Raw genomic sequence first — 72,089 nt, forward strand, 5'->3', positions numbered from 1 at the left:
CACTATGGGTGGTAAGTTTATGAGAAAAAATAATGCATATCTGTCAGTGTATAAGAAAGTTATATACCAATTAGTGCAAACACTGTGTTTTACACCACTGATTGTAAAAATGGCCAACCAGCAAATGATTTTAACTAGTATAGACTAGAGAATTGCAATCAATTGCAAGTTATGATCATCAACTGCAGCATCCAGGAGATTTTACATTGATATCTATCAGTATCATAAGTTTTAAAAGATGTATGGATACATTCACTTTGGAAATGTATTGTTTTATCAGACCAATAAATAGGGAGGAATTTACCAAGAGTGAATTTGAAACACTGTCGGAACTTACATAAGGAGAGAGATCAAACTAGGGAGAGAAGTTATACAGAAGACCATCTCTGACTCCACTTATTAAAAATTCCTCATAGAAATAGAAAACCTCTTAGAAGTAAAATGTGTTTCTGGGACTGGTTCCTGCATAGGCACAAGAACTGTTCTTTGCTTTTCGGCATTGATTTTTCCAAAATTAAGGTTTCATTCAGAACCTACACATAATGATATTAAAGGGTATTAGTTTTAGATTGTCATATAGGCCTAGGTTGGTACATTTACAATGAACCTAGGTTTGTGTTTATTTAAGGGCCCATGAGTACACAGTATACCAGCGAGAAAAAGAAAAAATGTAGGTGTTAAAGGATGGTAGTTTTGGTTGAGATGGTGATTCAGCTTTTGACTTTTTGCAAGATAGAAACTACTCGACATACTATTATCAAACAGGAGTTAAAATTCTATTTGATGAAAGTCAGATTTGGAAATATCCAAAAACAAAGTAAAGCAAAATGGTCCATATACAAGAAAATTCCCACATTTCATTAGGACCACTTTGTTTTGGGATATCTCAACCATCTCAAATTAGATTTTCGTCAAACAAAATTTAATTCCTCTTAATAGAATAGTATGTAGGCCTATGCTTTTGATAGTCATATAAGGGGAATCTCATTAATTGTTACAAAAAGTTGAAACATGCCTTGAAATCTTGTTCAGAAAATAAATAATGCCCCCAAATATCTCATTACATTTTAGTCATTTCATGGTTTACACGTGAATGAATCCACATTATTATGTCTGCATATGTTACTCCATGGTTTACAGAAGAGCCAGATACTGTATAAGGGGGAAAGATGATTGTACTGACTACTGTACTGACTACTGTCACCTTATACACCCCTTGGAATTTGGTGCACTGGTATCCATGGAGGAAGGGTTGTCTGACCAGTGTTGTTTTTATTTCACCCATGGACTGGTGATATCTGCCTAATCTGTTTCCCTAATTATCCAGTTATTGGGTGTTGCCAGGCAAGTCCCAATAGATGGTGATGGACATTGGAAAGCAACTAATCACATGGGTAGAGGGTGGAGTTTGATTTTCACCGTGAGAAACTGTTTTTAGAAGTCTGTAGAAACCTTTGTTGGGAGAGGCTGCAGTGCAGTGGTGCGTGTATTAGTCTTAGCAAATGCAGACTCCTAATACGACCAACAAGGGTTTGTGCCTGCAAACTACATGCATGCAGCGATCTTGGCGGGATCCCGAATGAGGAATTATCGAGTAATTTGATTTTCATTGCGTTTGGTACACTAGTGAAGGTACTAACGATCCGCGCGATGTGGGCGTGTAGTTGGATGGATTGACACCGGATGCTCGCGTGTACTAGTAATGTGTTCCGTTTGTGTGTGTGTGTGTGTGTGTGCGCGCGCGTGTGTGTGTGTGTGTGTTTACGTTTACATGTATGTAGTGCTGGGATGTGGTTAAAGTAACTGTGAGAGAGATGCAGTAGGTTGTTTTCTATTTCACTGGGAAAAAAGAAACTGGATGAAGTAGACTTAAATAAGAAAAAAATATATATATAACTAGTAGTAGACCAGTTGGGAGTAGTCTAGTTGGCAGTAGACTAGTTGGCAGTAGATGAGTTGGCAGTAGACGAGTTGGGTGTAGACCAGTTGGGTGTAGACTAGTTGGGAGTAGACGAGTTGGGAGTAGACCACTTGGGTGTAGACGAATTGGGAGTAGACCAATTGGGAGTAGACGAGTTGGGAGTAGACCAATTGGGTGTAGACCAGTTGGGAGTAGACCAATTGGGAGTAGACCAGTTGGCAGTAGACCAGTTGGGAGTAGACTGACTGGTTATTAGACTAATTGACTATTAGACAATGAGTTGTAGACCAATTGGCTATTAGACAAAATGAGCTGTAGACTATTTTATTCATAGACCTTATGATTAATAGACGAAATGGTCAATAGGCATAATGGGTGTTAGACGAAATTTGACTTAGACAAATTGGACATTAGATAAAATGGCTAGTAGACGAAATGACAATTAGACTAATTGGCATATAGACAAAATGGTTGATAGACGAGTTGGTAGTAGACGAAGTGAGTTTAGACAAGATGGCATTAGACTAGGTGGACAGTGGACAGGGTGGGTGTAGACGAGGTGCCAATTTACCCGATCACAACACATATCCATGTTGTTTGAGAGTCTATAATGTACGGATCAAATGAGACACGCGCTAACCGTGAACTCCCTTATTAATGCACATGCGGGAGATAACCACAAGAGGGCAGTATTGACCCTGCACTCGTCCGCTTTAGATTTTAAAGGCCAGTGGTTTTGCACCATCTTTCATTTTCGTTCGCGAACTGTATTTCATTTTTGAATTAACCAACCTTCGAAACAACGTCACAATGATATTAAAATTAATGAATCTTGTTTCATTTCGGGTAAACAGGAGTCTAGATAAGTAGTTTGTGTGGATTTGAATGAAAAACCTGCAAAAACCTTCGCTCAGACGAACAACATCCACAAAAAGCATGTGTTATTGCTGAACGGATTCATTTTATGCCGAGAAATGTGCGGGCTGAACGACAATGGTCAAATTTGTCACGAAAATAGAACGGACTTGATGGAGTGAGTTTTCGTGTCACGTCACTCATTCAGACTACTGTTAAAAAAAAAAACACTATGGGAGGCAGATGATAAGTAATTACAGGTATGAATATCAAAAGAAAAGAAAAGGAAAGAAAGGCAAAAAAAAAAAATAACCAATGCATAACCAAAAACAAACCAAAATCAAAACAAACACAAACAAAACTCTAAAGTCCTTATCACGTGACACTTGTGTGAATTTGATATTTATCAAACGATTGATAATATGTCAGCAAATCAATGCAGTACGAATTCTGACCTTAATTTACATCGAGGCATATTCTCAGTTAACGATGCCAAAGAATGCTAACTTGCTGTTAAACAAAACAAAACAAAACAAAACAACCCAAAAAACATAAGTTTCAAGGTGTATACAAAGATAATCCTATCATACATGACAGGTCACACCACCTAGGCAACTTGACATGGAGGAACAAATATGAAGGAACTGATTCAGTAGATACGGTATAATGCAGCAAGATGCATCCTTGCATGCACGGTGCTAACATGATGTTTTTGTTGTGATCCTGATTTGAACTGAATGCTGCACGATAATTATTACATGAGACATGGCAGGCTAAACGGGCATACTGCCAAAATTGCACAGATTCAGCATAGGTGATGGGATGGCCTTCAGAAGGGAAAAATGGGGGCATAATAAATCAAGGCAAACAGTTTTTTCTTCAGAGCGAATGTATTCGTTTGAATAGCCCATTTTTTTGAAAGGACAATGCGTTTCATACTTGAATAAATGCGGACAATTATTTGATTCTGCCGCAGCTGCGTACTTCAAAACATCAATGTGAGAGCCCCGCAGAAATCCCCGGAGTTGCAATTCGGTATTAAAGCAAGGCATCAATTTTTTCAGAAAGAAGTGTGACAAATGCAATGCAAAAAGAGCACTAAATATATAAATTCGTCGAATGTATATCATGTACTGATATCAACTATTTCCCTTTGCCCACGTACAAAACGGTAAAGGTATCTGCCAGAAAATACTGACCACGTAGGAATGCCTTTGGTAATGCATTTCTCAGTTTCTTCAGACAAGGAATAATATTGAACAAGACTATAGATTCATTCTTTTCAAGTATATTTTTGATTTTTTTTCCTTGGAGGTATACGGTGCCGTCAAATGAATTCACCAATACAAGAACATAAGGAGTTTCTAAAGAGTGAAAATCAATACTACAATAAATATGGCGTTATCAACGAAAATACATATCAAAATGATGCCCCCCCCCCCCCAAAAAAAAAAAAAAACAACACAAAAACAACAACAACACAAAAAACAAAAACAAAAACAAAAACAAAACAAAACAGTTCAGCAAGCGGATGGGTTATAAGTTAATTACAAGTTAAAACTTTAAAAACTTAAAACTCCAAGCAGCAGAAAAAAAAGTTAAATAGTGCGGCCATTGGAATTCAATATATTGTTACTCTCATATGTTGAAATAAAATGGAAGAAAAGAAAGTGCCAAACGGATCGGACACTATTATATTAGGGTGGGCGTAATGAACAAGAGTCAATCCTAAAAAGAACAAAAAAGTAATAAACAAAATTAATGCATTTCCAGCAGCTGTGAAGTCTATCCTACACATCTGCAATCATCAGAACTTGCAGAGGTATCAGTGGAAACAGACCCTTGTCTGCTGATGGAGCCTCATGGCACGGGGTTCTATGGTTCAAAAGACCAGTCCGAAGTATAACATTGGGAAATAAGGTACAAACCTGCGAATAAAAGACATTAGTGGACTCTGTGAATGCTGTCTCAAACAAGAGACCCGGTGAGGGGAAAAAACAGGAAAGCGAGAAAGAGCAAAATAAAACAAAACAAAACAAACAGGAAACAAGCAAAAAGAACAAAACAAAACAAGCAAAGCCAAAACAACAACAAAAAATGAATAACAGGACAAATAAGCAAAACCACATCAAAAAAAAAAAGAAGAAGAAGAAGAAGAAAGAAACCAACAATCAAAACAAACCAGTAAACCAAAGTCATCTACAGGTTAAGTGCCTGATCGTCCATTTCGAGAGACACCACAAGCATTAGAAGTAGCAAGGACAAACATGATCACCGATTACAGGAAAGGAGGCAGTGAAGAAGAGTTTAAAAAAACAAAAACAAAAACAAAACAAAACAAAAACATTCGGGCATATTCCACGTGAAGTTGTGATGTTGGACCTCTTGTCTCAGTCTTAAAGGTCAGTCTTGAAGGACATATGGCTAGCACTATATTCAGAGTCACAGGTGAGCTTTTACTTGTTTTTCTTTTTTTTATTCATGGTAATCAGTGTCTAGAAATCATTGCATTTCTCCTGCATTGTGACAATTTGCTTATATCATGTCCTATACAGGAACCTTCACACCCACAAAAACAACAGAACAACAAAAAATTATTAAAGAAAAGGAATATGCAAACGTTCAATTACAATTGAACATATCATGCCCCGTTACTTTACCCAAAGGTTTCAGTTTTGACCAAAGTTTTTCAGAAGTATCAAAATTATGGCATGTATATTACAAAAAAAAAATGGTTTCAGTTTTGGATTTTTCTGCATTATTCAGATAAGATTTATTGCATCGTATATTGTAAATTTTTGCATTTGTTAACACATTTTTGACAAGTGCATGGAAGATCTAAAGTCACAGGACCATTATTAATTTTGAACAAAAACTGCAAGCACTGCTGGGAAAGAAGATTACATATCGAGGTCAAAAATGGCAAAATTTATTTAACCTATAAGACACTGTTCTAAGGGCTTATATTCATATGTGTATTCTTCCTGTCTGTAATTAGATTTTGATGAAAAATGATACAAATGTATGAGAAACACCAGGATCATCCATTTTGTTTTTTATTTTGTAAATTATCTGAAAGAAAAGCCTTACGTAACTCATGTGATTTTCACAGATGAAATTGTAAAACTGTCCGTTGGTCAAAAATTTAAACTTAGTCGGATGATAAGAATCTGTTAAAATTAGACACGAAGACCCGAGCTTGATAAAACTAGCATTTACCAGTTTTGCCCCTGTAAAAATTGCTTAATATATCCTCCACATTTTTGTTTATTTCTGCCCAAATAACTACTTGCTGTTCCTGCATAGATTAACAAGATTGGCCTTACCCCACTATCAATCTTCCTGACGATTAATGTCCCTTTGAAAAGAGAGATATTCTGTTGAGGAAACCAACATTCTGTTTCCTTTGCACTGTTTCATTGAAGAATGCACATGACTATGACAATTTGAAGGCACATCTTCAGCAGCATCCAATGAATATACCAGTGTAAGGAAGGAGCAAAGAGAATAGATACGAAGCGCACGCAAGCACGCGCTAAAGGGGCTAGGTAAGCGTACTCTTCAATTTCTTCCTCTAAATTTTTTTCCGGCAAAGCTCAGCCTCCACTCTCCAAGAAGTCCAAATACAATCTCCCCTCACCAAGGCATCTACCTTGGTCTTATAGGGGTGTTAATCCTTGTACAATCAAGATGTGGGCTACACCTGCCTTCCAATGAATAGACTGGAACAATATCAAGCACCAAAAGGCTAAGCTACACAGCAATGAGACAAAGGAACATACCACAGGACTACTACAGAAGGTGCCAGCATCTTCGTTAACTTCCAGTTTATATTGGACTGGATGGTCAAGTGCTGATTAATAGGACATTGAACTTGACTGTAAGCTTGCTGCAGCAGGACAGGTCATAGACCTTATCAGCATTTAATAGCTTTGTTGGATGGCAGATTGGAATTATAAGGACATTTCTTCAATATTGCATTTCATGCTTAGACCAGAATGACACTTAGGTATGACAAAATAAGGTCCTAAGGACATATCGTCCTCTGTGAGCCCCCTAAAATGGAGAAAAAGAAAGGGAGATAAAAATTACTCCATATCTATACAGGACACAGAAGGATTACCATAAGCCACTGCTATGGTAACATAATAACCGTGCGCCCTCTATCGGTTATCCAGCAGTTTTGTTACCCAAATGGCGCCCGTCTTTTGCCCATGAACGTACTATGCGAATTTCATGTGAAATCGCGAGAGTACGCTCTCTTAGCGCTAGCGTGTTCATTACAATCTTTGGGAAGGAGGGAGCAGGCCCTCCAGAGCGTATCGCACACACATGTTGAAAATAATATTCCCTATTTTTACCCTCATCTTGTGTCATTATAGTAACAGTGTAATGCCGCCTTTGTAAATGTGCAAGTAGCACCATAGGAGGCACACAAGCCATCTACGTACGTTAAAGAGATTATAGGTCAACTGCACCAAAGGCCCACCACGATAATGACGATCTCACAAACAATATTGTCATCCTTCTACATGCCATTTAAATAAGGGAGTTCACGGTTGTAATTAGCGCATGTGCAAAACAAAGGTCAAATGAGACTGTCACAGTGTCTGTGTATTTTGCCACTGACTTTAAAGTGGATAGAATCCTTGGGCAACTGGGAATCTGAATTACGTCATTACAATGTACAATGTGTATGTGTTTTAGACTGAATTAGAACGTACAGGTGTAAATTAGTATATTCACTCATCAAAACTGATTAGCAAAATCTCTTCATGCATTTCGTGAGCATTGATTTAATACAAGATGTCATGCTTCAACAAGGAATTCTTGATCACAACACATATCCATGTTGTTTAAGAGTCTATAATGTAGGGATCTAATGAGACACGCGCTAACCGTGAACTCCCTTATTAATGCACATGCGGGAGATAACCACAAGAGGGCAGTATTGACCCTGCACTCGTCCGCTTTAGATTTTAAAGGCCAGTGATTTGCACCTTCTTTCATTTTCGTTCGCGAACTGTATTTCATTTTCGAATTAACAAACCTTCGAAACAACGTCACAATGATATTGAAATTAATCAATCTTGTTTCATTTTGGGTAAACAGGAGTCTAGATAAAGTAGTTTGTGTGGATTTGAATGAATAACCTGCAAAAACCTTCGTTCAGACGAACTATCCACAAAAAGCATGTGTTATTGCTGAACGGATTCATTTTATGCGAAATGTGCGGGCTGAACGGCAATGGTCAAATTTGTCACGAGAATAGAACGGACTTGATGTAGTGAGTTTTCGTGTCACGTCACTCATTCAGACTACTGTAAAAAAAAAAAAAAAACACTATGGTAGGCAGATGATAAGTAATTACAGGTATGAGTATCAAAAGAAAAGAAAAGGAAAGAAAGGCAAAAACATAACCAATGCATTACCAAAAACAAACCAAAACCAAAACAAACACAAACAAAACACTAAAGTCCTTATCACGTTACACTTGTGTGAATTTGATATTTATCAAACGATTGATATGCCAGCAAATCAATGCAGTACAAATTTTGACCTTAATTTACATCGAGGCATATTCTCAGTTAACGATGCCAAAGAATGCTAACTTGCTGTTAAACAAAACAAAACAAAACAAAACAACCCCAAAAACATAAGTTTCAAGGTGAATACAAAGATAAAACTATCATACATGACAGGTCACACCTAAGCAACTTGACATGGAGGAACAAACATGAAGCAACTGATTCAGTAGATATAACGGTATAATGCAGCGAGATGCATCCTTGCATGCACGGTGCTAACATGATGTTTTTGTCGTGATCCTGATTTGAACTGAATGCTGCACGATGATTATTACACGAGACATGGCAGGCTAAACGGGCATACTGTCAAAATTGCACAGACTCAGCCTAGGTGATGGGATGGCCTTTGGAAGGGAAAAATGGGGGCATGATAAATCTAGGCAAACAGTTTTTTTTTTTCTTCAGAGCGAATGTATTCGTTTGAATAGCCCATTCTTTTGACAGGACAATGCGATTCATACTTGAATAAATGCGGACAATTATTTGATTCTGCCGCAGCTGCGTACTTCAAAACATCAATGTGGGAGCCCCGCAGAAAATCCCGGAGTTGCAATTCGGTATTAAAGCAAGGCATCAATTTTTTAGAAAGAAGTGTGACAAATGCAATGCAAAAAGAGCACTAAATATATAAATTCGTCGAATGTATATCATGTACTGATATCAACTATTTCCCTTTGCCCAAGTACAAAACGGTAAAGGTATCTGCAAGAAAATACTGACCACATAGGAAAACCTTTGGTAATGCATTTCTCAGTTTCTTCAGACAAGGAATAATATTGAACAAGACTATAGATACATTCTTTTCGAGTATATTTTTGATTTTTTTTTTTCCGTGGAGGTATACGGTGCCGTCAAAGGATTTTAACAATACAAATAATGAATTTTCATGAACAGAACATAGGAGTTTCTAAAGAGTGAAAATCAATACTACAATAAATATGGCGTTATCAATGAAAATACTTCTCAAAATGATGCCACCCCCCCCCCAAAAAAAAAAAAAGCAAGCGGATAGGTTATAAGTTAATTATAAGTAAAAACTGTACTGCTGGACCCAACTCCAAGCAGCAGAAAAAAAAAAAGAGAAATAGTGCGGCCATTTTAATTCAATGTATTGTCACTCTCATATGTTGAAATGTAAGAAAAGGAAGTGCCAAACTGATCGGACACTATTATATCAGGGTGGGCGTACTTAACAAGAGTCAATCCTAAAAAAATTATAATAATATTAATAAAAATAAATAAATAAAATTAATGCATTTCCAGCAGCTGTGAAGTCTATTCTACACATCTGCCATCATCAGAACTTGCAGAGGTATTAGTGGAAACAGACCCTTGCCTGCAGATGGAGCCTCATGGCACGGGGTTCTATGGTTCAAAAGACCAGTCGAAATATAACATTGGGAAATATGGTACAAATCTGCGATTAAAAGACGTAAGTGGACTCTGTGAATGCTGTCCCAAACAAGAGACCAGGGGAGGGGAAAAACAGGAGAGCGAGAAAAAGCAAAATAAATCAAAACAAAACAAAACATAAAACAAGAAAAAAAAAATCACCAAGCAAACCACAAACAAAAAACAAACAAACAAACAAACAAGCAAATAAACAAAACTATATAAAAAACACACAGAAACAAACAATCAAAAATCAAACAAACAAACTAACTAACAAGCAAACAATTCAACGACAGGTTACATGCCTGATTGTCCATTTCGAGAAACAGCACAAACATTAGAAAAACCAAGGATAAACATGATAACCGATTTCAGTAAAGGAGTCAGTGTCGAAGATTTGGCAAAAAGGAAAAAAAAAATGCAGGCATATTCCACGTGAAGTTGTGAATGAAGGACCTCTTGTCTCAGTTTTGAAAGATAGATGGCCAGCACTATTTTCGGAGTCACATGTGAGCTTTCATATTTTTCTCTTTTTTTTTTTCAATTCATGGTAATAAATGTCTAGAAATCATTGCACTTCTTCTGCATTTACAAGTTGCTTACATCATGTTCTATACAGGAACCTTCACTCCACAAAAACAACAAAACAACAAAATAATCAGTAAATAAAATCAATAATTATGCAAACTTCATGTTACCCTTGAAAATACCATATCACATTACTTGACCCAAAGGTTTCAATTTTGACCAAACTCTTGAGAAATATTAAAATTATTGTATGTAAAATAACCAATAAACATTAGGTTGGAGTTTTTAATTTCTGCGCAATATTCGAATAAGGTTAACTCTTTATGTGCCGTGTTCGCACGTCCTACTCAGTCGACGGCGTGTCAACTTCGCATATTCTGCTCAAACCCACTAATCCGCTTAAACCAATCGATAAATCGCCTAATCCCGTGGTACCATGAAAGCTTTTCTCGTGCTTTTGTTTCTTTTACATACAGCTTGCATTCTAATAGAATGCAAGCTGTATGTAAAAGAAACAAAAGCACGTAGTATGTGGTGATTGACCATCAAATGGTGTTCCCTGCTCAATTTGCGTGTAAATTCTTAGTTTCTCTCACGGTTTCATGTGCAAAAGTCATGCCTTTACAGTAATGTAGCAACTGGTCATTAAAAAAAAAAAAATAAATGGAAATAGATTTGTCATACACTTTATATCAATTCAAAGCTTGGTATTCCTCTTCAACTTTGCTCACTATTACGTCCTTCTTAACAGAAATTTGTAGAAGGTATATAGATTGGAAAATCAAAATTCTTTTTCAAAGCGTGACTACCTTCGTGTCCCAGAATAACGTGGCACACTGGGGGTTTCCACCATGGCAAATAAAGAGTTAATTACAACGTACATTGTACATAAGTGCAATTGTCTACATACAATTGTATTTTGACAAATCGATTGAAGCTCTAAAGTCTCAGGACCATTAAAACAACAACTGCAAAACATTGATAAAAAATACGATTACATGTTGAGGTCAAAGTTCCAAATATTAAGTGAATGTGGTAAGAGGGTTTAACTCTGGCGATTTCAAAGGCGAACCGGTGAAGTACGCCATAGAGCCAATCATGGAGCCCAAATGGTGATCATTTTGTTCATATGCCACTGGGAGAGGGCGGTGGCTTGTCGCGAGGGTATAACGTGATCCTATGAAGCTAACTCTTACCTTCCTTTCGTTTTCTCCATATTAAGGTGGCAAAAAAAAAAACGACACCAAAAAATGAACGACGGAATGAAGATTCAAAAAAGAGAAGGCAAAAAAAAAGGGGGGGGGGGAATCTGAACAATTGACACAATTTGACGTAAAAGAATAAAATGTGCTTTGTGGTCACACCATGATATATTGTTGACACACGATGGTTTATAAACATAAAGATACGTTCTACGGTAATTAGTAGCATTTAATAGCCTTGCTTGACGCAGATTAGAAAATAAGGACATTTCTCCAATATTGATTTTCATATTCTTTCCCTTCATTGCATATTGCATTGCATTCTTTAAATAGACAAGAATAATATTTCTGTGTGACAAAAAAAAAGGTTCTTAGTACACCAATTATTGTCCTCTGTGAGCCCCCGAAAAAGGGAGAAAATGAAAGGGAGACAAAACTCACCACATTTCTATACAGAGCCTAGTAACGTTATAAGAAGGCGATGGTCACGTTAATAATTATACGCCCTCTATCGATCATCAAGCGGTTTTGTTATCCAAATGGTGCAAGTGTTTCGCCCGTGAGCGTACTATGCGAAATCCCTCTGAAATCGCGAAAGTACGCCCTCTTAGCGCTAGCTTCTTATTTATACTCTCTGGGAAAGAGGGAACAGGACATCAAGCTGAGTTTCGCAGATGTTGAAAATATTCCCTATATTGTTTAGCCATCTTGCGTCATTATCGAGACAGTGTAATGCCACCTTTGTAAATGAACACGTCGCATCATATAATGCGCACAGTCCATCTACGTATGGTTAAGAAATGATACGTCATCTTTACCAGTGGGCCCACGAAGATATGATCTCACCAGCAATTAGGTATCTGAATATATGAACGACCCAAGTCCATGGGAGACCATTTCGAGTAAACTTAAAAAAAAAAGTCATATCTTTTTTATTTGTCCAATCATATTCTATCTAACTGTGATGGGAAGGCAACATTGTATATACAAATTAGAACATAATATGTTAGTATGACAATTAACATTTACATTAATTGTGGAGAGGCAATTTTGTGTGATGGACTTGGGTCGTTCTTTGAATCATATATATGATATTCTGCTATAGAGATGAGAAAAGGATGAGAGAGGGCGCTATAATATCAATGTAAAATGACCGAAGTCCTTAATTCTTACATTCATATAAGATTTAACTCATTCATTTCAGGCACTTCAGGAGGTAATTAGGATTTATCATTTATATACAAGATGAGTCCATGCATAAGCTACAATTTCCAATGTCAAACTGAATTTCTCCAAAAATTGGACTTGGGTAGTTCTTATATTCAGGTCTTCAATTGTCTTCCCACATGCCATTAAAGGGGACCTCCGGATGATTTTCAGACTTTTACATTTGAACAACTTTAAATTAGTCAAACTGAGTACAGAGTTTCAGAATTTATAGTGATTGGGATAAGTAATGAGAACGTTTTCAAAATTTATAATGAATTGCAATGAACAAGGATGATGACATGACAGCCTCACCATAAGAATGCATGAGTTCGGGCTCAAGGAAGCAGAACAAAAGAAAAGGGTATGCATGGATTTTTCACAGGTGAACTTGTTGAGCAAGCGGTATTGTAATGGAATTACACTGCTACATTTCTGAAATATAAGAGCCTCTGATGTCATCATCACTGTTCAGTGTAATTTGTTTAAGATTTTCAATTCATTGGTTTCTCTGCTCAAGGACCACGATAAATTCCACGGATCTATACATGGAGCTGTTGATTTATGTACTACATGATGTGAAATTATGAAAATCGTCCGGAATGCCCCTTTAAAATTGACGCACATGATAACCACGAGAGGGCAGTATTGATCCTGCACTAGTCCTCTTTAGATTGTAAAGGCCAGAAGTTCGCATCTTCTTTCCATTTCAGTTCACGAACTGTAATCATACTCGAATTAAACCAGACTTAATAACAACGTCACAATGATATTTAAAACAACGAACCCTGTTTCATTTCCAGATGAACAGGAGTCTAGATAGGAAAGCTGTGTCCATATTAATAACAAACCTACAAAAACCTTCGAAGAAATAGATCCCCAAGAAGCATAATTTATGCTATTGCAGAACGGATTAATTTTATGTGAAATGTGCGAGCTAAATGGTAATGGTCAAAGTTGTCAAGAGAATGAAGCGGCCCTGTTGAAGGGAAGTTTTGTGTCACGTCACTCATCCAGACTACAGTTTTCACACCACAATGTTAGGCGGATGCTAAATAATTTCATGTATGAATATCAAAAAGAAAATAAACAAAGAAAAGAAAAACAAAATCAAAATCAACAATAATAAACAAAAACAAGCTCAACCCCCCCAAAAAAACAAAACAAAACAAAACAAACAAACAAACAAACAAACAAACAATCACAAACAAAACACCACTATTCTTGTCACGGAACACTTTGTGAATTTGAAATTTATTAAAAGATTGATGTCTGTTTTAAACCTCGATCTCCTTGGAATCACTGCAGTAGTTATTACAACGTTTCGCAATAAAGAGAGTAAGATAGTGTTTACACAGGAACTTCTTGAAACTGTCTTTTTCATAGTTATCTCTACAGAGCGGCTTGCATGGAGAAACAAACATGCTAGCAAATCAATGCAGTATAAATTTTGACGTTCTCATCCATTACCTTGGGCGATTTTAAGATACACATTGTTTTTATAATCATGTTTACCATACGGTAGAAACCTTAATTAACCTTAAAACATGAGTATCCAACTGAATACTATTGAAATTAGAAAGACAACCATTCATAAGAATGCGCTCAGGGGCGTCACCAGCTTTTTTTCAAGGGGGGTGCGTTTTGACCCTAATGTAACGATTTTTTTTTTGACAGACATTTGGAATATATAGGAAGCTCTCAATCCCTAGACTTTTACTGTTTTTGAGGGAAACCAAGCGGGGAAAGGGCACTGGCGTAGCTAGGATTTCATCTGGGGGGGGGGGGGGTGTTAGTATGCGAGGGAGCGAGCAAGGGGGGGGGGGGAGAGGGTGTGGAAGTGTCTGTTGTCCCCCCCCCCCCCCCCCCCCCCCCACGGTGAGAACTTTTTGCATTTTGATGTTGTAAATGGTGCAATTTGATGCAGGCTCTTTGCGTGTTTTTATCGACTTGAAACAGTCCCACTTGTTTAAGGTAGCAGTACATTTTGATGGAATTTGTTGTTGAACAATGTGCCTATAAACTATATCATTTCAATAAACTTCTTGCATTGATTCTTACAGTTACACTAAAATGTCATGAACGCGACCGAGCCCGAGCAAGCGGAGAGAGCGAGGGGGATTTGATGCATGTTTTGCTTGTTTTATTGACTTGAAACAGTCCCACTTGTTTAAAGTAAAGCAGTATATTTTGATGTAGATTATTATCATCGAACAATTTGCCTATAAAATGGTATCATCCAAATAAACTTCTTGTTTTAATATTTACACTGAATATCATGAACGCGGCCAAGCAAGAGCGAGAGGAGTGAGCGAGGGGGAGGATGTGGGAGGGAGTGTCCTCCTCCCACGGTGAGCACTTTTTGCATTTTGATGTTGTAAATGGTGCAATTTGATGCAGGTATTTTGCGTGTTTTATCGACTTGAAACAGTCCCACTTGCTTAAGGTATCAGTACATTTTGAAGTAAATTGTTATTGAACAATTTGCCTATAAAAGGTATAATTCAAATAAACTTCTAGTAATAATTCTTACACTGATGTCATGAACGCGACCGAGCCCGAACAAGCGGAACGAGCAAGGGGGAGGTTGTGGGAGGGGTTTGGCCCCTATAAATGGATTATGGAATGACGGTGTGAAACTACAAATTACTGGCAGCAATATCGGGAGAATGGCTTAACGATTACATGCGAGCGAGCGGAGCGAGCGAGCTTTAAAATTGTGACATTTTACAGTCCCAAAACTGCCGTTTGTAGCCATATTTTTTTGCTTTGGAAATTAAGGGGGGGGGCGCACCGGGCGCAACTGCTGGCAATTACTGGCAGCAACATCAGGTGAATGGCATAACGATTAAATGCGCGTAAGCGAAGAGAGCGAGCTTGAAAATTTGTGACATTTTACAGTAAAAAAAAACTACCATTTGGAGCTATATTTTTTCGCTTTGGAAATAAAGGGGGAGGGCGCACCGGGCGCAACTGCCGGCAGTTACTGGCAGCAACATCGGGAGAAAGGCATAACAATTAAATGCAAGCGAGCTTGAATATTTTGACATTTTACAGTAAAAAAAAAAAAAAAAAAAAAAACCTGCCGTTTGTTGCTATATTTTTTCGCTTTGGAATTTAAGGGGGCGCATCGGGCGCAACTCCTAGCAATTACTGGCAGCAATATCAGGAGAGCATAAAGATTACATGCGAGCGAGCGGAGCGAGCGAGCTTGAAAATTTTACATTTTACAGTCCAAAAGCTGCCGTTCTTAGCCATATTTTTTCGCTTTGGAAATCAAGGGAGGGGGGCGCACCGGGCGGAACTGCTGGCAATTACTGGCAGCAACATCAGGTGAATTGCATAACGATTAAATGCGAGCGAGCGAAGAGAGCGAGCTTGAAAATTTTGACATTTTACAGTAGAAAACCTGCCGTTTGTTGCTATATTTTTTCGCTTTGGCATTTTAAGGGGGTGCATCGGGCGCAACTCCTAGCAATATCAGGAGAGCATAACGATTACATGCGAGCGAGCGGAGCGAGCGAGCTTGAAAATTTTACATTTTACAGTCCAAAAGCTGCCGTTCTTAGCCATATTTTTTCGCTTTGGAAATCAAGGGAGGGGGCGCACCGGGCGCAACTGCAGACAATTACTGGCAGTAACATCAGGGGAATTGCATAAAGATTAAATGCGAGCGAGCTTGAAAATTTTGACATTTTACAGTCCAAAAACTGCCGTTTGAAGCTACAAAATGTATATCTTTTTTGCTTTCGAAATTAAGGGGGCGCACCAGGCACAACTGCTGGCAATTACTGGCAGCAATATCAGGAGAATTTAAATGCGAGCGAGCGGAGCGAGCGAGCTTGAAAATTGTGACATTTTACAGTCCAAAAACTGCCGTTTGTATATTATAGCTATATATTTTTTTTTTTTTTTGCATTAAGGCGGGGGGGGGGGGGGCGCACCGGCTGGAACCGGCTGGAACCGGCTGCAATTACTGGCAGCAACTCCAGGAGAATGGCATTACGACTAAATGCCAGCGAGCGGAGCGAGCGACCTTGAAAATTTCGACATTTTACAGTCCAAAAACTGCCGTTTGTAGCTATACTTTTTTCGCTTTAGAAATTAAGAGGGGTCGGGGGGCGGGGGGGGGGGGGGGGACGCCCGGTGCGCCCCTCCCCCTGGATCCACCACTGGTAGTCAGGGGTGTCGGTTTATGTTCATGACTGGGGGAGGTATGACCAGCGAGGTGGCGTCGAAGTGACCAAGCATGGGAAGGATGTCCAAAATCTATCTAAATAGTAAACACTGTATAGAATACACCAACTTGTACGAGTAGATATGTATAAAATCAGTGCTGCCAGAACCAGGGTTGCGAATTGTTTTTGCCCACGATTTTTTTTTTTTTTTTTTTTTTTTTTTTTTTTTTTTTTTTTTTTTTTTGTCCCGGATGCAAAAAAAAAAAAAAAGATAGATATTAATTATCATTTAAGGTCCGGCGTTGAGGTCGCTCGCAGACTGATTTTTTTTTTTTTTTTTTTTTTTTTTTTTTTTTTTTTTTTTTAGGGTCTGAAGGGGGGTGCGTTCGCACCCAACGCACCCCCCCTGGTGACGCCCATGTGCGCTTCAGGTTACACCAAAGCCATTAAATATGGAGGAACTTATTCAGTAGATAGCTGTAATACAGTGCGATGCATCCTTGCACCCACAGTGCTAACATGATGTTTTTGACATGATCCTGATTACAATGAAGTGACTGCTACACGATGATTGTTACATGAGACATTGCACGATAAACGGGTATGCTGCCAAAATCGCACAGCCTCAGCCGAGGTGATGGGATAACCTCAAAAGGGAAAGACGGGGGCGTATTGAATCCGGGCAAACATTTGTTGTTGTTTTTTTTTTAGAATGAATGTATGCATTTGATCGGTTCATTCTTTTGAAAGGACAAAGCGTTCCATACTTGAATAAATGCGTACAATTATTCCATTTTGCCACAGCTGCGTGCTTCAGAAAACATCGATGAGGGAACCATGCAGAAATTCACGATGATACATTTGCTGTTAAAGGAAGCTATCAAATCTTTATACAAAAGTGTGAAAAATGCAAAGCTCTGAAAAAGAGAAATCTCTGGATATATTAACAAGTCATAATGCACACATTTTGACAACTGATATCACTTATTTCCCTTTGCCCAAGCACAGAGCGGTAAATGTATCTGCCCATGATTATACTAACCGAACGGGAAAGCCGTGGTGTTTTTAGTTTGTGGTTAGGGATGTTGCTTTTGTTTTTGTTTTGTTTTTTGTTGTTATGCATTAACCAGTATCCTTTTAATTTCTATGCATAGTATGTATCTTCTTCGATTGGGAGTGCATTAGTGTCTTCAGACAAGAACTAATGGTAAACGAGAACAGAAATACATCGTTTTCCAATATATTTTTGAAAGTTTTCTCCATGGAGCTATACAGTGCCCTCAATGGATTCCAAAAATACAAGGAATATTTTTTATTTTATTTTTTTTTTGTCATTTCTTTTTTTTTTTGTGAGCAGAGCATAGGATATCTGACGAAAACAACCCAGTGCTTCCATATCATATTGCGGTATCACTGAAACTGCTCATCAAAATGATGCCAATTAAACGGAAAAGTAATTCCCAATTGAAGATCAAATAAAGGAACCGATCTTTTAGTTCGTCTTGATCCACACAGCTATTTCAGGTTTCTTAGATAATTATCTGATCAGAATATGAAACAACTATGACATCAACAAGAATATGTTTTTAATGAAATGGAGGCATGATTCTTTCATGTAGCCCCCCCCCCTCCTTTTAATATAACGAACATTTTTAAATCGAATCGCTAGTCACAACAAAACAGAAACTCTTGTTAAAAAAAAATACATCAATATACATCTATTTACATTACTGTTCAGCTGGTACCGGGGACTTCTTCACAAGTGGAAGAGTCGTATTAACAGAAAAAAGAAACCGTATAGAAAATACTGACACATGAAGTCCCCCTAAATGAAAACAGGTAAAAAAGCTGATCGTCATGCTTTCATTCTCTTCGTTTCTCCGTTTTCCTGTCCACCACACTTCATTTCTTTTGTAACCTGTTTTACACTCTGCCAGTCATATCCCCTCTTATAATAGTTCTTGGTTTTGTTGAGCAATATCGTGAGCTAAACACTACTCTGATATTTGATCTCCTGTAAGGAAGTTAACAGCATTCTCTTAAATCTCCTCCGATTTCTCAATCCTGTCCCTGCAATGGAGAGGAAAAAAAAGGGGACATGAATCTTAATTGTATCTTTTTTTTTTCAAACTAACTGTTCTGAATTTGAATTAAGAGCTGCTACTAGGAATAGTACTGAATACTCACATTTTTTTTTTCATTATCGATTACCACCTGTCCAGCCCTCATGTACTGAGCTTGAACCTATCAATACTACCCTGTCATTTACTGATAAGCACTGATGCTTGCCGTTTTCTCCTTTTCTTAAGTGTATTTTGTTCTTTGTTTTTGTTTTTTTAGTTTTTTTTACATGTCTTCTCTCATTTTCCTTATATTCGCCTCTTTCCTTTAGTCGATATTAGTATAGCTTACGCTCCAAACATTGTTTTAAGCACGTTACAAATGCAATGCCTTACGGTTATTGTTGTTATTATTATAGGTATTATCATTTCAACAAATTGTAAATCGATTCCAATTGTAAAACAGCAAGCCTATAGTAGAGGGTTTGTGAACGAATTATAATACAAGTTACGTGTACTCTATGGTGTGGTTTTTACACGCCTCGACTGTTTAATGACTGTTGAATAGTTGGTTCTGTAAAAAGGTTCCTGCAGTTTCCACTATCAAAATTGAGGATGGCCCTATACTACTTTTGTATGTTACTGTCATTGCGTAGTAATAGCTGGTTATGTAGGGAACAGATATCATAAAAACAAAGCGCTTTGACAGGTGATGCCCTTCAATGCAATTTAGATGTTGGATTCATTCCTTTTACGTTTTTTATATAAAAAGTATATGAGATGTTGCCATATAAAAAAGAGGTGATAGCCAGCTATGATGCACAGTAGAACATTGTAAAAGTCAGCAAACTATAAAACATTGCAAAACTTAAGAAGCATTTTAAAATACGTTAGTTCCTTTCTTAAGATGAATGATTTGATAGTCTATCAGCAGATATATGTATATGATTATATATATATATATATATATATATATATATATATATATAATTATATAATGTGTGTGTTGGGTGTATATTCGTCGGGAGTTGTTGACAATATTATATGTATATATGTGACCCTGCACCACAAAACAAACAAAAAGTCGCCGGACATGGATTTCTAGTTAAGGACAGATTCTAAAAGAGCAGACTCTAAGCCTTAAAATGATGTATAACTCAATTCAAATGGACTCTCCTAACCTATCTAGATATTGGAAAGAAAGCGTTCACTCTGGAAAAGTGCAAACCGAGAAAAGAGGCTCTGAAGTGCAGGGTCCATCTGTCTATTCAAGCGTTTAATCTTTACTAAACCGTTCTAGCTGTGCGATGAATGGGACAAAAACAGAATGTAAACCACTGGAGCAACAACAATTAACCCGTTCCAATCCCCATAGACTTAATACACGGACCACCAGGTTCCCGTAATGAACGGGTTAAGGGATAGTCAGATTAAATTGGAATTGAGCACGATCTATTAACACATTCTGACCATGACTAGTGCCAACTTCCAAAGCAGTAGCATTATTCATTCAAAAGTTATCAGACTTGAAAGTGAAGAGTGTGCAAAGGGTTATCAAGAAATGAAAATGGACCTCCATTAACGTAAAGACACAACTGATCTCACTACTCTAAAAAAAAAAAAAAGGTTCTAGAAAAACGACTGAAAATGCATTTTCCCACTCATTTTCTGAGCCCAAACTTAGGAACAATGTAGAAGGAGGGTAGATCTTTAAGAAAATATGAACAACTGAATATTGACTTGGTTGACCTGTTGTTCCTTTTTTTTTTTAGTCTTCATGTGAAATCAAGGGGTGCGACTTTATGTTGTTTTGTGATGCACGGTCATATATATATATATATATATATATATATATATATAATTACATAATACACAGTTTCTGTTTATGTAGATATAATCATATAATTACATACATATGTGTTTTTTTTTATATCTACATAAAAGAAAAATTGAATAGAGGAAACTTACTGTTAAAGGATCATCTACGTCGCCTCCAAAGCCAATAACTCACACACAATGACAAAACCATGGCTACCACGAAGAAACCGAAGAGCACTGCCGACACTCCTGCGGGTAATAGGAACATATTTTCGTATAAAAAAAAAATGCCGATTAGTCCCACGACTATTTATGTCCTTCTCTCTCTCTCTCTCTCTCTCTCTCTCTTTTTACTGAAATAACAGCTTTCACACAAAGCGTATGTCAACTTATGAGTGAACAGTTTTTTTTTTAATTCAGTTTTGCAGAACACCATTTTTTCAATTCAATTTGAAGCTACATAGCTAAAAGACATACTTATTTCAAAGAGATTTAAAAGAAAATGATACTAATATGAGAGTGAGCTTTGTTCACAGAATGTGCCAGTAAATTATGCAAAACTTCAACTCAATCCAGTAATCCCTTCCTTGCAGTTGTCATATAGCTTTTCATCCTATTTTCTTTCTTATTCATTGCACAGAGCATATTTCGTAATGTTCATATGCATTTAAATACCCTGTAAACTTCAAAGCTTCCGGCCAAATAAATGCTTTTTCAGAGGATGTGTTTTCTTTTCAACGTTTGGGTAGATCACGAAAGTTTATTAATTTTGTAATGATTTATGTATCATTAGAAAGATGACAGTCTCTTCTTTGTGAATCGACCATTTCAATTAAAAGTCAATATCTAGCGACTTTTTTGCTGGTGCTAAGATGGAGGGTCATATATTGAGAGATTGTAGTGTGGTGGTTTTGTGATGCAGAGTCACAAATAGACTTTAAGAGATAGTACATCTCAAGTGTGTCATTGTTATTCTGACGCAAACGACTTGCTGTGAGACAGAGATAGCCAGAGTTTCGCAACAAATCATTACATTCAAGTGTGATAAAAGTAGCCTTTAGAAATTATTCTTTAGTCTGCATACCTTCACGATGTGATTGGTTTCCTTTGTTTGAAGGCTTGATATGATCATACACAGAGTGTAGGCCTGTGCACCGACCGACACTTTCGCATACGATAGATAGTAACCCCCCCCCCCCCCCTTCCCACCACACATAATTGTGACCCGCGACAACGGTTTCAGGCAAAAGTCGCAAGAGCAAATTTCCTCCTAGGCGGGGTACAAAGATCTTTGCCATTATTTTTGTCGATTTGGGTTTTCTGCAGAAATCGAATCTTTGATATGTTTTCTACATCTACACTAAATTTCATAGCATAAGATTACGTTTTTCCTATCGAAAATGGAATTTTAAGCACCCTATGTTGGATCGCACTCGTCAGTTTCGAGCTTCTTTCGAACGCCGCGCCAATATCCCCAGCGTTGCTACGGCGCAAGGTCTCGCATGCGATTGGCTGGTGCGTCGCACACATTTACATAATTCGGCTTTCGGAGACACCAGTTGCAGCGTTTGGGGAATGCTTTGTCCACGCGTGCATGATTACATGCTCCATTGTTCTTGCTATAGGTTCATACGCTGTAGTGCGTGCTCTTCGTTTGGCTTTCTATCCAAACTATTCTACCGCAATGTTCGACAACGGAAGTGAAACAAATATCATTTAGCACGACGTGATCGTGTGAAAAGAAAAAACAATAGTCTACTTGTACATGTAGTAAAAATTATGACAGCAGACTGACTCAAGGGAAGGTAGATGAGAGGAAAGGAGAAGTCACATGAAACCAGTTATATTCAAATACTACACCTCAAGATCGCACGAAACTAACTAGTCGTGTTTGTTTGTTTGTTTTGATATAATTAACACCACCGAACAAGGCAACATATGCACGGCTTGTATAAACAAAACAAACAGGAAGCGTGACCTTTGCCAGCACTGGCATTTTTCTGCCTACAAAAGGGTCGCCAATGATAAAGTCAAATCAACAACAATGAAAACGCGATTTGTAAATGTGTGGATTCGCCACCCGCTCCTGATACATGCACATGGTCATGGCGTGTGGATGCCATTGCGTAATGCGTGCACCCATACACATGTACACCATGTTCGTGCAATTATCGTATCCGCCATCTTGAAAGACGTAATGGTAAAACAAACCCGAGCGAAGCGCATTGTGTTTCGGCTCCATACGCTGAGCTCCTAGGAAGGGTGCCCGGGAAATTTGACTCTCTCAGTGAGCCAATCAGAAGGCGATGTGGTTGCTAGAGGCGGAGCTTAACATCGATTGGCACCATCGTACGGATGGGTGATTCTCACCTCCCATCGCCGCTCGGACATTGTCTTTGAGAAAGAGGTGAATCTTCAAAGCCCGTTTTCTCGCAATTTTGTCAGGCTACCAACTTTAAAAAGTGCATTTTATTTCGCTTTCCATGCCCACTTATGGTGCCAAAAAATGCAAGTGTTTTATATCAATGCAAGGCTTAGGAAATGGGCAATGTGATTCAGTGAAAAAATGAATTTTCATAATGCCCGACTTTTGCCTGAAACCGTTGTCGCCGGTCACAATTATACACGCAAATGTGTCCGTGCGTCACAAAACAAAACAAAAAGTCCTACCCTTTAATTGATTTGATTTGAATTGTTTTATTTCCGTATTCAATCTGACATGAGGAGTGTTGAAAAATAAAAGTGAAACTGCTGAGTCAAGTCCACTTGGATTTTGTCATATATGTCTGAAAGAGCTCTTCGTCCGTTAAAGTATTATAAGAAAGTTTTGGATCAACAATATATATATATTTTTTTTTATTGAAAAGTTTGATCAGGTGTGTCGTAGAACACCCATTGCATTTAATAAAAATGCACACTTTCCACTTTAACCTCTGATAACTTTTAAAAGTATAATTCTACAGCTTTAAAAGTTTGCATCGCCCATAGTCCTATTATATATTATGTAGATATATAGATATTTATATAGATATATACTAAAAGAAATTAGACTGAGGTGGACGTTGCTCTCGATCTTGAGTGTCCCTTATATATATATATATATATATATATGAATAAAAGGGAGACTCATGATCGAACGCAACGTCCGCCTCAGTCTAATTTCTTTCAGTATACATCTGTATATATATATATATATATATATATATATATATATACGTACATACATACATATACAATTGGTTAAGGTATCGACTTCAGGGAAAGAACGTGGAAACACGGTATTCAGTATGAAACCGTAAAATGATGAATTCTTCATGAACTGCACACATCACTCATGCCAGAGAAACGTAAAAACCTACAGTAAAAGTGACTTCATGACATGACAAACAACAACAACAACAACAACAACAACATAAAGATTAAGGGTTTTATCATTGATTATTTATTACAATATTATTGTTCAAGTTTGTTACATACTATGATATCGTTAAATAGGATTAAGATAGAAAATATTGTGATTTTGCTGTTTTATGCTCAATTGTATTCCAGTTGCCATTTAACGTTTTGTTGCAAATATCAGTTGTCGTTACAGAATACAATATCAAGCTGCAAAAATAAAAGAATAAAAAGGAGAGCATATGTGAATGTGCACCTCAAAACTAACATAAAGTCGCACACACTGATTTCGCGTGAGGACTGAAAATAAGTGAAATGGGTCAACCTAGCCGAACTTGACTTTTTCATATTTTCTGAAAGAGTGGGTCTTCTTTTACATTATGCTAAAATTTGGTGTCATAAAACGGGCAGGAAAGTGTGTTTTTTAGCAGTTTATCTCGAACATTTTTTGGTAGAATAGTGTGATTATGTGTGTTTTTAGAATCCCTTTTTCATTTCTGAAAAACCTTGTCCACACTCTTCACTTTCAACTCTAATAACTTTTGAAAGGGTAGTGCTACTGCTTTAAAAGTTGGCATTAATTATGGACAGAATGTGTACATGAGGCATGCTTAATTTCAGTTTAATCTGATAATCCCTTCATTGTTGTTACTCTGGTGGTTTACTTCCTGTTTTTTGTCCCATTCATCACACAGCCAGCACGGTTTGCTAAAGATTAAGCGCTTGAATAGACACTGTACTTCAGAGCCTCTTTTCTCAGTTCACACTTTTCCTGAGTTTGTGCTTTCTTTCCAATATTTAGATAGGTTAAGTCCATTTGATTTAAGTTATACATCATTTTAAAGCTTAAAGTCTGCTCTTTGAGAATATGGTCTTAACTAAAAATTCGTGCGACTTTTTGTTTGTTTTTCAGGTGCAGGTTCACATATGATGAAGGGTAACATATTTGTTTCCCTTTTCTTTCCCAATTCTTCAGGTTTTTGTTGTTGTTTTTTTATGTGGGGGCATATTTCCATTTTTATTTTTTGTTAAAAACAAAAATGAATAAACGCTGCCTTCTATAGTTATTCCACGTTTATGTGCATCAAAAATAACAGACACCAAAAATGCAATATTGATATTTGACTTTCTTTGCGCAAAAGGTTTATTTTATAGCGTAATGTTTAAAATCTTATCTAACATTTTTTTTTCCGGTCTCTGTGTCTGTTATGGTTTTGCCAACGTTCGTTTTTTGATTTTGGTTTGTCTGTTTTTTAAAACAGTTCTGTGTAAAAAAAGAAAGAAAAAAAATGTTATTAAGCTTGTGGGATCCCAAGAGTGATTTTTAATCATTCAAAATACATTTCCAAGCTTTGAAAAAGTGGAAATTGTACTGTTGTTTTTTTAACTCACCATAGATATCCCTTTTACATCCTGAATGTTTGGTAGATTGAGTTGAAAGAGTATCTGTTGATACTGCCGTTTCCGTGGAGTGACCTATTGATTGAAAGAAAAAAGCATTACGTTAAACGTAAGAACTGAAAAAGAAATGATATCGAACTTTTAAAGTAGACAGTAATATTATCATATGGTTCCGGCCACCCTGGAAACCAACTTTGTATATACCCATAAATGAACATAATTTATGTAAATGCGTTCTTCATTCAATCCTCTTCATTGAACAACAAGGGTACGTAGAAAACGAAGGAAATGTGTATAATGTACGCCTATTCTTCATGAGACTTACCGTACATCATATCTGGGTGCCCTGTTTTTAGAGGAATGTGTGTTGACGCAGTCTCTACGGGCGCTTCTATTGAAGAAGTTCCCTTCCGGATTCCTTTAAAAAAGTAGTTGAAGGTAAGATAACTTATAAGTATGATATTTCGTTCACATATTAAAGGGCATCTTGCTATAAAAATCATCTGTGTTAATATCACACAAAGGTATGGTCATTCATTTATGATACTGCCATTTCGACACTTCGTTGCAGACAATGTTCTTATAACTATTGATTATTGGTGATCAGTTTTTTTCCTTAATCCCACACTATACTAAGATTCGTTACTAAGAAATGTTGTAATTCTAAAATTGAATTAGGTTCAACAAGAACAACAAAAAATGATTCCGAAGAATTGATACTCCGAAATAAATCAGGATTCGTGATTCTGTAACTGAAAGTGTTGCTCAAACGAAGATTACGTGGTCTGACTTAAAGCTGTGATTGACAGGAGGAGTCAAAATCAATAGCAACTTTTTTTTTCCATTACTTGGGCGGCAACGGCAAATAACTCAGGGAAGTTCTTTTATGTCAACGAAAAGAAAAACATTGTCATACCTTTCGCGTAAACGTATACTTGTGTTGAGTTATAGTATTGGACGTCGAGTCCGTATCCCGTGGCGTAACACGTGTAGAGCATCTCATCTCCGAGTGTGGCATTTTTTATAATAAGGGAAAAGTCGTCTGTAATGTCGAACATTCCGGCCCCATACCCCTGACCACTCCTTACAACCGGTTTGCTGTAGAGATGAAGCTTTGCCAACACATATCCTGGAGGATCAGCGGCCCTGGACCACCTAACAATAGCTACATTCCTATTCACTTTGCATGGTAGTACGCCTCTCTCTCCTTCTGTCAATTCAACGGACTCGTAAGTAAGAACGTTACCCCTTGATACGCCAAGATCCGTACCTGAGAGAGAGAGAGAGAGAGAGAGAGAGAGAGAGAGAAACAGAGAGAGAGAGAGAGAGACAGAGAGAGAGACAGAGAGAGATATACAGACAGAAAGAGAGGGAGAGAGAAGATAGATGACATAAAGTTCTAAATACTCCTGAGCAAGACATCATAATATTTTACGAGTAGTACCAACATTGTCATAAAATTAACATTTTTCTTTTCATATTTTACCGTACAACAACAACAACAGCAACACAATGAAATGTAAGCATATACCTAACATGAACGTATAAACGAATTTTTTTACCATTTACAAATTAACTCTTAACGTGCCATGGTCGCCGAACGGCGACCTTAGTCCTGACGTGCCATGGTCGCCGATCGGCGACAAAGAAGAGCGCGAAAAACATTGATCATTTAAGTTCTTGTGGTACCATTATTTGTTACACCAAGAAACTGACAATGATATGTACTGGTAGCTGACTAGTATAGCCATCGTTTCCACTAAAAATATGAGAATGCTTACATTAGAAAATTTTGAGTAAATATGTGATTTTTCGGCTAGATGTATTTTTTTCGCGTCGGGAAAATCCGCAGCGAGCGCACCCTCTGCGAGATGTGTATAGATGAAAAGTCTCATTGGTAAACCACGCGTGTGTATGCTATTGAATCTGCGTGTATTGTCTATGCGGTTCCACTTGTATTGTTCCGCTTGGATGCTGTCCGGTGGGAAGCTGCTTTGATTTTGTCCCTCAAAGAGGGTCAGCTTTCGTTCGTCGGTCAAGTCTTTCATCCTTTTGTTTTGGTGAACTTCACTAATCGCCCCACGCTAGCGTACAAAAGAAGAAAACGCTTTTGTTCTTGTCTATGCACGTGTGGAATGAACGGAAAGTAGACCTGTAAACTATGCCGCTTGGTACCACACGTAGTTCCTAGTTTGTTTTTGGCGTGATCATCTTCTCCTAGTTCGAAGCGAATTGAAATTCAAAGTACAAAATATAGAGCGTAAAAGATGAACATTATTTTACTTAGTTCAGTTTCAAAATTGTAGGCAGCGTTCGCAAATCGCGAAGAGAGCTGTTGTTTTGAGCGACTAAATGCAAATAGTACAAATACAAATCAACACTGCTTTTGACCCAAAACCGATTTTTTTTTTCTTCTCAAACTTACGAAAGTGACTGGAAATAAACCTACCTGGTATTCTCTGTGATTGTGGCGCCAACTGACTGTATTGGTTTTATTCCACGGATATGATAGTACATTATAGCGCCTGATTCTCTGTATGTGACGTTGTGCACGTGAAAAGCAGTCAAACTATGTTGTTTTTATGTACTAGTATTTGTGTTTGTGCTTGTGTCCACCGTTGCATTTTTTTTTTCTGTTAGGGTTTTTCTTCAATTGGTCTTCATACTGTACGTTTTTCGGCGTGCCTTCTCTCTTATTATGTTGCTTCTTTCATTCCCTATACATTTTGAAGAAAACCATTTTTCACTCATTGTGCATGTCTCCGTATCCGTATAATTTGTCATTGTGCTGCCGTATTTTGGAGGATGTTTTGGTTCTTGTAGCTTTCCGGCTATAAATAGCGTGTAAATATAACCTTGGCTATGGGAACAGCAAATGTCTCTAACTACGTACTCTCGAATTAGCGACCACAATCGTTGCGAACGTCAAGAATATATATTTTATTTCATTTGGCCAAAAAACAAAACAAAAACAAAACAAGCAAAAAAGTACCATCGACAGTGGATTGGTGTATCATAGAAATTGCTTACTCAACCACGCAAAAGGATCAATAATTATTTATCATTTCATGATGAAAAAATCGAAGCAGTATTGTTTATCGTTTATCGCCAAGCGATGATGCAGACACAATCCCTACAGCACAGGCTCGATAAAGTAGAACATAATTCGATCAGTAATTCGTAGACAGCCTATATCAAATTCGCAAACGGGTTTTCTTGTTTGATTTTGATTTCAACTGTTTAGAAAGCTCGAAACCTAAAATTTGATAGGTTTCCAAACATTCATCGCTCAGTGAGACACCGACGTATTTATATTATTTGTTGAGCTTTGCTTATCGTTTCATTCCTACCATTTATCATAGAGACATATTATTTTCCCCGAGTCGCAGGTGAAGAGGAAAATGTTCAAACTCAAGCAAATCGTTCAAAATTATTATTACGTAGAACTTTAGATGAGAGAGAGATAGAGAGAGCATGACCAACGCAAAATAACGTCAAACTATTTGTTAGCATGCAGATCTTGAAAACTTCAAACTATTTGTTAGCATGCAGATCTTGAAAACTTCAAACTCAGATCCCGCTGTTCAGTCCTTGGAGCAAATCAGTGTTGGAGATCACACAAAAAAAAAGAAAAAAAAAAGAAAGAAAGAAATGTCGGATGATGCTGCTTCATGACAACTGTGTCACAGCGCAATGAAGGTAAATGATAGGTTTGAATTCAATTACGGAACTAACATCCATCGGCTATTATAAACGGATGAAGGAACTTCAGTAGTAGAGTGATGTTATAATTTCCATGAACAATCAAAATGATTCTGATGGTAACAAATCGCTCGGTATGAAACCTATATTGGCAGGAGCTAGAGATTTCCGACGCCATGTGAAAGTACGGAATGTGCCGCTGAATAATTTCATATTCAGATAATCAAATGTGATTAGCGAATGAGACTAAAGACAATCAAAGACAGCAAATATTGAAAAAGCATACGAGTAATGTAAAACTTGATTTCATGTTTGTCGTTTACGCACGTGTAGGCTCAATATATCACCACGTACAGTTTTGTCTTCTTGTCACCAATTTTGCTATGCAGATCAGGCCTACTGTCAGGGGGCTTTTGATTCTTTCAAAGTGTTATTCTTTACCGTAATCATTTTGTTAATTGTAATTGCATTGTTTGTCCCTTCATCATGATATGTGCAAGCTGCTTCTCTTTTCACTGTTTATCTGTGTCATGTTTCAGTGTCTTGTCACAATTTGTTATTTTCGCTGTTCTGATCTGGCTTTTGAAAATTTCAAATCTGACTGAATTTATTCGTTTGCAAGATGCAATTACTTCACAACTCTGGCTGCATAGTTCACAAGTAGGCCTACAGCGCTATTGAACTTTACTATTTTAACGTGGGATGATCGTTTCGAGAATGAGAGGGCTCCGCCCAACGTAGCGCTATTTTACCGAAACATGAAATGAATGGTGAGCTTTTCCAGTTGCACGCACGTGGCTTCAAACACCAGCGCTGGGCTTGCAAGCACGTGGTGTGCTACTCCGAGCGACTGACCTCGTGGTGCTGAGATTGAACAGGTCAGATCTAGCAAAACCCACTTCAGTTTGATTTCCCTGTATTGGCAATATAATAAACACGTAAGTGGTATACTATCGTGAATTAACTTTGTTATAATATTTTAGTAATGTTGTGATCGGAAGGACAGTGGCTGGCGATAGGTTGATCGGATCAACATTCTTGATTGGGTACGGCGTTAGAACAATAAAATCCGGAAGGCGTGTACACTTTTATCAGTCAGATCACGGCAGCATCTTCGCTTTCAATCAGGAGTTATGTTCATCCTCCAAGCTGCCCCTAGCAACCGCTAGTATGTATTGTACTCAATCAGTACTCGGATTATCTCCGCCGTTACCAAGGAATTGCGCGCGCACAAATCCTTCGCTGACAAAGGCCTGCCGATTTCAATAGAGTACGTCCGCCCGCAGTTCGCATAGACAAAAGAAGGATTAGTAGGTGCTTCCTTCTCAAGTGGACAAAAGACACTTTCCAGGCCCCGGGACAATTACTTTAGTTTCAAATACAGGATCTGGGACTAAAGGACTCAGATTTGGGAATGAATTACTGAGGCAGAAAGAGAAATTGCTAAGACAAAATAAACTGCTTGTATCTTTGGAATCATACAATTCTAGAAGACAAAGTTGCTATCATTTGAAAGGGGAGATGTAGCTCTAAAACTTTCACACAGAGTCAAGGGAGCGTTCTATTGAAGAAAAACCACGACTGACTCTTTCTTTTCATACTACACAAAAAATTCTATTAATTTTTTGATGATATTAATAATTTCTGCAATATTTCAAGTTCAGATAGATATTACCGCAAACTGACTACAGGGCACGAAAGAACAATCATTTCTTGACAATTGTTGTGTAGAACTTAATTCAAAACAGTCGATAGTTTCAAATATATGACAGTTTTAAATTACATTGTCAGTCCTGTTTCGAAACATTCTGGCGTTAAGTAAAAACCTCTGGCACGTTAGGGGTTTTGGGCCTGGCACATTAAGAGTTAAAGCACGCAAATGACATTCGGACCTCCAGATGAGAGGAACATTATAATACTAGATTTGAGTAAAATTCTGGCCAGAAACACACACATGCACACTCACAAGTACACACACACACACACACACACACACACACACACACACACGTGCATAAGCATGTTAAGGCTTTTTACTTCTTTTGCGTTGTGCATTGTTACTCAACCTAATGATAAATCATACCGATGAAGAAACGTTGAAGTGTTTCATACAAACTTGTCACTACATATTTTACGTGTATACCAATTTTGTGATTTCGGCAAGACTTTCTTTCTCTGTCGCTCTTCCTCTCTCTTTCTCATTGGTATGTGTGTTTTTGTGTTGGGCATGGTGGTCGAAAATACAAAGTACTGCATACCTTTTGAATGGACTGAAGCAATTGCAGTTTTTATGTATACAATATCGTTGACGTGGTCAATCGCCTGACATTGATACACCCCCTCGTCTTCAGGTTTGACCTGTTTGATAATCAGAGAGTAATTGTCCGATATGGTGTACAAACCGTCCTCGAATCCCTGACCAGACCTCACACTTTTACCAGAGATGAGATCGAGTTCGACTAGGATTTCATTTAGCCCAACATCCGTTCTCCACCAGAATGCAGAATCTGTTCTTCTGCCTTCTATGCACGGAAGGACACCTTGTTCTCCTTCAGCCAGTTCTACGGTTACGCGAAACACATCTTGGTAGTTAGAACCTTTTGCAGCCGTACCTGTAACGTAACACATTTGATGACAAGCCTGTTTGCTTGTTTTTAAACAAGATAAGTGACAAAGCAAAGGTAATATTACCTGAACAATTATGCACATCTTTAAGTAAATACATATCTGGCTACTTATAATCAGTTGGAATCAAAAAAAAAAAAATGTTTAAATCACATTCAATATCCCCATAACACAATGGCAAAGGTGATTAAGATGTCATGTCCTGTTTTTTTTTTGATTCTCTGAAAGAAGACATGTATACTTGCAAAATGTGTTAGTGCCTACAAAGTAGTTTTTATTAAAGGACTAAGTACTTTCGAATTACTCAGTGTTAGTGTATACCTTTGCCAGAGGATCCCATTATTTTTTCGATATAATTCCGTACGTCGAGGAACGCTGGATCTGTTTTGCCTTTCTGTCCCTTGTATTGTCTACATGTTATGTTAGTCTTCAGGGGCGTCACCAGCTTTTTTTCAAGGGGGGTGCGTTTTGACACTAAATGTAACGAGATTTTGGGATTTTGGGACAGTTATTTGGAATATAGGAAGCTCTCAATCCCTAGACTTTTACTGTTTTTTGAGGGAAACCAAGCGGGGAAAGGGCACTGGCGTAGCTATAGATTTCATCTTGGGGGGGGGGGGGGGAGAGGGGGTTTAGTATGGGAGGGAGCGAGAAAGGAGAGGGGGGAGGGTGTGGAAGTGCCTGTTGTGGGAGGATGTGGGAGGGAGTGTCCCCCTCCCACCGTGAGCACTTTTTGCATTTAGATGTTGTAAATAGTGCAATTTGATGCAAGTTTTTTGCGTGTTTTATCGACTTGAAACAGTCCCACTTGTTTAAGGTATCAGTACATTTTGAAGTAAATTGTTATTGGGGGGGGGGGGGGGCACCGGGGTGGAACTGCTGGCAATTACTGGCAGCAACATCAAGTGAATTGCATAACGATTAAATGCGAGCGAGCGAAGAGAGCGAGCTTGAAAATTTTGACACTTTACAGTCCCAAAACTGCAGTTTGAAGCTATATCTTTTTTTGCTTTCGAAATTAAGGGGGGCGCACCGGGCGCAACTGCTGGCAATTACTGGCAGCAAGATCAGGAGAATTTAGATGTGAGCGAGCGGAGCGAGCGAGCTTGAAAATTGTGACATTTTACAGTCCCCAAACTGCCGTTTGTAGCTATATTTTTTCGCTGTGGAAATCAAGGGGGGGGGGGGAGGCGCACCGGGAGCAACTGCTGGCAATTACTGGCAGCAACTTCAGGAGAATGGCATTACGACTAAATGCGAGCGAGCGAAGCGAGCGAGCTTGAAAATGTTGATATTTTACAGTCCAAACACTGCCGTTTGAAGCTATATTTTTTTCGCTTTGGAAATTAAGAGGGGGGGGGGGGCGCCCGGTGCGCCCCCCCCCCCCCCTGGATCCGCCACTGGTTGTTTGTGTGTGTATATTATATACATGGAAAAGTTAGGAATTAGCCCAGGTCAAGTCTTTTTATTGGCAATGCAAGACATTTTTATACAGACTAATATGTGAAGCAACACTGCAAAATCAATGATCTACAAATTGTAGCTTTGATATAACAAAGCGTAAGGTACAAAGGTGTATATTCTACATCACATTGCACAACATTGTAGCGATTCTCTTTGCCGTTCGGATGTTCTGAGTACACTGCGCACATCCTGCTTATATGCAGAATGCCAACCAGGAATCACGCTGAATCACAATCTTTTGTCGGGTCCGGGCTTTTTGAACAATGTTTCACACTATATACCTACTTAATTATGGTTAAAATAAATCATAGAAAAATATCTTATTTCTTGATCACCCTTTCATTCAAAAGCAGTTTATACTAACCTTTGAATTACAATTTTGGTAAGTCTTTTTTTTTAACCAGCGGATGGGGGGGGGGGGCACCCCCCCCCCCCCCCCCCCTCCGTAGTTACGCCACTGCTTTTGGGTGAAATGATTAGACAGATTTCTATAACAAAAAAGCAAGAAAATCATTTCATCGCGGGAATTATGATTATGTGGGGTGGGGCAAATGGTGCGCTTGCCTTCCAATATTTTTATGGGGCAACATTTTTGTTTTCTTTCAAAAGCAAGAAAATCTTCTCATTTCGGGAATTATTAATTATGGGGGGGGGGCAAAATCAAAATATGCTTGCCCCTCCAATATTTTTATGGAGGTAACTTTTTGTGTTTCTGTCAACAACAAAAAAAAGGTAAGAAAATCTTCTCGTCTCTGGAATTATGGAGGGGGGGGGGGTGGGCAAAATGATATGCTTGCCCCTCCATTTTTTTTTTCTTTTTAATGAGTCTAAGGCTCACTCTTGGGCTGACAATATGGATTGGTCAGAAGTGACGTACATAGACCCTACATACTTGTAAGTAGCACACGTACATGCGAACGTGTACGCGCTCCGTATCGTACGGATGTACAGTATGGTCGATAATAGTAAACACTGTATAGAATACTAGTAGATATGTATAAAATCAGTGCTGCCAGAACCAGGGGTGCGAATTGTTTTTGCCCACGAGTTTGTTGTTGTTGTTGTTGTTGTTCCTGGTGCAAAATATTAAAAAAAAATAGAAAAGAATAATTATTTAGCGTCCGGCGTTGAGGTCGCTCGCAGAATGGAAGTTTTTTTTTTTCTTTTTTTTTTCGGATCTGAAGCACGTATTCAGCGTGCGCGCATATACGTACGTCGCCATATTGATTATGACGTAATCGAACTTGACAACATGAACAATTCGTCGCTGATGAGCTCTGCATTTTTAATTACCCCTGTATTGAATTGCAACTGGAAAAATAAAAACAAAATGAGGGTGGAAAGTACAGGTCTCCTCACTTCATGCATATTCATATGTTCAAAACACTACATTCATAGTTGCAAGATCTTGATAAAATTTCCATATAAGTGTACATTTTCGTAACCCTAATTTTATGCATTAAATATGACTTTATGCAAATTATTTATAGCCTATCAATAACATGTCAATAATAATTTTTTAACAATTTTTTGTATCTATTCCTTTTAAATTTGAATGAAAGAGGTCACGTCTACCTGTTTCATGCAGTCGGCTTCCATCCTACAGTTTTTTGCTCATTGATCCATAGGCCCGATTAACGGGTATAATAAGGTTTCGTGAACCCTGTAGTCTACTGAAATGTGACCTGTTGCGTTGCTAGCGTCAGATTTTTATTATATTGAGGTGATATATTTATGATCTCGTGTCAAGTTATTGTTTCTGTTATAAAGATCAAGTAGACTGCCCTTGGTATTGCATTTTTTCTCTGTAGCGGGAAAAATATTACATTCTTTCCTGACAAAATAGCCGCAGAATTTTATTTCTATCGGTGTGGCGCTCGCGCTTCCCCCTTGTGTGTAGGCGCAGCGATTTGGTCCCACGTCGTCCATTGTTCGGTGCGTGAACGTGCATTTTGGGAGTTGGCGCATGCCTGTGGCCGCTGCATTATGTCGTGCTATTTTGCTGGTTTATAGGCTAGTTTGCATGCAGAATGCATGTTGTACCGCATGGTTCATTGGCCAATATGTTTTTGTTATTAAAGATAGACCAGAAAGGACTAGGTTCCTATGTGTAGCCAGCTAGAGTGCTAACAATTAGCTACATTAGCAGTGTGATTACTCAGACAGCAGTCTGTCGTTGTTAAGGTCTAGACGTAATTTTAAATCAGATCATCAGTAATAAAATAGTGGGCCTACATATCAAACCTAAGGTATTAATTCGTGCATTTACACATTGGCTTTGCAATATCTTGTATTGAGTGTAGCCTGTAGTATATAAACTAGTCTAGTAATAGTATTTATTTTAATATTATCAAATTATATCTACTAGACCCTAACAACACTGATAGTAGATCTACGTGTAGGTTGCTACGGGCAATTTGCAACACATGCCTAATAATATACTTGCCATACATGGTGCATATCATGTGGCAAAAAAAGAAATTTAAAAAAAGTACCTGGTACATATTAATTTCTATATCAAATATACATGATACGTTACGTGATATATGAGTCTATAAAAGTGACAGTGCATGCGGAGGTTGTTTACTTTGTATCTTTGTTGATGAATTTGACAAAATGCACAATAATAATGTGACGAGACCTGAAAAAGTACCGGTATTAGCTACTGCTATAGTGATATTTTTTTTTAACAGTGTCGCACAGAGAGATGTAATTTCCTGGTTCTTTGTTGAAGGTACAGATTTTCGCGCTGCAAAACAATACAGTTGATGCAATGAAAGTTGGTCATTTTTTTTTTCTTTTTATTCAGCGACCAAAGTAATGAAAGGTGATGGTGTCACTATAATATAGGGGTAGGAAAATAGTGGAGTACCGGTACCGGTACCCAGTGTTGAACAAAAGTTTCTTCTAGCAAGCTACTACCACAAACAATCACAGTCGATGGGTTCAAATGATATTTGTAGCATAGTCAACTGTTCATAAGTTGTTGAGATACTACTACCACACACAAACAATCATGGAATCAATTGGTTCAAATAACATATTCATGATATTTGTAGCATAGTCCTCTGTTCATATGTTGTTGAGATACTTCTGCCACACAATCATAGAATCAATGGGATCAAATGATATGACATCTGTAGCATACTCAACTGTTCATAGTTCTTGAAATGTACCGGGTACGTACAATATAATGTGCAGCAACAAACAAATAATTTGAACTAGGTATAATCGTATGCCAGATGAAATTATATTGCACTGTATCTATTTATAAACAAATTAATCAAATTACAGCTACCAGTATTTTCTGCTTTCCTGTAAATTGTCTGCAGTCTCAATTTGATAGTGATACTGGTAGTGGTACCTACCAGGTACATATCACTTGTATTGTGATGACAATGTGAATGATAACAGCATGGCAATAATGAAGTTATGATTTCAAAGTACATTTCACTTGCATACAGAGTTGTGCAGTCTTGTATAGTGCCATGTGCAATCCAGTCTTTTTTAATTGAAGGAAGTTTGATTGATTGTAAGCTCATGACAGCAGCAGCACAATACAGGAAGTAGTGTAATGAACATTGACACACTCCTTTGATCCATCTTCCCTCTGCCTACCCGCGCCCGGCCCGGCCCGGCCCGGCCGCGCCCAGCCCCGCTCCGCTACCCCGCGGGCCCGCATGATATCTGCACAACCCGTGTGTCGGGCGTGTGAAACAGAGCCCGCGCGCGTTGACCATCTATTTGATTTGCCGTAAGCGTGAATCGAATAGCCCTGAGCAGTAACAAAAGGTCAAATGCAAGGGGCATAAATGATTCACAAAAAAACTGTAGGATGAACAGAAACCACAGATAATTGTCAGAAATGTCCTAAATGATGTCAAAAAGACTGTCACATTTCACAGAAAATTGCAACTTAAGATATGAAAAAGTCAAGAAAATGTGTTGAAATCTGATGCTAATTACGATCCTGTCTGTGCGTCCCATGGGACCGACTCATGCATGATAGCGACACATGGTTGATATATCGCGCATTGTGAAGTGAATGTCCAGCTAGGAACGTTCTGATTTTTTGTGAGAGATTGCGTATGTGTTGCTCCTTTGGATTTTAGTTTTAATATGTTTGATAACCACTCTGAACTTTTTTTAATGACGTCAGATATTGAGTCATCATCTTCCGATAGTGAGTAGTTTCGAACGGAGACCGAATCGAAGTATTTTTAATGTAAATGGTGAAGTGAGCCCTCTCTCGACGGATTGCACAATGGCCGCGCTCTCCGTACGGTGATGAAGCGCCTATGACGACCCCACATACGTGGAAGGGGGGTGCGTTCGCACCCAACGCACCCCCCCCCCCCCTGGTGACGCCCATGGTCTTGTTTCATTCTGTCTTGTCTTTTAATCTCCCTTTGTGTCGTCGTCCCAGTCTCGTTTAACGTTTCAATGTTATATGCGTGTGTATGTGGTCTGTTTGTTGCCCTGTCTTCTTAGTGGGCTTCCAGACTTTGGTTTTTCTTTTACTTTCTCCCTGTCCTTTTTTCCCTTTTTGCATCAGTTATTATTTTTTTTCGACATACTGTACATGAGGGGCCCACATTTTAAAAGCTTTGTCTTTTAGTGGGTCCCTCCATTTTTCGATGTTTCGCGAATGGTTATATCGTCTTTATCACTCCAGTAAATCAATATTCATGACAACGTATTTGTTACCTCACGCTTCCACAAATATATTTTCCCAATTTACTTTGTGTTTATTATGCAACATTATTTTATGTTACCTAAGAAAGTGAAATGTTTATGTTCTTTTCGAAAAATGGCATAAAGTTTGAATTTGAAATTGAATTTGAATCTGAGGCTGACTTTGTATTTTTTTTTTTGGCCAGTATGCGCTCTTATGTTTATCGATATCATTAATTTATTGCATTTTTTTTTATGTAATACCTGATTTATCTTGTGTTATATTTTTGTTGAAAGAGAAAAAAAAAAGAAGAATGAAAATAAATATATTGAATTGAAAAAAAAAATTGCATTGAGGATGGGTTTTTATTTTTTTGCTATGATGTCGATGAATTATTCAGAGATTTAACTTTTTTTTCAAGTTTAGAAATTGCCCTTTAAGAATCTGGTCACATCTTGCTACGTCTTTGTGGTTTGGTCAAGTAGGGCACATTTGTTGGCCCTTTTGGTAGTCATATTGAATATCAAAAATGCAAGAGTTGCATCACACAGATTTGCATGTAACACGCTCGAAGTGTGTAGGTGGAGTCACAAAGAAATACAGCGAATGGACATGATCAAAAGTTAGGGCAAATATGTAACGTCGGCATCCAGACTAGATAGCCAGTACCCCTCTAGGACGCTACGATAAACCTGTATGCATAAGCTAAATCTGGTGACGAAGTTCAGTCTGTCTGTCATGATAAAAATAGTATTCAATTTTCGAGGGAAGGACAATCAGTAATGTTGCAATCATGAAGAAATGTTTCCTTAAGAGGATTACTTGTCTCAGTGGAATGATATACAAAAGAAACGGCCTTCCTATCTGAAAGGTTTTAAAGCCAATTTGTCATATACTTCATGTTCAATGGCGGTTTCGGGCATGGGTTCAGAAGAAAAAGACCAGTTGTAATTGGATTCGTTTGTTAAGCCCCTTTTTCTAACTGGTAAAATAGGTTCCGTTAGAAACAGGTGAATAAATGTGACCGTGCACCTCAAAACGAACATAAAGTCGCACACACTGATTTTGCGTGAGGACTGAAAATAAGTGAAATGGGTCAACCTAGCCGAACTTGACTTTTTCATATTTTCTGAAAGAGCGGGTCTTCCTTTACATTATGCTAAAATTTGGTATCATAAAACGGGCAGGAAAGTGTGTTTTTTAGCAGTTTATCTCGAACATTTTTGGTAGAATAGTGTGATTAGGTGTGTCTTTCGAATCCCTTTTTCATTTCTGAAAAACCTTGCTCACACTCTTCACTTTCAACTCTGATAACTTTTGAAAGGATAGTGCTACTGCTTTGAAAGTTAGCATTAATTATGGACAGAATGTGTTAATGAGGCCTGCTTAATATCAGGTTAATCTGATAATCTCTTCATTGTTGTTACTCTGGTGGTTTGCATCCTGTTTTTTGTCCCATTCATCACACAGCCAGCACGGTTTTGTAAAGATTAAGCGCTTGAATAGACACTGTACTTCAGAGCCTCTTTTCTCAGTTCACACTTTTCCTGAGTTTGTGCTTTCTTTCCAATATTTAGATAGGTTAGGAGAACCCATTTGATTTGAGTTATACTTCATTTTAAAGCTCAAAGTCTGCTCTTTCAGGATATGATCTTTACTAAAAATTCATGTCTGGCGACTTTATGTTTGTTTTGAGGTGCAGGGTCACAAATGAACATTGCTAACTCATAACACCGTTGTGTCAAGAGTTGCAACATGTTGCTGATATACTTTACAGCACATATTTTGTTATTGTGACTCGTCGAACATACTGCCTAACCACATGCAGATAGCTACTTATCAAGTACGTATTTTTATCATAGATCTGTAAATCTATACAGGTAGGTGAGAAATCCAGTCTTATTTCATTCTTGTTTATGTTTCAATGAAACCAACATTCATGGAGTGATTATGATTCAATTTGAAATCTACTTCAGTCCATGTTGGTAGGGGGTTTTGACAAAAACATGCGTATAGTAAAATAGGCTATTTAGCAGCCTGAAGGCAAGCTGCAATCGGACATCCATATTCGTGGTATGTGGATACTATGCCATCATTCCAATTTCTGGAGGAGGACAAAACAAACAAACAAACGAACAAACATACTCATACACTCACGCATACTTACCTTAAATAGTAGGCAGCGATATGTATTTCTGTAAAATCCGTTGGTAATTTAATTTTAGTGTAAAGTAACATAAAATTAACTACAAAACAGTAACAAAATAAACAAATATGCCTGAAAAACAAACAAACATTAATGTTCCTTCTTACATCGACTGTTGGAACAGGAAGAACAGTGCTGGTTTATACTCACAGTAAGAAATGGAGACTATAAACAGTAGACACATGGCCTTCCGTTCGTGTATATCCGCCATTTTGCACAATTAGACACACCACTCCATTATGTGAAGGGAAACGAGAATAATAGAGGTGAGCATGCACAGTGTACATTCACATAGTACATTGTGTACAAAAAAGTCCAAGATCTCTGCGTATAGTTTGCTATCTGATAAATTTCCAATTAGTAGGGGCTACTATGTAATCCCGTGAGATTTTTGTGCCAAAATTGATTTTTTTTGGCTAACTTTGTCAATTTGGGGGTGCTGAATCCAAAAAACTTTGGTTCCATTTTTTCTGACCACGTCTTCAGCCGCCATTTTGAATTTCAAAATGGCCGCCATAGCAAACTGTATTTTTATCCATATCTCATTAAATGAGCATTGTAGAAGCTTCAAATTTGGTGCAAAATGCATGGTTGTGATGTCAGACACTCTGGTATATCTTTTTCTGATATTGTGGATTGTTTTGATACAATTTGTAGGCTGCCATCTTGAATTTCAAAATGGCCGCCATAGCAAACAGTATTTTGAACCACATCTCATACACGAGCATTGTAGAAGCTTCATATTTGGTGCAAAATGCATGGTAGTGATGTCAGACACTCCGATATATCATTTTCTGATATTGTGGATTGTTTTGATACAATTACTAGGCTGCCATCTTGAAATTCAAAATGGCTGCCGTAGCATTTTTATGCATATCTCATGTTGCAATTACTGTAGGAGCATCAAATTTTCAGTAATGCACATGCTTGTGGTGTCTAACGTTCCAGTACAGCTGTTTCCTATTGTAGATCATTAGATAGGCCACCATCTTGAAATTCAAGATGGTGGCCAAAGAAAAACATAATACATGTAATACTGTAACTGTGGTAAGAGCCATAGATGAATTTGCCAAAATTGTCGTAGTCAGACCGAATTCATTTTCAGGTCACGCAGAACGACAGCCATTTTTTAATTCAAAATGGCCGCCATAAATTCAGACTGTAAGGACGAGGTTCCAATGACGTCATCAAGCCATCCTGAGGGGCAAAGACTGCGTAAGGAGGGGGGGGGGGGGAATGGTCCCATACCACTTCCCATAAGTGTGGGCAAGTGTGTAAGCGTTACATCCCACGTCCCATACTAGCCAAGCGGGTATGTGGTTCGCGTACACGTGATTTGTTTTGCCTCTCAGACAAGACATTATTTGTTGTCATGGAACCTCATTGATATTTATTTTTAATCCCAGTTATTAAATAGTTAAACAAAAGCAAGCATTGATCCGATTAAAGGTGATCTTCAAAAACTTGATACCGCCTCGAGAGAATAAAGATAAACAAGGAAAAGTCTCGCAATGGCAAAAAATGCCATAGTCACCCTACCAGGCATCCCACTCACAAGCGTGTTTGTTGACCACAAAATGAAACAACTCATCAGGGAGCTCATAGTTGCTGGATGTATTTCTGGAATAACACAGAATGAATAAGGAATGCCAATGAGTAGATTTTACCTGATCGCCCTCGTGTGGGTCATCCTCAATTATCAAGACTTCCAAGATGATTATTGATGTACTGCCAATGATTCTAGAAATACAAAGGAGCAATAATAGCTCAGTTCTGTGGCACTTAGGATGCATCAGAATTCCTCAACAATTTAGAACACAATCTCACGAGGGCAATCTCAAAAATTTTCACTGCATTGAAACTTATGAATATGGTGCTAGGCAATCAGATATCGGAAACATTCAAGGAGGATATTCTAGAAAGCGATGAAAAGGGAAGTTTTCATGTTCTGTACTAAGAATTTGTATCTGAAAGAATAAAAAAAAAAAAAACCTGTCTGGGATAATATGAGAAAAGATCTGTCTGGAGTGAGAAAGGCCAGACATTCAGCTCTTGCAATTGAAATACATTGTGTACGATTGGATCAAAAAGTCATTAAGCTTAAGAGGACCACTATCTTCTTATAACGCTTCTACCGGTACAACAATCTGATAGACTTGCCATTATCGAGTCATTACTGGACGATACAATTATCGGAAGTATATGAGTTCTACTGTTCTAAGTAATTCCACAGTGACTCTTCATCTAACAATTTCATGGCCTTCTCTTCCATCTGACACAGAACGGGGGAAAAAAAGAAACAAAGGGTTCATCAAAGATACCATGGGAGTTGTCACCCGTCACAACGAGGAAGCTGATATCCTCATTCCATTGCATATATTAGACGCTACTTCAAGAGCAACAGATAATTTCAGAGATATTGATGATTATTACTTATTAGACACTGACATTTTCATTCTCCCAATGGATCTTTGCTTTACTTTTAAAACTGCATCGTACGTTGTCTGCTCCATCACTGGAAAAGGAGATGATAAAGTACAATTGACACTGTTGAGAGATTATGTTCTGCAAAGTGTTGCGAAAAACAAAGGTCTGCTCTGTCATGCCTTTCATGGCACAGGCTGAAGTTGAAAATTTGAGGATGTCTCAAAGAGCAGATGGATCAAGAATTCTCTAAGCCTTGAATCATGCAGAATGTGGAATGAAACAGTCCATGCCTTCCAGAAGTTGGGCGTGGATGACTTCAACCTGGACAATTTGCTCTCGTAGAATCTTGATACAACACATCCAGAGAACAAAACTCGTAAACCTTCACAACCTAATTTGTGCCTCTACTTCAGGGGAATATAATATGGCACATTGTACATTGTCATTATTTCCAGCGGATATACATAAACTGTGCAATTACATTCTTTGAGCTCCCTACACCAACGGCATAGCCACAGAATTCATTATCATGTTCAAAATATGGCAAGAAATGCAAAAGTCATTGTTTCTGGAAGAATTTAGAACCAATTCTCCCCTGTGTACAGCCCTATACAAGTGTGACTTCAAAAACACATGCAGGGAACGAGCCTAGAAGACATTAACTAAGTAAATTTCCGATACACGGCTAATATTGTTTATTTGAACTCCACAACCAAATCGTCTAAATGGGGGCATTTAGTCACTCAGACACAGTATTTTATTGAGGCGCTTTTGAAAGTCATTTGCTTTGACACCAGAATCACATGATTTCCCATTCACAAGTTTTACCCAAATGCAATGCTGTTGAAGGATTGTTTCCCATGGCAGTCATTTTGCATTTCAATGTGGCAGTGTACCTGCAGGAAACAATCCCACCTATGCAATGATAATACTATTTATTGAAGTGATTGACTTCCACATATTTGTAGGTCCTATCCATGAAAGTGCTCCAACATGCTTGAGTTTGCAGGATAAAGATCTTACAGCACCAAATATGGGTAGAAATCCATCTTGAATTTCAAGATTGGCAGCCAATGCGAATAATCCATTATTACAGAATGTATAATTATGTGTTTGTATGTTTGTAAAAGAATGTACAATGTACACCTCCATAAACTTGATATGCCTAAAAGTTGCTTGTAACCACAGATATTAGCTGAAAAGCAGCCATTTTGAAAGATAAAATGGCAGCCTCAAAAATGATCTGCAATTTTAGGGAGGGGATCAAAGTGCATCTGAATGTTCAACATCATGAGCCCGGTTTATGCCCGGAATGTGAACTTTCTGTATTGTTTACAACATGAAATATGGGTCAAAATATGCATTCTGGTATGGCGGCCATTTTGAATTTCAAGATGGCTACCTACTAGTATAATATCAAAATGGACAGAAAAAGATGTTTCAGAAAGTCTGATAGCATACGCATGCCCATTGCCCCTAGTTAGAACCTTACACACTGCATACGATATGAGATATAGGCCCAATTACATATGCTATGGTGGCCATTTTGAATTTCAAGATGGCCGCTAACCAAAATGATCCATCATTTAAAACAAAAATGTATGTGTTAGCATGTCTGACATCATAAGCATGCTTTTTGCCTCAAATTTATACTTTCCATAATGCTTACAACCTGAGATACACGTAAAAACACAGTTAGCTATGGCGGCCATTTTGAATTTCAAGATGGCAGCCCTCAAATTGTATTAAACACTATACAATATCAGGAAATGGTGTATCAGAATGTCTGATGTCATAAACATGCTTTTTGCGTCAAATTTGAACCTTCATTGATGCTCACATTATGAGAACTGGGTCAAAATACAGTTTGCTATGGCGGCCATTTTGAAATTCAAAATGGCGGCTGAAGACGTGGTCGAAAAAAATGGAACCAAAGTTTTTTGGATTCAGCACCCCAAAATTGACAAAGTTAGCTAAGAAAATCAATTTTGGCACGAAAATCTCACGGGATCCAATATTTCGACATAGCAGACCGTACTAAATACAATACATTGACGTTTGCATTGAAAAGGATCTATTGTCAGTACCTGCATTACAGGCATAACAGTCAAAGCTACGCAACATGCCATGAGAAAGAGAGAAAGAGGGGGTGGGGAGGGTTACCCTGCAATACGATTCGTATCCGCTAACTTGCGGACGATAAAACACAGGATCGCAAACAATTCCCAAATCAATGTTTTTTTGTTTTTTTGTGTGTCTTTTTTTATAATGTCGAGCTAGTGGAGAGCATAATCACATGGTGGTAAAAAACAAACAAACAAACAAACAAAGAAAACATAACCAAATGGCAAAGGAGCAATATGAGGAGCAATAAAACATTGCAGTTTATAATACATACACAACAAACCACTGTACAATGTTTATGGCTGAAAAATAATGAAGACAGCACAGAAAATGCAGTACATTTAACTCAACAAGGAAGCAGGACACCGTCAGCAAAACCTTAGATTGACTGGGCTGATGGCGTCATGGTAAATGTAAATATTAAGGTTTGCTTCTCATGAGCGTCTTTTTTCGGCAATGTTTTTGTTTATGCAGTACTCAGAATGTCCAACGGATACGGCAATGAATCACCTATTACATTTAACTGCGTATGAATTATGTTGATCTCTGCATGCTTGCAAATCGTTGTTTGTCTATTCAAAACACGTTTGAGTTATATCCCGCTGTGATACTGTGTTGCTCCAGGTTCTGAAACCATTAGGCATTGGTTTGATGTCAAAGTTGCATTGTATGTTTGCTTTGTAAGTTTTGTAAGTTTTGTAAGGTTTAACAAAAACCAAACCAAACAAATCAAAACAAAACCCTAAATCACCGAATCTCACCAAGCTGGTGATTATAAAGATCACCACACACTTTGTACTACTTTCTCTAGAGTTAGAAATAATATTACTTTAACGCTAAGCCAAAGTGTTAGAGACGACAGCATCCCAACATCAACACACAAACAGTCCAAGCAAGTACCCTGTGAGGGATAAACCTGAAATACCCTCTCAGGGCTATTCAGCGGCTCAACGAAGCGTTGCGATCGTTATCTCTATTCTCATTGCCGGTCGTTCCGATTTATGACTGGAAATTCTGCGGATTTTGCTGGCTCGTGCGAGCGCTGCACGCTTGCAGTGAGCTGGGTGGCCTTGTACACCCACATGCAGGCCGGACAAGTCGCAGCGTCACATACCAGCCGGGGAGATACCACACACAGTCTTCACATCCACCAAGTATTGTAATAACCCGCGCTAAGATGGTTTCAACAATTTGCACAAATCGAAAACCACACTAAGTGCACATAGTCGTTGCATGATGATACCACGAAAAATAAGCAAAATACACAGTCCCCCCCCCCCCACACACACTCACGTACGCATACAAGCACAAGCACCCACGGCAAAAACAACAAGGGTGTCAACAACATCAAAAGCAAAAACAAAACGAAAACTGGCATCATTCAGAACGTGTTGATTTCGGGTTTCAAGATACAGTTGTGACTTGTATCTTGAGAATAACGTATAACCATTTTTTTTCTTTTCAAATCATGTTCATGATGTATCAATTATTAAATCTGTATTTAATAGTCACATCCAGTATCAAAACGTACCGCTCTGTGACTGAGAAAGCAGCCATCTGCAGTGTGGACATATTAATATATACGCATCTATAATATAAGAGTAAGAACATCTTCTATAGACGATCAAACGCAATTTCAAAACCCAGTTTTGGCAACTGAATGGATTTCGTTCTCCTACCTGCCCGTGGCCGGTACACTCGCCGAACTGTAAAGACGCGATGGTATCACACATCTCCTCAACTGGAACTACAGCTGTATTTTCAGTTATGACACTATCACAGTCCCAAGTAGATATAACACAAAACGCCATCTTAGTCTTCAAAAAATGTTATCGATGCAGTCATGACAGCGTATATTCCATACCATCAGGGAGGTGGAAAGAGATTTGAATAATTCTGCCTAGTTAGTGCACAGGGATAAACTGAACCGTGTATGGTCTCAGTGGCCGCTAGCTGACTGGTATCGAGGAAACCCGACTAAGGAATTAAGACAAAAACACAAAAACAACATTACTCCCCCACCCCCACCGGTTGATTAGGGCCTGGATGGTATGTGTATGTGTTTCACAGTGATTTTCCACAGCAGACACTCTGCCGAGCGAGAGTGCAATGTCACAGCACTTTCTCAAGATCGACGCAGGGACGTAATCAATGCACATTTGATTTTTCTGATAAACTGCGTTGATACCATCTTTTAATGTCCCCTGAAGATCATACTATAAAGATGTAAGCATTGATTTCATCCTACATAATGTGTTTCCAAAATTTACAGTTGTGATTACATGTACAGTATATCGAATGTGAGATGAGCGAGCTTCCTTCGTACAGCAGCCAACGTTAGCCCACGAAAGTGGCAACCAAGCAAGCAAGGCGAGCCAGAGAGCAATACGATCACCATTCCACGTGGGCTAACTGCACGGAGGCACGCGGTGTGCGCGCGTTTTTCTGTTTCAGTAGCGATAGCCTGAAAAATTCAGGCCGGATTGAATGAGGCTAAGGGGACAAAATTTTCGAACATGTTGTGCTATGACAGAGAGCGTGTGAATTTTGCTCCCCGCGGATTATCCTTAAAAAGGGTCTATGAAAGGAAAGACTAATAATCTTCTCTCTAAGGAAAAACGAGCGCAATCCGCGGGGAGCAAAATACACGGTGTGTGTTTAAACACACGCATGTCGAAGCGGTTTTGTCGGTTCCCATAGACTTTACACGTGAAGGCGATTCTCTTGACACTGAGCCAAGTTCGGCGAGCTCGCTCGGTTCTCCCGTTTTATCCTCTATAGGGTATTTCGGCGTTATCCTTCACAGGGTAGTTGCTTGGACTGACAAACATAATGTATACACGCACAAACCTGCTATTACAAAAAAAAAAAAAAAAAAAAAAAAAAAAAAAAAAAAAAAAAAAAAAACATGTAGGAGTGCAGGAGTGGTGTTGACAATCCCACAGAGCGTATCCAGAGCGACTGATATTCATGAACATCTACGTGTGCATGCTCGCAATATTGTCCTTGTAAGCAGTATATTTTGACTTGTCTTTCAACTTCTAACATGACAGAGAGGAGCTATCAACGTGTGTGTGAGTGGAAAGCCGTACTTCTTCTTATAACAGTCTGCAGTCTGCACTGTGAGTATAAATAGGCGCAAATTCATTCATTGTCATTAGTACCAAAAAAAAAAAAAAAAAAAAAAAAAACCACCACTCAGACATTTTGAAGTGAGATTGCAAAAAATCTGTCCAAAGTGAATGTGTATTGACGGGCGTCGATGTTTGTATGTACGGGAGTAATTCTATTTAGAATCATCCGTTTCTGTCTTCTTAAAGGACAAGTTCACCTTCATATACATGTGGATTGAGTGAAGGCAACAATATTAGTAGAACACATCAGTGAAAAATTAGGGAAAATCCGACAATCCGTTCAAAAGTTATGAATTTTTTAAATATCTGTGCAATCACTGCTGGAGGAGAAGACTACTACAGTGTATGATGTCACATGCGTACAACGATATAAGGAGAATAAAAAGAGAATTTCACAAAACTTGACTTTTTGAATAAAGTGCACATTTCCTTGACTTGTTACTGACTTATGTTAGGGGTAATATTATTCCCCCAGACTTCTGAAAGAGAGAAGTCGAGTGTTCTTTTATTATGTGAGAAAAGTGAGAATATCTTGAATTTTCTTTATACTTTCTTTATATAGTTGTATTCATATGACATCACAAGCTATAGTAGTCTTCTCATCGAGCCGTGCCTAAGCAGAAACTTCAAAAATTCATAACTTTTGAACGGATTGTCCGATTTTCCTCAAACTCTCACCGATGTGTTCTGCTAATATTGCTGCATTCACTCAACCCACATGTCTATGAAGGTGAACTTGTTCTTTAAGTGAGTGTGTGTGTGTGTGTGTGTGAGAGAGAGTGAGTGTGAGTGTATAAGATCAAGTTAACGTTGAAAGTATTTTGCATTACAGACGCAGTTGCGGAACAATTGGATTATGATGTGTCCGGTGTGTCTGTGGAACTACAGGAAAGGGAACAAGGCGTCCTTCCTTGCGTGGTGAACCGAAGGACAGATTTCGTGTATTGGTGGAGAACGGATGTTGTGCAACCTGACTTTCTGATTGTGCTCCATCACCTCTCCGGTGAACTTGTAAGGTCTGGTAATGGATATGAGGCCGGCGTGTACAACGTATCAGATGACTTTTCTCTGATCATCAACGAGGTCAAAAAAGAAGATGAGGGGGAATATGAATGTCAGGCAGTTGACCTGGTCAACAACATTATATATTCGAAAACTGCAATAGCTTCCGTTCATTCAGAAGGTATGAGATTCTGTATTTTTGTGTGGATAATGAAAATGCATCCCTTGCATCTATAAGCTTTGTCGATTGTATGATTATTATTTTTTTATTATTATTATTATTATTATTATTATTATTATTATTATTATAATTATTAATAATTATTCACATTATCCATAAAAATAATATTGTTATTCTTATTATAATTATTATTTTCATTATTATTGTTGTTATCATTATCATTATTGTTATTGTTATTATCATCATCATCATAATTACTACTATTAATACCCAAAGTCTCAATAAAGTGGTATTTGGTCTGGCCGAGTACTTGTAATAGGGCCATTAGATTTTTTTCCTGCAAACAGCAAGATATAACAAGAACAGCAGCAACAACTAAAGAAACAAAGAAAACAAGCAAATGAAAACAGCGTTTTCAGCTTTTTTTTTTGTTCTACAAAACTTTTATCTTTGGTACAGAAATGTGGTTGAGTATGTCTTAGACGCCCCTTTTTATTGTAATTCCTGCACACTCTTCATTTTCACATCAAGTAACTTTTTTAAAAATGAATCGATTATAGACAAAGTGCGTTGATAGAGTAAACCTTCTTTTACCCTTCTGTTAAACCCTTCATTGTTTTAGCTCTGTTGGTTTACATCCTGTGTTGCCCCATTCATTGCACAGCTAGCCCGGTTGGAAAAGCATAGCGCTTGAATAGACCATATACACAAGAACAATATATTTTTTTCTCAATTCACACTTTCACACAAGAATATGTGCTTTCTTTCCAATATTTCGGTACGTTAGGAGAGTCCAGTACATCATTTTAAAGCTAAGAATGTTATCTTTAGAGTCCAACCTTAAATGAAAAATTGCACATATTTCATAATTAGGGTACGTATTTTACTTTTTTATGTTACCTTTTCCGGTCGGAAACCACGCACTTGCGTCGTTTGTTTTTGTTATGTTTTGTTTTGTTTTTATAGAGATTGTGTCATTAAGTGCGAAAGACTGCATTGTAACATGCAGACTTGCATATAATGTTCTGTTATGTATTCATTTATTTACTTCTAGTAACATTCACTTTCATGTCTTCCCCCTCTTTATATTCTGCAGGTACTGATACTGACGTCTCCAGTGATTATGTCGTTACTAACGCGTTCGTAGAATTGACGGAGGGAGAAACGGGTATACTTCCCTGCAGAATAAGCCATAACGCAGCTTCTGTAAAGTGGACCGGATCGGCCTATTCCCCTGACTACACGCTGGCAAAGGTCCATCTCTACAGCAAACCGGTTGTAAGGAGTGGTCAGGGGTATGGGGCCGGATTATTCAACATTACAGACGACTTTTCCCTGGTAATAAACACAGTCAGACCTAAAGATGAGATGCTGTACAGGTGCCTGGCCCAGAGCTCAGGAAACGACATTGCATACTATAACTCAACACGTGTAATTGTTCGCACTACAGGTTTGTTATATTTCTCATTTCAGTGACATACTCTGTGATTGAGGCGGACATGAATTCTTTGTAATTCTATTCGATTCATTTTGATGTTTCCTTTCCATCCAATATAATGTAATACAAAATATACAAAATATAAAATAAAACGAAGTGATGGTAATGAATGTGAATCCCACCTTTGGATAGGAATACCTTGGTTTTGGACATAAACATGCCCGTCACTGTGTTGGCATGGCAATTGTCTTATGAGGGATGACTGGTAACTGATCAGCAGGAATCAGTGGGAATACTAGAACGGATGACTGTTCCAATCCTTGTGGGAATCATTTAAGAGTACATTATATATCTATTGTTGTGTGAAAATTATTTGCTTCAGAACCGTCTCATATTCAAGTAATGTGCAGTTTAACGCCCTGTCACTGTACGGGCATGCTAACCTGGAAACATTAAACTGCACATTAATTGAATATGAGACCATTCTGAAGCAAAGAAGTTTCACACAACAATAGATATATAATGTATTCTTAAATGAATACAACAAAGATTGGAACAATCATCCCCGAGCATTCCCACTGATCAGTTACCAGCAATCCCCTTTGACCTTGATGTTATACATTTATTGGATATAGCCATCAGAGCGACCATTAGTGTGCTGCAGGATTCGTGTTAATCATGCTTGTTATTGTTACAAAAACAATATTTCCAAAGTCGTTGCCTAAGCATCCACCATGTCTACAGGGGGTGTGACATTGGATTAAAGAAAAGTTTTTGATGTCAAACCAAGTTTTCACATGGAATAGACCTTCCAAGACTTTCTGGACTTTTCGGATACTTACAAAATGCTTTTACTTTTTCTCCCATTATGGAAATGTGACTGTCGGCCCCCGACATCACGAAATGGGCAGAAAATTGCACACCATGATTTATGCCAGGAATTGAAATAACTAAAAATATTCAACCTTGTTAAGCTTCTATCTCTCTCTCTCTCTCTCTCTCTCTCTCTCTCTCTCTCATATACATATATATAATATGAAGAGAACCCATTGAAACTAAACAAAACTCTTCTTCACTACTTTAAAGACTTGGATCGTAAAATCTAGTGTTATTATGTGTGTCTCGGAGACACCATTCCAATTTGTAAAATAAACTTGAATGTCTCAGACCTAATTACTCTTTACATTTTCAAATGTATCAACGTCTGAAGGGGAAATAATAATGTTAGACAATTATAATGATAGAGAGTGCACAATTTTAGCTTGATCTGATAAATGAGTCATTGTGGCTAGCTGTTTTTTTTACACTCTGTTGTCCCATTTTTTGCTCAGAGTGCAATCTTACTACATTGAGTTCCAAAGCTTCCTTTCTTAAAATTGGCTCTATAAACACACTTTCCCAGAATGTGTGTTTCTGTTCATTATACAGATAGGCAAGGGAGGTCCATTTGTATTGAGATAAGCATTATCTTAATGTTTCAAGGCTGCTTTTGAATAACTTGCCCTAAAGTAGAAATTCGTGTATGCGAATTTTGTTGGTTTAGTGATGCATGGTCATACAGTTCATGTGAGTTTCTTGACTTTTAGTGTTATAAGTGGGGCGCTGTGGCGGAGTGGATGAGACTCACGTCTCCTGATTGGAGGACCCGAGTTCAGATTCCGCCTACTGATTACGTTCTTGGAAATGGCTAGGCTTACAATTGAATGATGAAATCTATACATGTAATCACTGTTATAATATTTCAGAGTCATTCATTCGGAAGTGTTTGTCTTTCTAAAAACAAAATGCACAAATCAGTACCATAACAACAAGAGAATTTAACTTGAAATTTATATTATCTGTCATTTGTATCCGTTATATGTTTATTATAAAGGAAGAAATGTGCCGTTTTCCCGTGGCAATGGGGAATACAGTCATGAAGAAAAACAAATGCTGTGCTAACCTGTGTCCACGACAATAGGAAGAAATTACAACGTGAGAGCTTCCAATATTTAAATCTGCTTACAATATCATTTCTATTGCTGATTTGGTGTTTTTTAAACGAATGAGTATGCTTACTTCATTATTTCGCTGAAATGTTTAAATATTCAACTAACTGTTTGTTTTTTCTTTAACATGACCAGGATATCCCACAGAAAAGAGGGTATCAACAAGAAGTGTCTCTACTTCACCTTCCCCAATTGATTGTTCGACTAAATTTCATGGTAAGTTTCAGAAGGCCAATAAAGACTTCATCTTAAAACAAACAAACAAACAAACAAACAAAAAACAAACAAACAAGAGATTATGAAAGCATAAACGATCAATGTATATCAGTTACGGAATCGTGGCAGTACCCTTGTACATTATCCAATCACGCATTGTTGTTTTTTTTTTTTAACAATGGACACTGTTCTATCCTAGTCTACTAACGTCTGAATTGATGAGCTTATATCTTCAATGAAGATTTTTTTTTTCTTTTCTATTGCCAATTTTATAACTCTAGCATTTTATGTCCACTCTTGATATGAACCAATTTTAAACAAGTTCTAGCCAACCTATGCAATTCTCGGGACGATGTATTGAAAAAAAAATGTTCTACATGTTCCCAATGTGAAGTATCTTGTGGAAAATGACATTTCAGGAATATATGACAGGCTCAATTTTAACAGGTGACACCTCATTTTGTTTCTTTTCGGTTTCCATCTTCCACAAATGCCACACAGAAGGTACGATGGTGTCCTTACACTGCGATGACCAGAAATGAAATACGCAAAAAGCAATATGTATGATACTTCTATATCATGTTACATGATAACTCTGACGTTAATTATTATTATTATATTATATTATTATTAAAAATGATCCCCCCCAAAAAAGTCAGATTCCTCGATTTTATTCATTCGTTGTTATGTTTTTTTTTTGTTCGGTTTTTTGTTCACTCTCTCTAGTGCCTTTTTGAAGCAAGCTCTTTATATTTAAGTATGGCATTATAATGACTCTCTTTCTCGTTTCTTCCAGTTCTTTTAATGTAACGATGCAAGCTAGTAAAAGCAGTGCTTTGACGCATTGCACAATTGGACCAATGCTCGAATAATGAAGGTTCCGATTTTCTAAACTTGACAACTTCGTGATCATTCGGTAATTTCTGTTGAGAATGTAAGCCTTTGAACATAATAACTCAAGCTTTGGAAGTAAAATACACAATTCTCCTAAGATATCATTATGATTCATATACAAAAGATAATGTTTAGTGTACTGTTTGTGCAGAGTGTCAAGAAGAAGTTGTTTCCCTCGTTGTGTTAATGCAAAATGAATTTAGATTAAAGTAGACAATTGATATTTACTGAAAGCTTGTTTTATTTCTCCTCAGGAGTGTCCATGGTGCTCTTCGGATCTTTTGTGACACTCATATTAGTTTCTTTGTTTGCAATGATCTATTTATGCTTTAAGCAACCTGGCTGGTCCATACAAAGTAAGTTCTTGTGAAATATCCTTTCTCAAATAAACATAATATGCAACTCATCATCATTTTTTTATTCATTCTTGTACTCATTATTTTATTCAAATTATATGTCATGTAAGATAACGCCTATGTGATATTGCATACCAGAAACGAATAAAAAACGTCCTGATTTGTCATTATGAATCAAAATATGTAAGAACACATATGTTTAAAGTTCAAATTTCATGTTGTTATTATTATACCGACCAGGGCAAGAACGAACATCTATGGACGAATCTGGAGGCAGAGGAAATGAAGATGAGGGATTTCTTTAAAGAGATACGTGATAGCAAGCTCCCACAGTTATTGTTTGCTCCACTTAATTTGCTATGTTTTGCTTATAAGACCTTAATCTCTGGTACCAAAAAAAGTGAACTGCCTATGTTCTTGTCCAAAAATAAAATAACATGTGGACTGAATTCAAACAGATGACAAAACAAACAAAAACAAACAAATAAACTTACAAACAAACAAGTACATTGATTTGTTCAGAGGAGATCCACCGATGAAGTATGTGAAGTTACATAACTGGTATAATTACTTTGATCTACCGAATGGTTGTCTGTAAATCTTTGGCTTTCTGGACGTCATCATTTCATTTTTCAGGTATTTCAGGCAACAAAATGTATTTTTTAAGCTTTTTTTTCTTTTCAATGCAAAACATGTTTACTGACTCCAAGGTTACGTTTGAAAAAGGAGGGCAGAGTGCCTTTCAAGAATACCTTGGTTTGATTGTCAACGTTGCTCATGCTATTGATGATTTCCATCTAAATAATATGTTTTTCTTGATTTCTAGAGTGCGTCGATACGAATGTTTGTTGTAACTATTTGTGACCATGAACCATGAAATCTAAGAACTCTGTATTGTGATTTGTACTGAATATACTTTCACATATCAACGTTATTACAGGACAACGCACACCTAACGGCACTGTTCTCTTTTTTCACTACTTTTCACTGTATCGTTAATTGCGATATAATAAGCTGTACCCCAGGATAGTGTTATTTCATGTCGTTTTGATACCTGGGACCATCTTCCCAGTTAACCCGTTGAGGACTGACTGATTTTGCTACAACACGTATTTCCCATAGACACTTGCCCGAGTATACTCGGGACTCGTCCTCAATGGGTTAAGCTCTGCTTATGAACATTTGCCCATGCATTTCAAATTTCAACTATATATGTGACCCTGCACCTCAAAACAAACATGAAGTCGCCAGACATGAATTTTTAGTGAAGACCATATTCTGAAAGAGCAGACTTTAGCTTTAAAATGATGTATAACTCAAATCAAATGGACTCTCCTAACCTATCTAAATTTTGGAAAGAAAGCACAAACTCAGGAAAAGTGTGAACTGAGAAAAGAGGCTCTGAAGTGCAGTGTCTATTCAAGCGCTTAATCTTTACCAAACCGTGCTGGCTGTGCGATGAATGGGACAGAAACAGGAAGTAAACCACCAGAGTAACAACAATGAAGGAATTATCAGATTAAACTAAAATTAGGCATGCCTCATTAACACATTCTGCCCATAATTAATGCCAACTTCCAAAGCAGCAGCACTATCCTTTCAAAAGTTATTACAGTTGAAAGTGAAGAGTGTGGACAAGGTTTTCTCAGAAATGAAAAAGGGATACTAAAGACACAATTAATCACACTATTCTACCTAAAATGTTTGAGATAAACTGCTCAAAAAAACACACTTTCCTGCCCGTTTTAGGATACCACATTTTAGCATAATGTAAAAGAAGACCCGCTCTTTCAGAAAATATAAAAAAGTCAAGTTTGGCGAGGTTGACCAATTTCACTTATTTTCAGTCCTCACGCAAAGTCAGTGTGTGCGACTTTATGTTCGTTTTGAGGTGCACGGTCACATATATATATATATATATATACATATATATATATTTGTTTATACAATATATGTATATATATATATATATATATATATGTACATATATATATTTGTTTATACAATATATGTATATATATATATATATATATATATATATATATATGACCCTGCACCTCAAAACAAACAAAAAGTCGCTAGACATGAATTTTTAGTTAAGACCATATTCTGAAAGAGCAGACTTTAAGCTTTAAAATGATGTATAACTCAAGTCGAATGGACTTTACTGACCTATCTAAATATTGGAAAGAAAGCACAAACTCAGGAAAAAAGGGAACTGAGAAAAGAGGCTCTAAAGTACAGTGTCTATTCAAGCCTTTAATCTTTACCAAATCGTGCTGGCTGTGCGATGACTGGGACAAAAAAAAAAACAGGATGTAAACCACCAGAGTAACAACAATGAAGCGATTATCAGATTAAACTAAAATTAGGCATGCCTCATTAACACATTCTGTTCATGATTAATGCCAATTTTCAAAGCAGTAGCACTATCCTGTCAAAACTTATTAGAGTTGAAAGTTAAGAGTGTGGACAAGGTTTTTCAGAAATGAAAAACGGATTCTAAAGACACACCTAATCATACTATTCTACCAAAAAATGTTCGAGATAAACTGCTAAAAAACACACTTTCCTGCCCGTTTTATGATACCAAATTTTAGCATAATGTAAAAGAAGACCCGCTCTTTCAGAAAATATGAAAAAGTCAAGTTCGCCTATGTTGACCCATTTCACTTATTTTCAGTCCTCACGCAAAATCAGTGTGTGCGACTTTGTGTTCGTTTTGAGGTGCACGGTCACATATATAATGTATGTATATATACATATATATACTATTTTTATTAAACCCTAATTTAACTGTTTCTTATAGTACATTCTACATTAAATTTGACTTTGGTGTATATTTTCTCCCCATTGTGCTTACTTGATACAACCGTATCTCAAAATGTGTATTAATGTGTTCAAAAAGCCATATGAATTATGATTAATCGTCAAATTTTACTATTCATTGTTTTGAAAACGGAGTGCAGACATCAACTAAACTAAACTGAACTAAATTGAATTTAACTGAACCGTATCTCTTTTCTGAACTGATTTATTGTGGTTTTAAACAGGTTTGCTTGTTAGGTCCACTGTTACTTACATCGTAAATCAGTTAAATAACGGAGCGAAAGAGAGAGACAGAGAGAGACAGAGAGAGAGAAAAAGAAAGAAAGAAAGAGAGAGAGAGAAGGGATCCCGACCGTGTACAGAAGCAGTGGTTTGAAGAAATTACTGAAAGCCTGGAAATAAACTACGTTATGTCCGCTGAATGTTACATATTCACGCACTGTATATGCATTTTTTGTATTTTTATTTTTGTTATCAAAATCAGAACAGGCTCCAATACGCTTGCACATTAACTAAAACGTATGTTTGTTTGTTTTTTTTTTCTTGGATGCATACAGCGTTTCTAAACATTAGTTTAGCTATACATCGATTATGATTTATCTGTGAACAGAGTTATTCTTAAAAAAAAATAAATATGATATTTTCAGTAAAAATTTCAAGGAATCAGTATGTTCCACCTTGATTTCTGCTTTTCTGTCGTCTTGCTTAGGGAAATGTTTCTAAAGTAATTAATCATATCTTTTACTTCTTTATGCAAAATTCACCCTTTCAGCAATGTAAATCACACTCGACATTTATCTCACCGGAATAAACATTAAACAATTGGGACACTTTTTTGTTTCATAAATCCCATTTCTTTACTTGAATAGTAGATCGTTGGCTCTATCATGCTTCAATTGTAAACTAGACAAATACATAACGTTTTGTTGCAAATTCCTACATGAAATAGCATATCTGAATATGCTTGCCAACTAGTAAGAGGGTGCTTACCGCTTTCGATATGACAAGGAATTGTGTAATGCATTCTCTCACGGACGGTACATTGGTATTGTTGCAATGCATTATTAAATCAAAAACAAAACAAAACAAAAATCCGAAGGAAAACAAAGACGAACAAATAAACCTCACAAAGAACCAATGTCAAACATGAAGCAAAGGAACACGTGTTAAAGTATTTTCGCCATTAAATAAATGGTAACATGATGTTCTCGCACCCATCCCAAAACAAACAAACACACACAGAAACACACACACTTAAACAAACACTCACACTCTAACTGGAACAGAACACAAACAAACAGCAAAAGAAAGTCACAATTATAAAAGTGTGCTGTCACTCAGTAAAGATCAGTGATAAATTAGGGAAAAGAAGCAGCTAGAGAGGGGGGGGGGGGGTAGTCTGGTAGGAATGGGGGGTCCCCATGCACCCCCCGAACACATTTTTTTAACTTACTTTTTTGTAATCCTTAGGGTGTCTAGTTAATGAATTTTTTTGTTCCCAAGAAAAAATCGTGTCCCATGGGGGTCATTGGCGGCCATCTTGGCAGCCATCTTGGATTTTCAGGGAAAATCATTATTTTCTATAACTTTTGAACTACACAGCATAAAATTAGAGATAAAGCATTTTTTCAGGCTAAATGTGACACGAGGAATCGATTGCAATGGTTATTTACATGATTAAAGCAAGTTTGAAACAAGAAAAGCCTAAAAGCATGCAAATTTCGGTGTCATTTTCGCTGAAAAATACCCAAATAGTTTAACTTTTCAATTACACAACATACAGGGACAAATAAAACAGTACTCCAGAGTTAATATGGCGCGAGGAATCGTTTGAGATAGTTATTTACATGATTAAATCAAGTTACATACAAGAAAAGTCCAAAAATGCGAGGAAAACCAGTGTCGTTTACTCTAGAAATATTCCCAAGTTGGACATATATACATATACATGACAATCTCATACCTCCTAAGAGTAAACTAACTACTTTTTCTTAACACGGTCTGGCAGGAACGGGGGGAGGGGTCCCATGCACCCACCTTTTTGTATCCCTTAGGGTGTCTATTTGATTTTTTTTTTGTTTACAAGTAAAAATCATGTCACATGGGGGGGGGGGGTCATTGGCAGCCATCTTGGATTTGCGAGGAATAGCATTAATTTCTATAACTTTTGAACTTTCCAACATACAAGGACATAAAAATAATATCTCCAGGGTAAATTTGGCATGAGGAATCGATTGAGATGGTTATTTACATGATTAAAACAAGTATGATACATGAAAAATCCAAAAATGCGAAAAAAACACAATGTCGTTTACTCTGGAAATTGCCCAAATAGTCCATATACATACATGACAATTATATACCTCATATGATTGACTAACCACTAAAGTCTTAATAGTCTTGTAGGAATGGGAGATCCCCATGCACCCCTCAGGGTGTCTATTTGATTTTTTATTTTTTTTTTTGGTTTGTTTCCAAGTAAACATGGGGGGGTCATTGGCGGCAATTTTTTATTTGAGAGGAAAGTCAGTAAATTCTGTAACTTTTGAACTTTACAACATACAGAGATAAATATAACATTTCTTCAGGGTAACTGTGTCATGAGAAATCAATTGAGATGGTTATTTATATGATTAAAGCAAGTTTGATACAAGAAAGGCCAAAATACGAACAATTTGGTGTCATTACACTGTAGACTACCCCAAATCCGTATACCTACATGACAGACTACCTAAAAAAAAAATGACTTAGCACTTTGTCTTTAGATCATAGCTCAAATATGTGACCGTGCACCTCAAAACGAACATAAAGTCGCACACACTGATTTTGCGTGAGGACTGAAAATAAGTTAAAATGGGTCAACCTAGCCGAACTTGACTTTTTCATATTTTCTGAAAGAACGGGTCTTCTTTTACATTATGCTAAAATTTGGTATCATAAAACGGGCAGGAAAGTGTGCTTTTTTAGCAGTTTATCTCGAACAATTTTGGTAGAATAGTGTGATTAGGTGTGTCTTTAGAATCCCTTTTTCATTTCTGAAAAACCTTGTCCACACTCTGCACTTTCAACTCTAATAACTTTTGAAAGGATAGTGCTACTGCTTTGAAAGTTGGCATTGATTATGGACAGAATGTGTTAATGAGGCATATTTAATTTCAGTTTAATCTAATAATCCCTTCATTGTTGTTACTCTGGTGGTTTACTTCCTGTTTTTTGTCCCATTCATCGCACAGCCAGCACGGTTTGGTAAAGATTAAGCGCTTGAATAGACACTGTACTTCAGAGCCTCTTTTCTCAGTTCACACTTTTCCTGAGTTTGTGCTTTCTTTCCAATATTTAGATAGGTTAGGAGAGTCCATTTGATTTGAGTTATACATCATTTTAAAGCTTAAAGTCTGCTCTTTCAGAATATGGTCTTAACTAAAAATTCATGTCTGGCGACTTTTTGTTTGTTTTGAGGTGCAGGGTCACATATAGTGTTTTGTATATTAAAAAAAAAAGATGCAACATGCAACTCTAAGCATTTTGACGCCTCACTTGTTGAAATCAAATGAAAAATGTAAGCACGATGGCAATTCATATGCAGATACCCCTAAAATAGCAGATCAAAAGAGGTGAACATACAAATTTTGATCACAACATGTGAAAGTGACTAATCAACAAAATTCAAACCTAAAATATAATGGAACACTTTTTGTGTGCATCTTTTATTTCATTTAATTTTGTATTTGAAGAGTTTGAATAAGGGTATTTTCATAAAGGAAATCACTGTGCCAAAATGCTCTGTCGGTTTCACCAATTTAGGTGCCAGATTGTTATCATTCAAACTTATTTAAGATTAAATTAAAAATGATTCATTCAAACGTATTTGTTTAAAGCCTTCCTGTCTGAAAAAAAAAAACATATGAATTTTACTTGACAGCCAGAAATCCACTCTATATGTATCTATATATATATATATATATATATATATATATATACATATATACATTGCCGTTTTGGTTTTTCATACATATCAAGTATGGAATTAACGCATATCGAAAAAAGTAAGACAATATGACTTTACTTTGTCTAAAGTATTCTGAATTCTCATCCTGTGCAATCATACAAACCACAGATGCGGTAAGCGATATGTTAGCTTCTGGTTTTACACTTCTGTAATTTCCAGTCATCATCAATACGATCATTGTAATCAATATCTGGCTCCTCCTTTTCATCCTCCTCTATCTACGCAGTAACTTTCTGAAGCAAGTCAATGAGGGAAGGGGAAGGATAGGGCCACTTGGCCACACCGGATCCATGATACCGAAGGCTGTCTTCTGCCACCTTTGTCCAGGATGAACGAGGTAGCGCACTAGAAGATTGGCTAGTCAGATCGCTTGAAGATGGCAAGGTGGTACCCGTCGTTCACACATTGAAAGTGTGAAATAAGGTTGCCTCTGCCAGGTGGGAGCAAGGAGAAATCCACCTTGGATTTGGTCATCAGTTGCTCGCCCTGTCCCACCATCTGTTTCAGCATGATGCTGCGAACGCCATTATAATAGACTTCTCCCGGGCCTTGCTATACATTTTAGGCATGTGAATGCTTCAATGTCATCTGTCACCTCTGGCTCCACAGACCACCCATCACCAAGATTTGTGAGGAAAAAACACTCAACTTGGCATATTGTAAAGTCGTATTCTAAGATTTCAGTAGTCTTTAATATGATATAATACTGAGCAACGTATTAGATTTCCGTGAAATACTTCTGAAATCATCATATCAAACAACTCTCACCTGAATGCTATGTGGGTGGCTTTGTAGATTCTTTAGGAGTCCAACTTTTCCCAACCCATGAAGGCACTTTAATTGTTGCATCTTCCCCGGTGAAAACATTTATACATGTACAGTCCAAGTATTTTGGTACAGTAATGAGCTCCCGTTGATTCTATATGCAAGTTAATTGACATTCACAACCTGGCAATACGTGACCGTCCGTTTATTAAGAAAGATACTACATTGTAGAATGGATTAAGCATGGACCAAGGGGATCAAGAAAATGGGTGTCTGTATTCTTCGCCAAAGCTGCCTTGTATCCAAGCTTAGCAGCGCACTTGAGGTAGAGCACGACCCTGGTGTCCGTCTCCTTATACTGGTTAGACAGTCACTCATGGATATTGCACCATTGTCTCCTGGAACATGACATTGTGTAAACAAAAGGAAAGTATAACAGAAATCACATTCTCTGAAGCTTAAGTGATTCCTGTTACATTCTTTTTGTTCATCCAATCATCCCAGGGGACAAAAAGCTCTGTCCATGAGCTGCTGTCTAACCAGGAGAAGGACACCAGGGTAGCGCCCTACCTCGAGTATTCCACTATTAAGCTTGGGTGCAAAGCAGCTGTGGTAAGGAAACCAGACACAGGCATTTTCTTGATCTTCTTGCACCATGCTTACTCCGTCACCCTCACTATCTTTCTTGATAAATGGACTGTCGAGCATTGCCAGATTGTGAATGTCGTTGAACTGGCATACAGAATCAAAGGGAGCTGGCTACTGTACCACAATATACTTGGACTACATGTGTTTACAGGGGAAGATGTAACAAGTGCCTTCAAGAGTAGGGGCAAAGTCGGACCCCTATCACGAATCTACAAAGCCACCCCATGTAACACACAGCATTCAGGTGAGAGTAGGATATGACATTATGACTTCTGCAATATTTTACTGAAATGTGGTAAATTGTTCAATATTACATTATAATGAACACTGCTGAAATCTTAGAACATGACTTTAAAATGTGCCAATGTTTTTATCCCCCACTTAAATCTTGGTGATGGGTGGTCTGCAGAGCCAATAAGAGGTGACAGAAGACATTGGAGCATTCACATGCCTAATGTATGACCAAGGAGGTATGGCTTCTCTCATATAAACCTCCTTGGTATGACCATAAGAGCTGGAGAAGTCTATTTACAGCAGCATCATCCAAAGTAAATGATGGGAGAGGGCGAACAAATGACGACAAACTCCACTGTGGATTTCTTCATGCTCCCACCTTGCAGAGACAACTTTATCCCACACATTAAATGTGTGACCCTTTGCCTTGCCATCTTAAAGAGAGCTGACCAACCAATCTTCTGATGCTCTATGACCACTTTGAACCTGGGCAAGGATAGCAGAAGATAGCCTTTGTTATGATGGAGCCAGTGTGGTCAAGTGGCCCTTTCTTTCCGACCTCCCTCATTGACTTGTTTCAGAAAATTACTGAGGAGATGAAGGAGGATGAAGAAGAGGAGCCAGACATTGATTACAATGATCGTTTTGATGATGACTAGAAATTAAAGAAGTGTGAAATTAAAAGCTGATATATCGCATAACCGCTTCTGTGGTTTGTACAGTTACACAGGATGAGAATTCAGAATACTTTTAGGAAAGCGAAGTCATATTGTGTTTCTTTATTTTTTCAATATACGTTAATTCCGTACTTCATGGAAAGCATATACACATGTCACAGATGTTAAAATATATAGATGATGACTGGCGGCAGAGGGAACATACCCAATATTCCATCCGAAGGGTTTGAAATGCTATTGAGGGAGGTTATAAGTGTGGTGTGGTCCTAGGCCTTAATTCTGTCATTTGTTACGTGAAAATGTTTTCCCATGGAAGAACATTACAAGAACGAATGTACCTCCATCACGTGACTGTGTTCAGCCAATCACTAATCGGTATTTGACTAACCCATTTAAAATATCACTTTGTCTGTTGAAAGTAGCTTGAATATTGTGTCTTGTATCAGACAACTTTTCACCGAATTCGAAAGAAAACTTAATTCCAATCAATGTGAACTTGAATTCTCGCAATCGCCAATGACGTAAAAAGTACCCGGATGTTGATTTAAGCGTCATTTACGGTGCATTATGGGATAGTCCGGTATCAAAGTCACTTCCGTTCGTACGCGCGTGATACGTGACTAATGCTATTTACACACACAACCGACTGTATTCTACGTGTACTTCCGGTTTTCTCGACTTGAATTACAGCTTTAATATGATTTGAAATTTCTCCATTCTTAAGAAATTGCTGTTAATACGACTATTGGTTGTTGCTGCGAAGCTGCCATGTATTGTTCGCACGACAATAAATGAAAAAAATCTGCAGAAATAGGACCCTTACTGGCATGCGAGACGTGACGTGGCCGCGTGGGTGAAGTTTGCGGGTGACTCCACAGCGCAGTACGTGCACGCGCGACTTACTAGTAGTGCTAGTGGTATGGTAGTATTATAGTAGCACTAGGTAGTAGGCCTAGTGCCATGCCTACGTACATTGTACGTACTTAGTGGTGGCTGCGTATTTCCTGGGTGAACACGCATTCCACTATGTTTTAGTTCGGTGACTAGTACCATAGAGATGTAGTGTGGTCGGCGCGGCGCTATAGGTAAGGTACACGTACGCGCACGCTAGCGTTGTGCAAATTATGCCCCGCGCCGGAAGTGCCCTTGCTACCAAGTGCACTAAATCTTGACGAAAAAGCCACATCCGGGTACTTTTTACGTCATTGGCGATAGCGAGAATTGAATGTATACAGGATGTAAGCACAAAAGCGATTCATATGCAAATATTTCTAAATTGAAGTAGCAGCAATCCACATTGATTTACAGTCCCTATTCACAGGGTAGATTTTCGGCTTTCAAATGAAAATTTTCTCTTTGTTTTCGGACAATAAGCTTTCAACAAATACATTTGAATGAATTGCTTTTTTAACCTGAGTATAAATTAAAAATATTTTGGCATCTAAATTTTTGAAATCGGCTCAAGATTTTGGCACAGTGATTGTTTCCTGGAAAAAATCCCAACTCAAACTCGTTTTCATTTCATTTATTCATTCATTCATTCATTTCATTCATTTATTTTTCATTTCCAACAAAAACATATAAATATATTACAGAAATTGAATACAGTACATAAATTCCACCATAATACAAAATAAAGGATAAGTTTACAGAAAAATTGTAAGTATACTAAAATGTTGGAAATAGGGAGGAATGCTAAAAAGCTCGGTTTGTAGGATACATTCCCCCCACACGTAATGCAAGAAATTATATGATTGATTGACTGATATACATTGAAAATGGATGAAACAGATAAAAACCTATAATTATGTCAAGACAGTTGAAGAGGTCTACTTATATGCCGTTGATGTTTTAACGCATGTAATTAAACGCTACCATGTGTCATGAATCTTTCAAAATAATGGCCTCCTACGTTCACTTCACTTCACACATGCATGCATGTTCACATGTATGCTTTTTTATTTTCATTTCCAATCAATATACACAGGTAATACACAATGAAACGAAAGTGAACTTGCACAAAGAATGTTAAATTACGGTTCAAGTTTTATCTTTGTCCATTAGTCGCTTTCACGTGTTGTGATCAACATCATTATCACGTGTCACCTCCTTTTAAGGGTAGTTGCATATGAATTACCATAGTGCTTAAATTCTTATTCGATTTCACCAAGTGAGGGGATAACAATGCTTGAAATTAATTTTCTCTTCAGATTTTATTTAATGTTTTTGATACAAAACAAAAAAGGCCTATTTGGGCAATGATCAAAAGACAAAGTTGTTAGTCACTTTGTGAGGTAGCGATGGGTGTAACCGGTATAGATTTTTTTTTTAATATTTTGGACTTTTCTTGTATGAGACGTTTTTTAAATCATGAAAATAACCATCTCGCTCGATTCCTCATGTCACATTTACCCTTAAGAAATGTTTTATTATTCCTTGTATATTGGAAAGTTCAAAAGTTATAGAAATTAATGATTTCCCTTGGAAATTCAAGATGGCCGCAAATAACTCCCATGTGACACGATTTTTACTTGAAACAAAAAAAAATCATCAAATAGACACCCTAAGGGATAGAAAAAGGAGGGTGCATGGGACCCCTCCCCCATTTCTACCAGACTGTTAAGAAAAAGTGGTTAGTCACTCTTTGGTGGTATGAGATTTTCATGTACATGTATATGGACTACTTGGGAATATTTCTAGAGTAAGCGACACTGGTTTTCCTCGCATTTTTGGACTTTTCTTGTATGTAACTTGATTTAATCATGTAAATAACTATCTCAAACGATTCCTCATGCCGTATTTACTCTGGAGTACTGTTTTGTTTTTCCCTGTATGTTGTGTAATTGAAAAGTTAAACTATTTGGGTATTTTTCGGTGAAAATGACACCGAAATTTGCATGCTTTTAGGCTTTTCTTGTTTCAAACTTGCTTTAATCATGTAAATAACCATTGCGATCGATTCCTCGTGTCAAGTTTACCCTGAAAAAATGCTTTATTTCTAATTTTATGCTGTGTAGTTCAAAAGTTATAGAAAATAATGATTTTCCCTGAAAACCCAAGATGGCTGCCAAGATGGCCGCCAATGACCCCCATGGGACACGATTTTTTCTTGGGAACAAAAAAAATTCATTAACTAGACACCCTAAGGGTTACAAAAAAGTAAGTTAAAAAAATGTGTTCGGGGGGTGCATGGGGACCCGTCATTCCTACCAGACTAGGGGGTGGGAGAAGAGAGAGAGAGAGATGGAACGAGAAGGGAGTTGGAGTGAAGAGAATAAACGGAATGCAGGTTAGTTTATTCTCGATTCAAGACGATTTCTTGGTCTCCAGGAAGAGTGACATTGGCTTCAATCACCATTGGTCTCATCAGGTCGCAGAACGGTGTTCACAAATACAACAGCTTCCACCTGTAACTAAAGACGAAAAGACCCCAACTGAACAAGCATCAATAGTTCTCATGCTCACTCACTTTGTGGCTTCATATTCCAATGTTGAACTAGCAATTGCTAGCGGCATTACGTCAAACGCAGTTGGACGACCGATCGCATAGCAGTGGAAATTGAATACCCCATACTATGCAACGTTCGTGCTCTTGTGTGAGATCGATGCTAGTGCAAATGACAGGAGTTATAACCCCCTCCAGTCGACAGAGTAGATCATTTCACACTTTAAATTTGGACTATATACATTGTGGTCAAGATGCCAAGGAAAAAAAAATGGGGTTGTAGAGGATGGTCCAATGTTAGAAGATCAAGTGATCATCGGAGAGGAAGCTACGAAGCCAGTGGATAAAGAGAAAAAGAGGTTTTACCATGACCATAAACATTTATTATAAATCTGCATTGTATTATGCTCAATTGTTCGCGTGATACGCATTGAGGAAGGTAACATATAAACCATCGTTCGATTGCGAAATGAGGGAAATTCCCTTAGGCTGCCCCTGAACCCCTCCCCATCCATTTCAGTTGTTGTAGTTGATACCATGTCTTTGAGAGACCATTGCTGACTAGAGATACATACATGAGAGGTAGATGTGATGGTGGTTTTATGAAAAGACAAAAACATCCAAACTGAAATAAGGGTCATAGAACTGTTGTTTTCATTTTGTTTTGTTTTCTTTAGTATGCTCGGTCAGATCTATTTGCAATGCAAGTGAGAACGCACCTGCATGGCACTTGAGTGTGTGTGTGTGTGTGTGTGTTTGTGTGTGTGTAGGTGTGATGCGAATCACAAACCTACCTCATGTCTTTTGTGTTTTGATTTGATTTGATTTGATTTATTCTTTGTATGCCATATTTATTTTCAAATACATCAACTTTCTGCAATTTCATTAACAAAGTACAAAATTCCGGTAGTGTACTTTCAACAATTTTCATCATTTTCATCAATTATACAATACATGTGTAGTATAATTATATGAGTAACATGTTAATAATTTGCATACAGACGATTGCCAATGATAAGCACAACGCCTGACTGTTTGGCAACTGATAACAAATAACATTGCCATGAAGAAAAACAAGAGGGTCCAACATGATGCTCGTGGAATAAGGGTTAGAGAGAGGGAGATATAGGGAGAGAGAGAGAGAGAGAGAGAGAGATAAGAAATGAAGGGGAGGAGATGATAAAAACCTCCCGATACTAGACTCGCCAGATCAACTCGACATACCTCTATACCTAGACACATACATGCACATACTGTATTTGTGACCGTCACCACAAAACGAAGATAAAGTCGCACACACTGATTTTGCGTGAGGACTGCAAATAAGTAAAATGGGTCATCCTAGCCGATTTGGACTTTTCATATTTTCTGAAAAAGCAGGTCTTCTTTTACATTATACTAAAATTTGGTATCATGAAACGGGCGGGAAAGTGTGTTTTTTAACAGTTTATCTCGAACATTTATTTTTTTTTTTTTGTAGAATAGTGTGATTAGGTGTGTCCCTTTTTCATTTCTGAAAAACCTTATACACACTCTTCACTTTCAACTATAATAACTTTTGAATGGATAGTGCTACTACTCTGAAAGTTGACATTGATTTTTGGAAAGGATAAGTTAAAGAGGAATGCTTAATTTCAATTTAATCTGATAATCCCTCTATTGTTGTTACTCCAGTGGTTTACTTCCTGTTTTTTGTCCCATTCATCGCACAGCCAGCACGGTTTGGTAAAGATTAAGCGCTTGAATAGACAATGTACTTCAGAGCCTCTTTTCTCAGTTCACACTTTCCCTGGGTCTGTGCTTTCTTTGCAACATTTGGATAGGTTAGGAGAGTCCATTTGAATTGATCTATACATCATTTTAAAGCTTAAAGTCTGCTCTTTCAGAAAATGGTCTTAAATAAAAATTCGTGTCTGGCGACTTTTTGTTTGTTTTGTGGTCCAGGGTCACATTTATACTAATATATTACAGTGATGTATTCACATAATAAGTTTTGCTTTCGTCATGTAAAAGTTACATTGGATGAGAAGAGAGAGAAGGAGAAGAAGAACACAAAAAGCAATCATCTATATACACAGTATAAATTTCTACGTGCCCTTTCAGGGCATGACGTTACAGTGAACCATGATTTGCCCGACATAACATGCATAATGAACAACAGAGAAGGAATGAATCCCAGTGGATCAGAGGAGCACAGTACTGCAGGTGCATCCGTACGTGCAGTGACTCAGAAAGACATAAACGTAATAGATACAACAATGGACAAAGAATGATTCGTCAAGTGTTTCTACAGAAAGTATCACCGGTACTGTGAAATCAACATTTTCTTCACTGCTTTTTTCAATGAATAAATAGAATTATAAATAGATATATAAAATAAATAGTAATTCAAGTGGAATTCTATTCGTGTTAATACGCTATACGCAATAAAAGGTAGGGGTGCAGGAGAATTTATCCCAGGCCAATACGACTTGATTTAATTGCAATTTATTTAAATCCGTCAATCAGTTGTAGTCACGTACTTAAAGAAAAAAAAATGGTGCATGACACTTTTTAGAGCCTTCACTATTTTTTTTTTTTTTTGTAACCACGTCGTCATTTCCTTTTAGTGATCACAGTAATCCCCCTCCCTCCGTTCTGCTATATACGAGAAAGGAGGAATGATTTATACCATTTCAAATGTTCTTTACCTTCTAGTTTGGTAACAACCATGGGATCACATAAAAATGGTCTGAGGAATATGGTAGTAATGGCAGACGAAGGTTGGGGGGGGGGGTTGGGGTAGGCACTTATAGTAGAATGACTTCTAAATAAATAAAAACAGTGTTTCAAAGAAGTTGACTTCATGCAGATTGATAAAAATTCAATTCAGATAACTACCGGTACTTGATGATGATGATTATCCATAGCATTGTGTACCGCCATAATGCTGTCGAAATATCTAAAGGCACGCCTGCAGCCCTCAGCAAATCCGCCTATATGCAGATATGCATGATTAAATAATAAGCTAAGATTCTTCCCAACGCCTCATGGCGACCTGAATGCTATTTTCAAAGGGGTCAAACTGACTGATAATTCAATACAACGAGCATGCTATTGCTATCATCCTAATGCATCACAACATGTCTGTTGGTACCAGCATGTCTTCCGAAGTGTGCTATGAACACTTTCTTAATAAACATTTCAACCTTGGCTCTTGAATCCCGCGGCCCTAACATCTCGACTATCTTTACAATACATTATGAACACTGAACGTTCTAGACTTCAGAATTTGACCAAACCTCGATTTGACAACCACAGTTGCCCCCTTAATCAACCACTGTTACTTACATTTACAACTGGAGACAAAGACAGATTATGGAAAAACAATAGGACTAAGTACCTTTAAATGCGCAGCCTAATTTCATTTCAGTTACGACAGCTGGAACTATTTGGATTTCTGAAGTGTTGTTAATCAAGAACGAAATAACGGGAATTTCTGTTTGGAATAACGAACCTTAGGCTAGTGAATGGCACAATTCCCCAAAGAAACTGAACATAAGTAAAATCTAAGTTGATTCGTAATATCTATTCAAATTCAATTTTCATTTCTCACATAATACATCGAAAGTGATAGCACAAATTCTTGTACCTTGTCCAATGGTGTACAAAACAAAAACAATATATATACATGAGATACACAAAAATAATGACGAACACTTGACAACATTTCGGTTCGGGTTGTAAAAAGTGTGGCGGTACCTATATGAAATCCCCCTTGTTTGGCCGGAAGCCACGAATAATCAGTGTTTGTAATAGAGAAACGGAGAACGAATAAAAGTTAAGAAAAGACGATTCAGTTATACTAAAAATAAAGGGAGAAGCACGGAATGCTTATGATTATGATAAAAATAAGATATGAACCATGATTATGACCGATCTATGATTTTGCTTTCAGAGTAGAACATGATAAGGGCAGCATTTGAAATTAATGATGATGGGCAAAATTCATTCCCTCGAGAGCTCAACCTGGACTACTCTCACACATTGTCTTTCTTAGCACACAAAAAAACAAACATTAAGAGACAGTAAACAGACAAACAAACTATTACTTGGGTTCAAATTCATGAAATTCATCCATCGAGAGGTTTTCTTTTCCATTGCAACTGATTGACAAATTTCCCTACATCGACGTAAAATTTGGCAATCAGTTGCAATGAAAACATCTCGACGAATGAATTTTCAAGGATTTGAATAATCGCGCGGTACCTGCTGAATGCTTTTTAACTCTTTATGTGTCATGGTGGAAACCCCCTGTGTGCCACGTTATTCTGAGACACGAAGGTAGTCATGCTTTGAGAAAGAATTCTGTTTTTTCTAATTTGTATAACTTCTGCAAATTTCTGTTAAGATGAGCATAATAGCAGGCAAAGGTAAAGAGGAATGCCAAGCTTTGTTTCGATATAAATTGTATGACGACTATATTTTCAATTTTTAAATTGAATGACCAGTTGCTACATTACTGTAAAGGCATGACTTTTGCACATAAAACCATGACAGAAACTTAGAATGTACGAGCAAATCTAGTTGGGAACATCGCTTGATAGTCGATCACCACATAGAATACAAGCCGTATATGAGAGGAACAAAAGCACGAGAAACGCTTTCATTGTGCCACGGGATTATCAGTAATTAGCGGTTTATTGATCGGTTTTGGCGGCTTTGTTTGTTGAGCAGAATATGCGAAGTTGGCACGCCGTCGACTGAGTCGGACGTGGGAACGTGGCACATAAAGAGTTAAGGATTAGAGACAACACTTACTGTCCAGCGAAAGGTCGGTGGTCTAGTGGAGATGACGCCTGTCCGGTGATCATGAGGTCGCAGGTTTTAATCCTGCTCGAGTATGAACGCCCATGATTTTTCATCATGTCTACTACTAAAACAGTGATCAATTCAGTGCTTATTAACGTCGATGAAGGGCAATTTGTCAATCAGTTGCAATAAAATAATTGGGTGTTTTTCAAACATGCAAAGGAAACCGAAAGAAACAAAATATAAAATGACACGGACAGAACAAAACTAAACATCGTCTCTTCTATGTAATATTACGCAAATCACATTGCAAGATCGGTAGCTGTTTCAACCCTCACCTTAAAGTTTTGGTACCTCAAAAGTTTCCTTGAATTTCCTTGTCTTAGTTTGTGTTTAAGGTTACAGTACCTTTCATATAACTAACACTGTGAGACTTAATCGCCCCAAAGTGCTCTCATGTCTTAGTAATCATGCACTTAACTGCGACCAGCAGCCCCATACGCATAGCGACCAGCAGTCGCCCATACGCACAGCGTAATCGGGCTTCGCATTGTAGCATTCAGGATCATGACAGAGTTAGTATCGCAGGGTAAATGTCAACTTAAAAAATCCAAAAATTCTTCAATTTGAAGACTTACCGATTAAGTTTAAGTATTGAAAACAGGCTTCGGGCAACGTTTGGTTCTGCCTATAGTCCCTTTCTGTTCGAATTGA

General features: G+C 37.6%; 1 protein-coding gene and 1 long non-coding RNA gene across 2 annotated transcripts; both read right to left on the reverse strand.

Annotated features, from left to right (window-relative positions):
* Positions 1-18,705: 18,705 nt before the first annotated feature.
* LOC139728290 (uncharacterized) lies at positions 18,706-26,629 on the reverse strand. The gene is made up of 5 exons (XM_071639240.1): positions 26,462-26,629; positions 25,871-25,963; positions 25,537-25,620; positions 20,899-20,997; positions 18,706-18,940 (listed from the first exon to the last, which is right to left on the reverse strand). Exons 1-4 carry the CDS (start codon positions 26,601-26,603, stop codon positions 20,909-20,911), a joined length of 408 nt encoding a protein of 135 aa, XP_071495341.1. The 5' UTR covers positions 26,604-26,629; the 3' UTR covers positions 18,706-18,940; positions 20,899-20,908.
* A 60-nt stretch (positions 26,630-26,689) lies between these two features.
* On the reverse strand, positions 26,690-40,483 carry LOC139728291 (uncharacterized). Its single transcript, XR_011710800.1, has 3 exons — positions 40,368-40,483; positions 31,506-31,859; positions 26,690-26,815 (listed from the first exon to the last, which is right to left on the reverse strand). It is a non-coding gene; the product is annotated as an uncharacterized lncRNA (long non-coding RNA).
* Between the last annotated feature and the right edge of the window lie 31,606 nt (positions 40,484-72,089).

This window comes from Diadema antillarum, unplaced genomic scaffold (genome assembly GCF_040938485.1).
Source record: "Diadema antillarum isolate AM-2024a unplaced genomic scaffold, OU_Dant_1.0 seq00000172_RagTag, whole genome shotgun sequence".
NCBI lineage: Eukaryota > Metazoa > Echinodermata > Echinoidea > Diadematoida > Diadematidae > Diadema > Diadema antillarum.

Excerpts from the sequence above, each read along its gene's own strand:
- LOC139728290 (XM_071639240.1), bottom strand. The coding sequence starts at position 26,603 with ATGTTCGACATTACAGACGACTTTTCCCTTATTATAAAAAATGCCACA. Across the intron at positions 25,621-25,870 it reads GCACCCAGATATGATGTACG|GTCACTCCACGGAAACGGCA; the intron begins GTAAGTCTCATG and ends TTCAATCAATAG. Across the intron at positions 20,998-25,536 it reads ATGTAAAAGGGATATCTATG|GAGTGTCGGCAGTGCTCTTC; the intron begins GTGAGTTAAAAA and ends TATTACCCGCAG.